General features: G+C 36.8%; 1 protein-coding gene across 1 annotated transcript; it reads left to right on the top strand.

Annotated features, from left to right (window-relative positions):
- The first annotated feature begins 34692 nt into the window (after window positions 1–34692).
- On the top strand, window positions 34693–51907 carry NPFFR2 (neuropeptide FF receptor 2). Its single transcript, XM_047857356.1, has 3 exons — window positions 34693–35035; window positions 44494–44593; window positions 51058–51907. Exons 1-3 carry the CDS (start codon window positions 34708–34710, stop codon window positions 51905–51907), a joined length of 1278 nt encoding a protein of 425 aa, XP_047713312.1. The 5' UTR covers window positions 34693–34707.
- Window positions 51908–72089: the final 20182 nt, after the last annotated feature.

Genomic DNA, 72089 nt, shown 5'->3' with positions numbered 1-72089 from the left:
GATTTTGTTTGAGTCCTCTTTTTTTTTTTTTTTTTTGATAAGTCTGGCTGAAAGTTTATCAATTTGTTGATCTTTTCAAAGAACCAGCTCCTGGTTTCATCGATCTGTCCTACTCTTTTTAGTTTCTATTTTGTTTATTTCTGCTCTAATCTTGATTATTTCCTTCCTTCAACTGTTTTGGGGTTTTGTTCTTTTGTTTCTAACTCCTTTAGGTCTAAAGTTAGGTTCTTTATGTGATATTTTGCTTGCTTCTTGAGGTAGGCCTGTATTACTGTAAACTCCCTCTTAGAATACCTTTTGCTGCATCCCCTAAATTTTGGACCATTGTGTTTTCATGTTCATTTGTCACCATGTATTTTTTATTTCATCTTGATTTCTTAGTTGACCCATTTATTGTTTAGTAGCATGTTATTTACCTCCATGTATTTTTATTTCAGACTCTTTTTGGTTGATTTCTGCTTTCATAGCATGGTGTTCAAAAAATACTTCAGTCCTTTTGAAATTGTTGAGATATGTTTTGTGCCCTAAAATATAATGTATTCTAAAGAATATATATGCTGCTGCTCTATGATGGAATGTCCTGAATATACCTGTTAGATCCATCTGGGCCAGTGTGTCATTCAAAGCCACTGTTGTTGATTTTCTCTTTGGATGATCTATCCATTGATGGGATAGATCATCCAAATACTTTTGGGGTTCAAAAGTCTCCTACTATTATTGTATTACTACCAGTTTCTTACTTTATGTTTGTTAATAGATGCTTTATGTATTTAGATACTGCTATGTTGGGTGAATAAATACTTGCCATTTTTATATCTTCTTGTTGGATTGTTCCCTTGATAATTATGTAGTGTCCTTTGTTTCTTGTTAAGTGCCTTTATTTTAAAGTCTATTTTGTCCAATATAAGTATTGCTATCCCAGCTTTCTTTTCATTTCCATTTGCATGATAAATACTTTTCCATCCCTTCACTTTCAATCTACATGTATCTTTAGGCCTGAAAGGAATCTCTAATAGGTAGCACGTAGATGGGTTTTGCTTTTTTATCCATTCCATCACCCTGTATCTTTTTGATTGGAGCATTTAGTCCATTTACATTCAAAGTAATTACTGATAGGCATGTACTTATTGCCATTTTGTTACCTTTTTATGCTTATTTTTGTAGTTCTGTTTCTTTTCTTCTCTCAGTCTGCTGGCTTTCTGTGCTGAAATTTTTGAATGCCTTTCTCTTTTTTTTGCATATCTATTTCTGGTATTTGATTTGTGTTTACCATTATGTTTATATGTAACATCTTATACATATAGCAGTCTATATTAATTGGTGGTTGCTTAAGTTTGAACCCATCCCAAAAGAGCTAAAATTTTACTCCTTTTCTCCCTAACATTTTAGGTATGTGGTGTCATACTTTATATACTTTTGTGAATCCCTTGACAGAGTGTTATAGGTATACTTAATTTTACCTCTTTTGTGCCTTCTACTTTTCTTATTCCTGCTTATGGTCTTTCCTTTCCACTCAAAGAACCCCTTTTAATATTTATTTTAAGGCTGGTTTAGTGGCTATGAATTCCTTTAACTTATGCTAAATGTCAGCGAAACTCCATCTTTTCTTCTATGCTGAATGATAGGCTTGCAGGATAGACTATTCTTGGTGGCAGGTTTTTTTCTTTCAGCACTTGGAATATATCATGCCACTGTATTCTGGCCTGCAAAGTTCCTGCTGAAAAATCAGCTGATAGGCTTATCTTGCTGCTGTTAGAATTCTCTGTCACTACTTTTTGATATTATAATTACTTGGGTGTCTTGGTGTGCACCTCTTTTGGTTGATTTTGTTGGGGACTCTCTTTGCCTCTTGGGTCTGAATTTCTGTTTCTTTCCCCAGATTTGGAAAGTTTTCAGCTATTTATTTTTTCAAATAAATTTTCTGCCCCCTTTCTCTCTCTTCTCCTTGTGGGATGTCTATAATGTGAATGTTATTCTGCCCGATGGTGTCATTGAGTTTTCTTAATCTATTCTTATTTTTTATTATTCTTTTTTCTCTCTCCTGTTCAGCCTGGTCCCTTTCCATTACTCTGTCTTCCAGAATGCTGAAGACACTCTGGTTCCACTTCTGCTTCCTCTAATCCACTGTTCTGTCTGCTGTATTTTTTTAAGTTTATTTATGTATTTTGAGAGAGAGAGAGAAAGAGAGGGAGGGAGGAAGGGAGGGAGTGCACACATGAGGCAGGGCAAAGAGAAAAGAGAGAGAAAAAGAAAATCCCAACCAGGCTCTGCACTGTCAGCATGGAGCCTAATGTGGGGCTCGAACCCATATACTGTAAGATCACAACCTGAGTCAAAATCAAGAGTTGGACGCTTAACCAACTGAGCCACCCAGGCGTCCCTATTCCCTTTCATGTACTTTTAATTTCAGTTATTGAGTTATTCATCTCTGATTTGTTCATTTTTATGTTTATCTCTTTGTTATGTGTCTCACTGCAGTCCTCCACTCTTTTCTCCAGCCCATTGAGTATCTTTATGATCATTAGTTTAAATTCTCTATCAGGCCTATTATTTATCTCTGTTTCATTTAGCTCTCTTGCTGATATTTTTGTCCCATTCTTTCATTTGAGACCTATTCCTCTGTCTCCTCACTTGGTCTAACTTTCATTCTGTTTTTATGTGTTAGGAAAGTCAGCTCTGTCTCCTACTCTTGAAAGTAGTGGCTTTATGAAGAAGAGGTTCTGTAGTGTTCTACAGTATAGTGCAATGTTCCCTGATCACTGGGATCTGGCACTTTAGGGATATCTCCTAAGTGTTTTGTGTGTCCCTACTATTGTGGCTGAGCTGCATTTATGTTCAGTTTAGTCATCTGCAGTGGCTCTTTCTGTCTCTTTTGGGCAGGGTTTAGTCCCTGTGTTGTTAATGGGCCACCTGGGCTGCCTGGGCTTGATTTGGGTTAGAAGAAGCATTTGCCACTGCTGCAATAGCACCGAAGTTCAGAGCACTGTCTTTGTGTTTTCATTGGTGGATGGGGCCTGCAGGCAGACCAGATCTGCCCTCAGCCCACTGCTCGAGCCACAGTAGAACTCCTATGTGTGGTTTTCTTTTCCTCTTCCTGGGGTAGGAGTCACTTTGGGGTGGTTCTGACCACTGAGGGCTGCTTGCACACTGCCAAACTTGTGGCACCACTTTGGGTGGACGGTAGCCAAGGTCAGGTTGGATGGAGCAGGTCTGCAGGAGAATGCAGGAGTGGAGGTATGCTGTTAGCAAACTAGGTGAAGAGTGTTAGGCTATGCTTGTTCCCATAGGTGTTCATGTATCTAGGCTGGAGGGTATGGGAGGGAATTGATGCCTTCTAGCTCTTTGTTCTTCTAGAAGTCTCCCAAAGGCTCCTGCCCTTCTAGCACATGCTCTGAAATAAGTAAACAAATATCCATCCCATTTACTCCAGGTGTTTTTCAAACTGCTTCTCCTGTGTTGTACTCAGCAGACCTGTTATTCTGTCTCTTTAAGAGTGGAGACTCAATTTCTTCTTGCCCTCCTGCTTTCCCAGGGCCAAGCGCACTTATTTTTAAAATTCCAGATGTTAAGCTACACTGATTGTAAGAACTCACAAAGCAATACCCCTTCTGTTTTCAATTAAATTTTATGGGGATTTGCCTTCCCAGTGCAGGTTCCCCATGCTTGGGTACCTAGGGGGTCTGACTTGGGATCTGCTTCTTTCCCCTCTCCACAAATGGGGCCTCCCTCCCTCCCACAGACATTCTTACGGGTCAGCTGGCTCCCAACTGCATCTCCACCCTTTTTATTCTCCTTGATGTAGCCTCTTCTCTACATTTAGCTGTGGAGAGACTGTTCTTTCAGTCTTCAAGTCATTTTCTGGGTTATTTAGACAATGTGGGTATTTAGGTATATCTGGGGGAATGAGGTGAGCCTAGTATCTTCCTACTCTGCCATCTTCCCCAGAAGTCCTTTTTTCTCATTTTTTATTACTACTTTTCTCTCTCCTATCCAGGTTGATTGTTTTTCCATTACTCTGTGCTCCAAGTTGTTAATCCATTCTTCTACTTTCTCTAGTCCACTATTTTTTCTCTCTAGTGTATTTTTAATTTCAGTTATTGAGTTCTTCATCTCTAATTGGTTCTTCTTTATGTTTCCTATCTCTTCGTTCAGGATCTCACTCTAGTAGTCCATGTTCCTTGAGAGAAAGTGACAGCTAATTCTATCCTAGCTTTAAGCACGGGGTAGATAATTGAGGCCTTATCAGTGCTATGAAATAGAACTTTCTGCTATGATGGAAATGTTCAATCCAATACAGTAGCTAGAAGCCAGTAAGCTATTGAGTACTTGAAATGTGCTAGTGTCTATCATAGTAGACTGTGCAGCCTCAGCTAATCAGTGTAATAGCATTTCCTGAGCACAATGGTCACTTTAAGGATGGTCATGTTACCTGATTCAAATCATTGAGACTCATGGAGTTTTCTTTGGATCTTCAGGGATAGCATTTTTGTGCCTTTTTTGAGCTGTGCTTTAGGCAATCTCCCTAGATGTGGATGAGGCATCATGTAGTCTCAGGAGTAATTGCGATCCACTCTGGAAATGTGAAAGGTAGCCATTTTAAAAATAGGTAGACATGATTGAAGACAAAGTAGACAGAAACAAGCTAACCAACTGAATTCAATCAAGTTTGTAGTTGATTCTACTTCTGTATTTTCTAGTAACATATGCTATAAATCATTCTTCTTGTTCAACACATCTGAGATGGGTCTCCTCTTGCATCTGAGTATATCCTGATTCAATATTTGTCACGTGGAATAGTATATATCAATTAACATATGATTTACAATTGTTTTAGTTCAACTAAAATGAGTTCTAGGACATTTTTTTAAAGTTTTTATTTATTTATTTTGAGAGCTAGCAAGCACAAGCAGAGGAGGGGAAGAGAGAGGGGAATAGAGAGAGAATACCAAGTAGGTTCCACACTGTCAGCACCGAGCCCAATGTGGGGCTCAATCTCACGAACCATGAGATCATGGCTTGAGCTGAAACCAAGAGTCACTTGCTTAACTATGACATCCAGACACCCCAAGTTCTAGGAAATATTTTTAAAAGAAAAAAAAGCAAGATACAAGAGACAGTATATGATGTCACATTTAAATGAATGATTTTAAAAACTTTCTGTAAGTGAGAGTTTACAGACAAGGAAGGGGGACTCAGGCTCTGGTGGTCTGTATGGTGATGGATTAGAGTTGGAAACATCAATATCAACTCATGTTCAACTTAATATAGATAAACATTGTTACATGTAGAAATATTTATAGATATCCATTTATGCAGGAGTTAGTGTACATATTTCCTGTTCTAAGATTTCAGAAAAAAAACGAATTAAAATTAAAGAAATACAAATAAAATATAGACTTTAGTTAATAATGCGTCAATATTCAATAATTTTTAAAACTGTACCAAACTAACATAAAATGTTAATAAGAGGGAAAACTGAGTTTTGGAGTATATGAGAACTCTCAGTTCTATGTTTATTTAAAAAAAATCCCTATATATGTGTTACTGTGGAATTGAAGATGAAGAATGGTGTAAAAACAATGCACAGTATCCTTGTGTAATAATTATTGAGGGAGTGAGAAAAGGAGAGAAAGGAAAAAACATTGTAGATAAATGGAAAATATCAAAGGCATAAATTAATCAAGGCATGTAATATAAAATATATGAACAATGTTGTTAAACATAATTAGATATATTTGTGAACAAAAATTATTTCAGGAATAAATGACGATGTTGATGAAATCTTAGGATGAGTCATTGAGATTTTCTTCCTGTATTTCTGTCACTTTTTTGTACTATCTGTAGTAAAATGTCAGAAGCAAATAACATTGAAACTCAGTGAGAGAAAAACAGTTTTGAACACCATCAACAGAAGTTATGATTCAATAGATCTGGGGTTACTGCTCAATGAACCTGCGTTTTTAGCAACTCCCTAATGTTTCTCATATACAAACATGTATAAGAAACAAACATGAGTACAATGAATGCCAAAACTGTTTGGTAAATTTCACCCTGCAGAAGCTATGGATTCATGGAGAAGAGTGTAATTAATTGTCAAGATCAGGGGAACATGCAGAAATTGACATTTAGTTGATTTTTGAAGATCGAGTAGGATTTTGTAGTTGTAAGGAAGAGTGTGGCCTAAAAGAACAATAGCACAACCAAGACAGGAACGAATGAAGCCTTTGTATTTTTGGAAATAGCAAAAGGGCCACTGAGGCTACAGGGTATAAGTGGTCAGTAATAATTCTAGAAAGATAGGTAAATGCCAAATGTAAAAAATCATCAAATGCTCTTCTGTGGAGCCTTTTTCTTATAGTTTATTACTAATCCATTCCTGTAGTAAAGAACGAAGTGACCTAATTTGATGTATGCATTAGAAAAAAAAAAGATTTCTCTGAAAAGATGGATTGCAAGAAGAAAGAGAGTTGGGTAATAGCATATATTTTGTATTTTTGATGTTTGGGAAGAACATTGCTTTTTCTGTTTTTAACTAAATTGTTATATTCTAATAAAATTATGTATATACATACGTGTATATATATACATATATATCATTTTAAGAATAAAATCATATATATCATTCTAAGAAAACTTTATGCAAACTACTCCTCTAATGAGCATGTACCCCAAAAATGAAATTGTCAAATGTATTAGAGTATATAAGAGGTCAAGATTCAGACTGCAAAAGCAGCCATTGCCTTCAAGCTTTAGGAAGTGGCCTTAGCAAGTACAGGTTCGATGGAAAGTAGAGGCGGGGCCCAAATTTCTGTGCACTGAAGAATGAATGTTCTAAAAATAGACAGCATTATTCTTCTGCAGGGGAAATGATAAGCGAGTGCTACGTGAGGAGGCAGGCTTGAGAGTGACCAAATCATTTTAGCAAAAAACCAAGCTGATATATCCAAGCTGTGAGAGAAAGAGTTCATGAAAAAGTCACTGAGAGAGAATGATTGCTCATCACCCACTTTTTCCTGCACTCTTAGACAATAGATCTAATGTAATCGTATGAGATCATTGAAGAAGTACTATGCATTGTCAGCAAAACATTGTTTAAAATGCTTATTCAATGTTGCTGCCTATAGCAAACGGCATTTCTCAGAAAAAGTAAAATATTGCCATTTGAACTACAAAGTAATAAATTATCTGGATGTAATCCTACTTTTTCTTCAAAATGAGAAAATATGTCCTCCTACCAACTTACATAGTAAATGACTTGCCTGGGTACGTGGGATAAAACTCTTCTTAAAAATAGCTTTTGTTTATGTCTTGAGGTTTCCACGGTCTTCCCCTACCTCATATTCAGCCTGTTCAGAAATACTACTTTCCTGAGTTCCATTCTGTTTCACGAATGTAACCTTGTGTACATGATACTGAATGTGTTCTGTCTTTCTGTTGGCTGGCATAAACCAATTAGTAGAAAATTGGTCCCTGTGCCACATGCTATGGGGATAAAACCACCTCTTCCAGGGGCTGTAGTGGGCCAGGGAAAGTGGAAAATTTACTGCTAAGTCTAATGAAAGATAGAATTAAATAAAAAGAAATATTCAACTGCTCCTCAGTCACCACACACACATAACTGAGGTCTCTTGCTTCTCTTTTCAGTTGACCTTCAACGAGGGCAATACAAAACTTACAGTCCATTCATGATTTTAGTCCTGGTATAAACGAAGTCCTCTTAAAAGGAGGTTGATTATTAATTAGCATCCCTGAAAGGTTGTTCATTTTGCCAGTCTTTACCAGTGGTACTGACAATGTTACAGATCATAACAAGCACATACTTAGAATCCTCACTTAAAGGGGCTCTCTGCTCAGGTAAGAGAACCATCAACTCCCTTAGCACATGAGTGTCCTGAAAATTTAGGGCAAACTTTCCACAGGGCTTTAATTTTCACTTGATTCCATTTGCCTATTTTGCTGTGGTAATTCTCTCACACATTGTAGCTCTTAGGAAACCAGTATTAACTGACATATTCTTGTAAAAAAAAAAATAGACTTGCTTCAGAAGATATTTTACTCAGGATGTAAATTTGGTTTAGTTTTCAATCTCCATATAGAGGTTTTATCTTTTTTAATGTTTATTTTATGAGAGATATCATGAGCGGGGGAAGGGCAGAGAGAGAGGGAGGGAGAGAGAGAATCCCAAGCAGACTCCTCACTGTCAGCATGGACCCCAGTGTAGGGCTCAATCTCATGAACCATGAGATCGTGACATGAGCCAAAATCAAGAGTCAGAAGCTTAACCGACTGAGCCACCCAGGTCCCCTCCATATAGAGATTTTAAAGGTCATTTATGTTTGTGTGTGTTAGGGGGGTATGTTGAGAGTCATTATTTCTTTTCTTTTCTAGAACCATTCTTATATTTAACAAGTTAATATAAATTAGGAAATAATGGTATCTGACCCTTTATAATGTATACTTGTGTTACAATGTTTGTTCCATAAGACATGTCATGGGTTATCAGGCATAAATTATTGTGCCTTAACTTTTTGGAGTTCTTCAGTATAAGGCTGTCTTACCCATCACTAAAATATAATTTAAAAAATCATATTCATATTTCTTAATTGCATAATTATATATATAATATATATAATATATATTTATTATATATATTAATATAATATTATTATATATTAATATAAATTATATATTAAATTTATAATTATATAAATTATAAATTATAAATTAAATTATATAAATTATAAATTAAAATTATATATTAATATTATATATATATATAATAATATATATATTTTGTCACTACGGGCTACAAAAACAAAGATGAGTAAGACCAAATCATTTCTCCTCCATCCTCTTTTTTTAGTATTTTATTTTGAGGTAAGTGTAGATTCACATGCAGTTGTAAGAAACTATACAGAGAGATTCCAGGTACCTTTCACCAAGTTTCCCCAAATGGTAACATCTTGCATAAGTAAAATACAATATCACAAGCAGGAATTTGACATGGATACAATCAATTGATTTGACCTAGATTTTACCAGTTTTATATTCTTGTGTATGTCTTCAGTTTTATGCAGTTTTAAAACACGTAGCTTTGTTTGACCATCACAACAGTCAAGATACAGACCAGTTCCATCACAAGGATCTGTCATGCTGCCGTTCCGTAGCAGTAGCCACCTCCAACCCCCCTAAACTGCTAATGTGGTGTCTACGTCTAGAATGTTGCCATCTCAAGAATGTTAAATAAGTGAAGTCATACACTATGGAAAATTTTGAGATTCATCTTTTTCACTCAGCATAATTGTACTGAATTCACAGGCTTGTAGGTCTACTTTAGGGTTCTCTATTCTGTTCCACTGACCTAGGTGTCTATCCATTCACCAATACCACATTTCCTTTATGAATGTAGTTATGTTGATGGCTTTAGCAGCAGGTAGAGTGATTCCTTCCCCCTTTATCCTTCTTTTTAAAATTGTCTTAGCTATTTTAGATCCTATTCTTTTCCATATAAACTTTAGAATAAATTTGTCTAGGTACCCCCCAACCCCTACCAAAAAAAAAACCCAAAAAACCTTGTATGGATTTTGCTAGAAACTGTAATGAGTTTATTGATCAATTTTGGGGAATCTTCTGTCCTCTTTTAACTTTTTTTTTTAACTTTTATTCATTTTTGAGACACAGAGTGTGAGCAGGGGAGGGGCAGAGAGAGAGAGAGAGGGAGACACAGAATCGGAAGCAGGCTCCAGGCTCTGAGCTGTCAGCACAGACCCTGACACGGGGGCCAGCTCACAGACCTTGAGATGATGACCTGAGCTGAAGTCAGACACTTAACTGACTGAGCCACCCAGGCGCCCTCTTCTGTCCTGTTTTAAAAGCCCCAGATTTTTTGAAGCTCATGTCATAACACAAAGCTCCCTACTAACCTTCCTTGTTGCTATCATGTGATCTCACTTATTCAGTGATATCTCTAGCTCTGGTTCACTGGTCCACTCTTTCTCTCCATTCTTTTTCTAGGCGTTGTCAGAGGGCTTATTGTAGCTTTTGGGTTTCTTACCTGCCTTCCCTGAAATGACATTTTCCTACATGCTGTCCTATCACCTTTATGTTTTACTCCCTCATCTTCATCTATGTATCAGGAAACACTCTTTAACATCCAGTTCATTTACTTGAGCACATCACTCCAGTGATTCTTCAACTGTATTCAAAGCTTCTTTTCAATAGTACTGGAACACTATAAGATATCCATATGCAAAAAAAAAAAAAAAAAAGGAGTAAAACGATTCTTAACCTGTACCTCATACTGATAACAAAATTTAATTCCAAGTGGATTAGAGACCGAAATGTAAAACTTCAAACAACAATTCATCTAGGGGAAAATATGAAGAAATATTTGTGGTTTTGGTTAGGAAAAGATAAAATTCAAAAACTGAACATCATACGAATTAAGAACTTACACTCTAAAAAGCCAGTGTTGAGAGAATGAAAAGGCAAATTGCAAAAAGAAAATATTTGCAAACCACACATCTGATAAATGTTATGTATCCAGAATATATGAAGATCTTCCAAAACTAAATATTAACAAAACAACCCAGTGAAAGCTTGGCAAAAGATTTAAGTGAACACTTTACTGAAGAAGATATATACATGACAAATAAGCACATGGAAAGATGCTCACCACCAATATCATTAGGGAAAGACAAAACCACACTGATGTATCTCTACATACCTATTAAGATGGCTAATATTTTTAAAAATGATAATACTAAGCGTTAATAAAGATCCAAAACAACCAAAATCCTATATTGTGGTTGAGAATACATAACAGTACAACTATTCTGGAAAACTGTTTGGCTATTTCTCTTTTTTTTTTTTTTTTTTTTTAAATTTTTTTTTTCAACGTTTATTTATTTTGGGGACAGAGAGAGACAGAGCATGAACGGGCGAGGGGCAGAGAGAGAGGGAGACACAGAATTGGAAACAGGCTCCAGGCTCTGAGCCATCAGCCCAGAGCCCGACGCGGGGCTCGAACTCACGGACCGCGAGATCGTGACCTGGCTGAAGTCGGACGCTTAACTGACTGCGCCACCCAGGCGCCCCTGTTTGGCTATTTCTTATAGATATGTTTACCGTATGACCTAATAGTTCTACATGTAGGCATTTATCCAAGTGAAATGAAAACCTTTATTCAGACAAAAACCATAGAGAAATGTTTATAGTGGCCTTAGTAGTGGTTGCCTCAAACTAGAAAAGAAACTTCAAAACTAGAGAATAGATAAATGTGGGATGGGCAAAATAGGGAAAGGGGTGGGAGATACAGATTTTCAGTTTGGAATGAATAAGCCACAAGGAATAAAAGGTACGGCATAGGGAATAGATAGCCAATGACATTATAATAGCTTTGCATGGTGACAGATGGTAGCTATACTTGTGAGCACAACACAACATATAGAGAAGTTGAACCACTATGTTGTACACCTGAGACAAATGTAACATTGTGTGTCAACTCAAGAAAAATTTTTTTAATGTGGTGCATTTGGGGTGCCCGAGTGGCTCAGTTGGTTAGGCTTCTGACTCTCAATTTCGGCTCAGGTCATGATCTCGCAGTTTGTAGGTTTGAGCCCCGCATTGGGCTCTGACGGTGCAGAGCCTGCTTGGGCTTCTCCCTGTTCCTCTCTCTGCCCCTCTTGTTCTTTCTCTCTCTCTCACTCTCTCAAGATAAATGAATAACTTAAAAAAAGATTTAAAAAATGTGATACATTCACACAGTAGAATAGTACTCAACAAAAAAATAGTTCAGTAGTTGCAACAATATGGAAAATTTTCAAATGTATTATGCTAAATTGAATGAAACGACTCGAAAGGCTACATCGTATAATACCATTTTTATGACATTCTGGTAACTGGAAAACTGTAGGGATAGAAAACAGTGGTTGCAAGTGACGGGAGCTGAGGAGGAGAGATTGACTACAAGTGGTGCATGGAGGAATTTTATGAGCTATTGGAGTTGTTCCGTATCTTGATTATAATGGTGGTTCACGACTGTGTACATTTGTCAAAAGTCACAGAACTATATACTAAAAAGGTAAATTTTACTGTATATAAATTATTTCCAGCAAATGAAAAATAAAACCCACATCTAATCCAATGACCTTACCATCCTGTTATTATTCATACACCCATTAGGTTCTGTTGTCTACACTTGATTCCATGTCATTCGTAAGTTCCTTATAAATACTTAACTAATTTATTCTCTCTACTATTTTTTTAATTTAACTTTTAATTTCAGAATCATTGTGGATTCACATGCAGTTTTAAGATCTCTCCACAGAGGGGTTTCATGCATCCTCACACAAGTTCTACCAGTAGTCACATCTTACAAAACTACAAAGTACAGTATTACAACCAGGACTTCGACATTCATAGAGTCAAGACACAGATGCTTCTATCCGTAAATACACAGACATTTCCATCCATGTTGCACTTTGACTACATCTACGTCCCTCTTACCTGTACTGCTTCAACCCCTGGCAACCACCAATCTGTTCTCTCATTCTATAATCATGTTATTTCAAGAATGTCATAAATGTGATACCACACAGTTTGTAATTTGGGGATTTCCTTTTCACTCAGCATAATACTCTGGGGATTTATCCAGGTTGTTGTTATCTACCAATGATTCATTTCTTTTTATTGCTAAGTAATATTCTGTGATTTAGATGTATCGTAGTTTAACAATTAGCTCTGTTTACTTCTAGGTAGATATAGAAGTCCAGGTTTCCCACTCAGGGTGAGTCCAGGGGTAGATGGGTGGTGGTTATTGCTCAGTAGGGGTGGCAGTCCTAACTGTCCAATAGACCTCTGTTGGTACCTTCCAGACCATGAGAGCTGTGTTTGTCTCATAACTGCTTCCCAGTAGCCATCACTGACACTGGATGGGGAGGACTTGTTACCGCTTGGTAGTGATGAAAGTCCTAGCTCTCTTAGTTTCCTCTGATGCTACCATGGTAGAGGGTGGAGATGCCTTGCTAGAAGTTTGGTCCACCCTCTTCTCCTTTGCTGGTATGAGTATTGATGGAGCCTCACTTTTTTTGTGTGTTTTTGTCTGGAATAGGGTGATGAGTGTTTAAGAGTTTGTTGTCATACTATTCTGTCCCATTTTTGGTCCTTTGGCTAAAAAGAGCAGACTTTTGAGCACCCATTGGCATTTCCAGTTTGCCTTGTTCTTCAGCTTCAAGTCTGAAATCTATGAAACACAAAGAAAACCCAGAGAACTCTCCAACATATCATTATTTGCATCTGAATATATCCGCCTGCCCTGCCTTCTTCTCTCCACTATTCAGAATCTTCTTGTATTTGCTTTGTGTAATGTCCAGGGTTTTTAGTTGCTTTTAGTGGGAAAAATAGGGGAAAGATGTATACTCTGTCTTCCCAGATGTAGAAGCGCTTTCCTAGTTTATCCTCTTGGGAAGAATTCTGAATACAGTTAGAACCAAATGTCTTTCTACTTTTGCCTATACAGAATAGCCTGATTTTGCTGGAGGAAAAAAAAATCATACTACATAACTAATCATTTAATTTCATTAATGTAGACTTGGCCTTTGCCTTCATTCTACATTTCTCTGTAAGCTCCATTTTTCTCTTTTTTAGATATCAATTTCATAACTTCTCTTCCCTCTTTGAATCTCTAGTAAACTTTTCTCCCTGTACTTTGCTCTCAACTGGTAACTTTATTCACTCACACTGTACTTTATCCATTCTAATAATATGTATAAATATCTAAGAATATCCATAAATGAGAACATGTCTTAGAATTAGTGATGCCTAACAGCAAGATGACAGCCATAATATAGTTGTCATTGGGGACATTGGCAGTATTAGCTATTCATACTATTGTCGTTTTTCTGTCTAAAAGTATGCTATTAATAAACTCAATATTATAAGGGGTAAAAAGTATTGAATGTTTAATTTTCAACATTTTTTCTTTCTTGGCAGTATATAAAATAAAGTTGCATCTTGTAATTTACAGTGTCTTGCATTTGATGAAACATAATGTATTTAAAAAAAATTAATGTTTATTTATTTTTGAGACAGAGAGAGACAGAGCATGAATGGGGGAAGGTCAGAGATAGAGGGAGACACAGAATCCGAAGCAGGCTCCAGGCTCCGAGCTGTCAGCACAGAGCCGGACACGGGGCTCAAACTCACAGACCGTGAGATCATGACCTGAGCCGAAGGCCGACGCTCAATCGACTGAGCCACCCAGGCACCCCAGATGAAACATAATGTGTTATAAAATTATAAGCAGTCTGAGGTGTTGCCCCATTTGCATAAATACATATTTCTATATAGATAGATAAATTGACAGACATATGCATACTTAAAACACATGAGGTGGCTAAGTCAGGGAAAAGAGTTTTATTTATACCCATGGAAAGACAACAGGCAGATTAACACTGCAACATAGGTCCCCTATGCCCAGCAAGTCTGTGGATTGGCACAGTGTGAGCCAGATGGAGATATGACCTACACAACTGGCAGATTTAACTTAGTAGGTGAAGGAAACAGAAAAAAATGAATATTTTTCATTTATAAAGAAAAAAAATCCCTGCAACCCCCCCTCCCCCCGCCATCTCTTTGTGAGAGAGTCTTCTGAGTCTTCTGTAGTGGAAGTCTTCTGTAATGGAAAGAATCTGTGCTCTAGCTCTTTTATATATAAATAAATCTTTTTAGGGGTGAAATAAGTCCAATGTGTTCAGCATTCACAACCTAGAGATGTCACCAAGGGCCTGGGATTCATCTATTTTGAAGTGTAAACACCTGGGAGGGTTACACTAAAGTCTTCCTGGAAATCTCTGGGATAGTCCGTCACTTTTGGAGTTAACATAAATGCCTATCCCATGGTATAACCATTTGGCTCTTGGGGAGATACTAGAAGATTTATTAGTCTTTTGTATGAGAGCAATTAACTTCATCAGAAAAACAAATGACTACAGACCTAATGATTCTAGATGAAGTAAAAGCAAACATTCTCGGTATTTATACTATATACATTTCTGTTTCAGAAACCTAAGGCATTTTAACAGAAACGTTGAAAAACCCAAGGAAGATTTATTTTCCCACAGTTACATAATGCTAAAATGAGAATCTATCTCAATTTCATCTATAGTTCAAAGATAGAACATACCAATTTGTTCCAATGCCAGCTTTATTAAATTGGGAATTGTGTTTCCTAGAATCTCGCTCACCTGTATATTTCTACTTTAGATTTGGATAAGAGAGAAAAATCTCATGAAATTAGGGAAGTTAAAGGAAAATAGTAACCATTACTCTTGGAAGGACCTACGAGTGAGAGGCAGTGGCAAATAGTTGGAGACATGCTTAGCTTTTGCTCACTCTCCTCGGTTCCAAATCAAACCCTTTTCCCAACTGCTGACCCTGAGGACCAACAGAGGCAGTAGACACACTGAGACACCAGCTTCCCATATAATTCCCTTTATACAATCTTTGTAAAGTTGTTGAACTTGCTTGGCTTCCCACGTGTCCTCTGCACCAGTGCTTAAGGATGACAGTTTAGTGACATTTAATAAAGCCCATATCACGTGGTTCCTCCTTCTGTACTGAACCCTTATTGATATACCCCCTAACCAGGACAAATAAAGGGGGTGGCTAATAATTGGCCTAGTAATTCTTTGTTGACCTCCCACTACCCACCTCTGAAAATTTTAGAGTCTCAGAATTCAAGGAACAATTCGAGATGGAATTTTGCTGGAGAAAAATGGCATAGAGATGTGGCGTTTTCCCTTGTTTACTGTTCTCCCATCCCACTACTAAATACACATACACTTCATAAGCAAGAGATGGGTATATTCCTACTAATATCAACCCTACTCGGGGAGTGAGATGGAGGCAAGATTGAATTTAAGGAGACTACCATGGGTTTGAGACTAAAGACTTGTAACTGACTCAGACTTAATGGGCAGGAGGCTGGTTGATGCTGACTATGGTAGCAAATAGATGACTGTGTTTGGAAAGTAACTGTACTCCCAATACAACTTCAGTAAGGATACATGTTTCCCAGGGAACAGAGAGAAAAACTGTGGAGACCCCAGCATGGGACTAGTTTAGAAATAACTTCTTTCAAGACAACTTCCTTCAAGGAATAGAGCGAGCTCAATAAAAATATTGGAAGGGTTCCATCTAATGAAGTAGCTAGAGGAGAGTATCTTCTCTCAAAATTACTTTTTGTCATTGCAGTCAGGCTTTCGTCCTACATACTCTGCCAAAGATAATCTCGTATAGTTTATGCAGAATATCTATTTTGCCAAATCCAGTGACTACTCTTTTGTTCTCATCTTACTCAATATCTTAGCAGCTTTTGAGTATTTGAGATAATTGGATGTTCTCTCCTTCTTGAAATACTTTCCTCTCTTAGTTTTAGAAACATCATACTGCTGGCTTTTTGTTACCTCACTAAGTGCCCCCTTTCCAATCTCCTTCACTGATTTGACCTCCTCTGCCTCTGGACCTCTCTTCTTCCTGTCTACCTTCTTTCCATATGTGACATCGTCAGATTCCATAACTTAAAATACCATCAATGTGCTAATAGTTTCCAGATTGGTCTCCTCAGCCCTTGTCTCTTCCCTGAGCCCCAATTCATATAGCCAATGCTTTCCATCTTCACTTGGGCATCTAAAAGGCATCTTCTCTATAATATGTCCAAAATAGTACATGCTTACTAATTTAAATAAATATTGCTGCATCCCATTCATTTCTCAGGCCAACCCAGAGTCTGTCTGCTTGTTCTAGTCTTTTCTACCCAAGTCATATCCAATTCATTGGCAAACAGAATTAGTACTACCACCAACAAAGATCACTAATCCATCCTTCTCTCTCTATTTGCGCTGCTGTTACCTAATCTAAGGGATCAGCATCTTCTATGTGAATTGGAATCACTTAACTGACTTTTCTGCTTCTCTTCCTGTCCCCTCCTCTGTGCAATCCATTCAACATATAACAGCTGAGAAAATATTACTAAATTGTAAATCAGATTATTTCCTCCCTAGCTTAAAACCCTATTAGAATAAAATTTATTATTTTTACTATGACTTATAAGAATTTACACGATTTTGTCTTTGCCCTCTTGTCTCAATTCCACAAAGGGACAGAAAACAGCATGTTGCAGCTGGGTAACTGCAAATAGTTTATATGGTTGAGGATAAAGTAGGTGGAAATTTGGAAATTGATGACACTGGAAATATATGAGGGGTCAATGTGAGAAAGACATAGGAACTTAGAAGTTCAGATACTCTGAAGAATTTGAGCAATACAATGACTAGATCAAAACTTAAATGAACATTTCTGAGACCAACTGATTGGAACTAAACCAACTTTTCTTATATAGTCATGATATAAACAATGGTTCAGATTCACCTTTGTAGTAGATGTTCTAAGTGACCCACTCATTCTGTCAGCCCTCTTGTGATTTCAGCAGCCGCTGCAGTGGACAGTTCCTATCACAATGTCAGCATTCTAGCTCAATAGTCTGCCCACTCTGGATTCTCTGCTTCAGTGCTTCCCAGGAAGCAGCAGGACTTTCAGCCTGGGAAGCAGGACGTTAATGCCCTGATAGGCAATGCTCAACAAGGGTCTGTAGTCAGTAGATAAATGATTTGGCCACCTATTATGCTTTCAACACATTTACTCAGAGAGTCCTCCTTTGTCCACAGTGGAAGCCAGCTTGAGGACTCATCTTTATTGGTTTTTCTTCTTTTACTTTCTTGTTCACCCTGCTCTTTCATTCTTAATTCCTGAAATTTCCTCTTAAATAAACTACCTGCACTTAAGTCCCTGTCTTAGTCTCTGCTTTACATGGAACCCAAGAATGATAATCATTCATTTCTTTATTCAAGAACTATTAATTGAGAACATCGTGTAGTATGTTAAGAAAACAAAATCATTAAAAAGACATGTCATCTAATAGGGGCAAGTCTTCTAAGAATATAATTTGAATCTATGGGACAAAAAAGAAACAATATTAACACTCTTCTACATTCTGTAGCCATATCCATTTTTTCCCTAGTTATTATAAGTGACATGAGGTGGTTTTCAGCTAAACATAGAGTTATGGTTTGTTCCAAGATTTATTTCTTATGTCATTGCTATCCCAGACTTCTTTGAAGCTTAATAATCTTCAGCTATGCAAGAGGAGAAAAGAATGTGTATTAGGACTAAGGGTTTATTATTGGATTTTGCATTTCAAGATTCAAGATTGGCGGTGGAATTTTCCCAGCATTTTTATGTTTTGCTCTCCTTCCTCTCTCCTATATGACTTAATCTTTTTTTTTTCTGTTAAAAGTAGATATATGCTATGTTGAGATTATCAGAGCATAAAACATATCCTTTAATTTTAGAGTTGTTTTTGCATAATTGCCTTGGCAAATGGTGTTCTATTACTTTTCTTTTCACTTTTTATTGAGGTAATTACTGATTACGGAGAGCAACTGAATTATGTCAGATTTAATGAACTAAATCCATAAGACAATTTAGACATAAAGAAGCGTTAATCATTATCTAATTAAAAACAAAAGCTTCTGAACCCTCCTATACTACCTTTCACACCATTCTGTAGCATATGATTTCTTAGAGAAAATTAAAACTTTGAGATGAAATTAATGGGTAAAAATCAAATGACCTTTGGTAATTCCTAAAACTACCAGTTTAGATGTACATGCATATTGCCACAGCAGGCCAAAATCTGAGAGAAAAGGATGGAGTAGAAAGGTGGCTTTCCTCATCTTACAAGCTTCAAGAGAGCAGGGGCTGTGTCTGGCTTCCATGATACATAGTAAGATGCTTGATAATGACTGCTGGTTCTCAGTGTGCCCTCATAAGGTCACTGTGAGCATTCTTTACATGAAATAATGCATATAGGATTATTGAGTAGCAAGTACATAGTAAGTAGCAAAATCAATGTCTTTTCCTTGGCATCCCCAATTTCTTGTTTGGTCATCAAAGTGTCAATTATTGCTCTCAATTGAAGTTTAAAAGTAATTTTAAGAAAACAGTCCGTGAACTGGCTTAGATAGGATACAAAGATTTAGGCCTCTTTTGCTGTGCAATAGGGAAAAGGTCTTAGCTTTTGAAGCCCTCAAATCTTCTAAGTCAGTAGTACTTTAATGGTCCAGATCATGGGCGTCATTAACAACTGTTTCTGTATGCCTGACTATAGGCAGGCTACGTAATTTGAAGCTATTCTGGGCATCTGTATGTTCTATTTAGGCCTTTCAGCATGTAAGTTGATAAATTGACAATTAAACATTAGTTCTTAATTTTAAGCAAGGGCATTCTGGATACTGAGATAGTGTGAAGTAATCTACGTGTTTTCTGATTTTCTAACTAATTACAAGGGAATAATCTTATGTCTATTTACTTGAACATTTTAAACTGGTTAGCAGAGAAAAGTTCGAAATTGATTCATTGCATTAGCTCTGTTTAGTATTCAGGATACTTTAAAATCACTTTATTCCAATTGTATGCTATTCATCAAAAAATGGATTCTCTTACAGATATTTTGGAAGAGTGTTAACAGCTTACTGCTAAAGCAGGGTAAATAGCAAATTGTCGGTAGAGACTGAGTTGAATATAAACAGTGTAAGATGACATGCTTAAGAAAGAGTTATAAAGCCATTGGGAACAGAAAAATATATCTTTTAGATGACTAAATTGTTGATAAATTTTGGTATGGTATTTAATTACAAACAATATTTTACAGATCTGTAATTTGCTCATAAACATTGTTAGAAAAATTGGGAGAAAAAATAAAACTTAAAAAACAATTATTTAGCGTCAGAAGAGTGTTAGGCTCCATCAGAAATGACAACTGGAGTTTGAGAGGTTATTTCATGCTAACACTATTTTGTTGATGTGCATGAATATTTTGATATGTGGATTGTGCCCCGAAGGTACGTGGCAGCTTGTAGGAGTTTGAGTTTTAACACTCATCTCTGATCACTGAAAAATCTGAGTTATGCGACACACAGTAGCTTGCTAGAAATATGTCTAAGACCCCCTAGAGATTCTGTGAATTGTTTTACTAAAAGCTTTGCTTGCTGCTGTTGCTAATGTGCTGGGAAGAAAATCAAAACAACATACAAAAAAAAAAAAAATCCAGGACCCTTGGTGTTTCCCCTGGAAAGACAGATAATATGATTTTTTATTGCCTTCTACTTCCAGAGATTGTTGCAAGGTCAGACAAACCAGTCTAAATATGTAATCTAGAAAAAGTTTTATTAAAACTTTAAATTTTGCTGGTTATTTGAGTTGCTGTTAGTAAATGATCAAGCTTTAGTGAATGATTCTCTTGTTTATGTAACCTTTTTTCAGTTGTGACTGGTGGGGACCCCTCTAAAGAATCTAGAAGAAGATTCAGAGAAATAAGCTAACTTTCTGAATAAAAAGCTAACAAGGATTTGAGAACTTCCCCTAGGCTGAGGATAAAAGGGATGTGTTTGTTTTCTTGGAGCAGGTGGCTAGGATTGTGGGAAGGGAAAACTGAAGGGACTGAATGGTGAGAGTAAGAGCAGTTCCTACCAGTTGTGGTTACAGAAAAGGAATTACCCCTGAAGGAAAAACATTTTCATGGTGGACATGGCTGAGAGATATAATATTTTTAAATAAAATGAATGGGGGGGGGAGGGAGCCAAACCATAAGAGACTCTTAAAAACTGAGAATAAACTGAGGATTGATGGGTGGTGGGAGGGAGGGGAAAGTGGGTGATGGGCATTGAGGAGGGCACCTGTGGGGATGAGCACTGGGTGTTGTATGGAAACCAATTTGACAAAATTTCATATTAAAAAAAAAAAGATTCCACATATAAGAAAAAAATCACTATGTTGTAACCTGAAACTAATGTAACATATGCCAACTATACCCATATAATATTTTAATTAATAAAAATTCAAATATTAAAAATGAATAAAAGGACATGAAAAATGAAAGAAATAACAAAATTAAGACTTTATTTCAAAATACATAATATGTAAATACTTTTTTTTTAAAGACTAACAATCTGAGCTCATACCTAATTTCTGAATTTGTATCTTCGGAAATATTGAAATATTTTGATCCCTAAAAATAAGTTTAGGTCATTTATGGTTGAAGTCCAATTTCATACTTTATATGTAGATTTGATATTTAACTTAATAATTCTGCTCAGCTAATGTATTTTCAGCATTCCACATTCTGTGCTCCAAAAAATTAGTAAATTTTCATTCCAAATGTAACTGCAAGAAGTATAAGGAAAACATTAAGAAATAACGTGGGATTTGGTCTCCATAATATACAAATGAAGAAACTGCTTACTACTGGCTGAGTCAGTCACATAAGAATTGAATCGGTAACTTAAGAATTGTAAAGAAAACTGTATAATCTCTGGATTCAGACACGGTTGAATTCAAATTTTGGTTCTTTTGCTTAATTCCTGTGTGATGGTGTTTTAAGTTACTTACTCTTCTCAACTCTGTCTTTTCATTTATAAAATAGGGATAATGCATGAATTTCAGAATTGCTATGATTAAATGAAATAATAACTGTATAGCAGCTAATACGTGGCTCAATAGAATTTGTCATTACTATTAACTTCCTATCTCTGACAGGAATAATAATAATAATAATAATAATAATAATAATAATAATATATTTTTCCAAATTGCATACTTAGCAAATCATCTTCAAACTAAGATAGCATAGGAAGGTTTGCTTGACTTTGTTTTCCTTTGCACACCATTAATAGCAGATTGAATTTTGGTAAGGAAGTTTCCTATTAATGTAGTTTCTTAATTTGTTTAACATGTATAAAATATGTCATCCAAACACAGAGGTAATTATGTTACAATTGAACATGATGAATAGCAGAGAAATGAAAGTAATACAAACTTCAGAAATGTTTTGTGTTGTTAGAACACTAACCAGCAGGAAGATGCTCTATTTTAGGTCTGCTATCATTTCAAATCATCCAGGCAGAACTCAGAGGTCTGAGAAACGTCTTTCCATGCATTTTCCACTCTTACAGCTTTATATTGAGAGAAATAGTTCTATTTTCTTGTCAATGATAGTATCCAGTTGCTAAAATATAATTACTTGCAAACAGTCTTTAAGAGTTATTTTTCACCTTATAGGAAAAAGAAATATCTGTGCTATGCCCATTTACTTACACATAAAATAATAAATTTCCATTAGGAAAAATAAAAAAAAAATGCTTGGTCACAAGAGTCAGTCTTTGTTCTGCACATTACTTCATTTTATGTTAACAAATTTATTGAGCTAATTCACATACCATGCAATTCACGGATTTCTGCTTTTTACTTCCTGAACAAGATCTACCTAAGATTCCAAAGATAAAAGCTAAATAAACAAATATATATTGAATACTAAATCCACTTAAAAAAAAAGGTCTGGAGTAGAATACAGTAGGTGCTCAGGAGGAGACAAATATTTACAACATTTTTTTCCCTTCAAGGCATTAATGTTTAAGGGAAATAGACATATGTACACAAATATGTAAAATATCAAAACATATATATATATGTGTGTATGTGTGTGTGTGTATATATATATATATATATGTGTGTATATATATATATATGTGTGTATATATATATATATATATATATAGAGAGAGAGAGAGAGAGAGAGAGAGAGATTATTTTTAGTGACTAATAATCAAATACCTGGCACAAAAACTGAGTTAGGAATTTGAGGGAAAAATACATATTTCACAATAGGTTAGTCAATGAGAATTTCCTAGATAAGATTTATGTTGGGAGTTTAAAGGAAGGAAAGGACGAGGGTATCTTACCCATCTTCCTGAGTGAAGATGAAAGAAGGCATAAAATCATGAACAGAAGCAAAGGAGTGGAAAATAAGAGGACATCCTCAAGGAACAGTATGAGGAAAAAACCCAGTTCCTCTTGAGGAAAACTATAATATATTCTCCGACTAGGATAGTCATGAGTAAGATTGTTAGCCAGCACTTCCACAAAAACCACAGGATGTATAGCAGTTTCCTGAAATATTGCATTTTCACAGGAGTGAGCTAATTGAAAATGATTGTCATTTTTTAAAAACTCGGATATGCAGATACACTAAATATTATCTTCTAAGTCATTTTAAGTGTTTCAAAAATGCACAAATTCCATGCATATGGGCTCATTCTCTTAACCATTTGAGTTCTTGAGTAAAGAAACTGGAGTATTGAGAATTGAAGGAGATGAGGCTGAGGAGACCCATTGGATTCACCTTGGGGAGGAACTTGAGTGCCAGGTAAGTAGGTGGACTTCACTCAGTAGTTTTGAGAAGCCTTTGAAAAAAGCTAAACAACTAGGGAAACGTGAAAAATAAAAGTACTTTAGGAAATTACAATGGCAACTTAATATACAGGATGGATGAACTAAGAGAGATTATAGGCTGAGACCAGCTTAGAAGATGCAAACACCAATGATTTATTGAGAGTCACACTGTTGTGAGAGCCAGTTCTGTGATCTGATTCATAAAAACTAGGGTTCTTTCTTCTCGACTGTTAAAGATTAGAGAACTCATTTCATTGGGCCCTACAATTACTAATTTAAAATCTAACAACTGTTGGTAGTCAAAGGGAAATATTACAAAGGCAGTAGCCTTGCCTTTAAGGAAACACAGTGACACTAAATGAGTGATAGTGCTGTGCGCCTGGGTGGCGCAGTCAGTTAAGCATCCTACTTCAGCCAGGTCACGATCTCGCGGTCCGTGAGTTCGAGCCCCGCGTCAGGCTCTGGGCTGATGGCTCAGAGCCTGGAGCCTGTTTCCGATTCTGTGTCTCCCTCTCTCTCTGCCCCTCCACCATTCATGCTCTGTCTCTCTCTGTCCCAAAAATAAATAAACGTTGAAAAAAAAAATTAAATGAGTGATAGTGCCATGTTATTTTTAAACTGTTATTTCTAAACGAATGGAAAATATTACCCACTAATAATCTGTGTTGAATATTAGAAAAAAGTGCCTCCCAAATTTTATCAGAAATCATTCAAGAAATACATCTCATTTTATATGAGACATTAAAGTAGAGCCAATCATAAGCTACCCTAAGTCACAAATGTTCATATGGTCATCTATTTTAAGAAAAATATCAGACAATGTTTTGAAATCATTCTCAAAAAGTTAACTATTCCCTCAAAAGGTGGTAATGTTTTTAAGCATTCCTGGCAGAATATTTAATGAGCAGTTTAGCTGTGGTTCCTTAGCAGAATGAAGAGGTCTTGGAATGGTGAAAACTATGAGGAAGTAAGTGGTAAAGTCACATTTCTGCTCAGGAGGATCTCTGTTATAACCACATAAGTCTTCTGCCATATTTAATTCTCTCCATTTCTGTAGATAGTAAAACATTCTTTCACAGGAAGTAAAGAAGCTACCATGAAAGTAAAAGGCCTTAGGGTACCACATCAGGCCTAAGTTTCCCTTGATGATAAGTCTGTTATTTGGGGCTTTTATTCATTCATCTTCTTTGGGGCATGGAACGTTGTTTCATAAGATATCAATTTCTTGAAGCTGCCAGGACAGCTAGGACAACATATATTCTGGCTATTTCTTTTTTACAAAGGCTTACATCATGATGTATGGTGAAATCCCTGGTTGAAAATGTGGAATGTTTATATACATTTCTGAAGAGTGGTAAACTATCTAGTTTCCATACTCCTGTATTAATTTTCCACTCAAATCATCCAAGACTCAAATCTCATAATCCCCAAAGCCTATGCAGCTGAGAGTGGAATAAAGTGGGCCAGGGATGCCTGGGACTAGTTTCTGCTCTTGGTTCTTCCCTTGTGCTTCCCTTCAGATGGTCTTTCCAGAAGATATAAGTATCATTAACTCCTGGAAATCAGTTCTTCCTTCAAAATGGTTACAAGCATAAAACCAGAAGTGTGCTAATAATATCAAAGGGATATTCAAGTTAAAGAGGGTTTTATAGGCGATGTATATATTCATAGGACATTGTTAGGTGACACAGGAAATTGGGAAATCTGTTATCTTTCTGTAGTCCAAATATTTAAGGATAGATTATAGAAACATGTAGGAAAGAGTTGTAAACTACTATAGTACAATGCCAGCTTTTTGTCAGATTTTAAAAGTGTATGAAGTACTGACAATTGTTATGATTCATATTTAATATTTTCAAAGGCTATATAATTGATGTATCTGAAAATTTGTCACTTAATTTTCAACATAATATGTATACTTTGACAAGTAAATTTAGGTGTTCAGAAAGTAAACAAAAAGCAACCAAATTTCTTCAGGATTCACAAGAGCACATGTATTTGAGTATTACTAATCATAATATGAAGGAAACTTAGTTAAAACTCAGATTTCAGATAATACCATTTCCATTTTAAAAGGCTTCTTTGAATGAATAATAGAGAAGGAAAAGACATACAATTAAAATAATAAAATACAAAATATATTTTAAATTCTATAAAATGTATGTGGATACTTACATGCTTCCAGAAAAAAAATATTTTACAGGAAATACAAATAAATAATAGATTTTACTACATAAACATCTGAATTTTTTAACCTAAAAACACTGTAAAAATTAAGTGCTGGCTGAAAATGGCAAATGAAATATATATAACAAATGGCAAAATGTCTAATAAAAAACTTTTACGAACCATTAACAACCAAAAAAATGAATATTCAATATGAAAAAAGACAAAAGAAATAAGTTCACCTAAAAACAAATTCCAAAAATATGGAACTAAAGTTCAACTTTATTAATATATTTTTTAATTTAAATAAGGAGTTAACCATTTTTAAATATAGTAAATTGGCAAAATTTAAAAAGTAGTGGGGGGTAGAATTTTAGTGCCTAGTATTGGCAAGACAGAAGGAACATTTTTAGGCACCACTGAAATGTGAATTAAGGTCAGTGTCTGAATAGACAATAAATAATATTTGTCAGGAGCAAAAAATGACCATGATTTTTTATCTATTCCCATTCTAAGAATATTCTAGAAAATTCTAGTAAGTTATAAAATATCAATATATTACTTTAATACCAGAAAAGCTGGAAATTTTTAAATTGTCCAATACCAGATGATAGGTTGAATAAATTAGAATACATCTTGTAACAGATCAATAGTCACCAATGAAAAATTATTCTTGGACAGAGTCAAAAAATTATTTTTGACTATGAACAAAAACGTATGGTATATCCTTAAGAGACAAAAATAATATAAACATGTTCTTAGTATAATTCCGATTTCAAATATGAGTGTAGCTTGCTAAGATATTCACAGATCCTCACGCCTTTGGGGTTTATCCTTCTGTTAATTATGGAATGGAATGTGAAAATGAAAGTATTTCGGGGGTTCCTGGCTGGCTCAGTCACCAGAGCATGCAACTCTTGATCTCAGGGTTGTGAGTTTGAGCCCCACATTAGGTGTAGAGATTGCTTAAAAACAAAATATTAAAAAAAAAAAAAAAAAGAAAGAAAAGAAAAAAGACATAAAGGAACGATTCTGGTTTTAGTTCCAGGTAAAACCCCCGGACAACTATGTAGGATCACCATGCAGATTTGTAAAGGTGGGTACCAAGGGATACTGATCCTCGGGTTGAAGAGATTAAAAGGCCCAGGATTACAGATTAGAAGATGATTGAGAGAGGTTTGCTGAGGTGTGGTGAATCACCCACGTACAATATGGAGAAGTGGGGGTGCTTGCCCCCAAATCATGCTTAGAAGAGGGACTGATGGAGACATGCAGAGTTTAACATATGAACTTACTATTTCAGAGGACATCGTGAACTTTTATCTGCCTCGCATGTAAGACTGATGGGGTTCTTGAGCAAATGGTAAGAAAGAATTCTTAACACCTCTTTGGTGCAAATAGGTGATTTTGTTAAAGCACGGGGAACAGGACCCATGGGCAGAAAGAGCTGCACTGGGATCGTATGGACTGACTGATTATATACTTTTAAATTAGTGGGGGTTAGGGATAGCGTAAGTCTCTAAAGAATTTGCAAGCAAGGCTTTCAGGACTCTGAGGGACTACTGTGAAAATAAGAGTTACTTTTAGTCTTTAATAAAACCATAAAGGAAGTAACGCTGCCATGAGTTGCTTGAGGAAGGTCACACTCTGCCTGTTTCAGGTGTCTATCAGTGGGCTCCAAGCTGTGAGGAGATTTAATTTAAGCTACTTTTCTCTTGCTTTTGTTTCCCTTATTAAGACCTCCAAAGTGCCAGAACCTGGCTAGCTGGCTTGTTTCTCTGATAGCAGATCGAACTACAGTTGATGGCATCGGTCAGCTTGCACTCCTAGAGTCTTTTTGGACAAAAGATGGATGAGTGTTCACAGTGGGACAAGGTGATTGGCATGGCTGCATGATGGTTAACACGGCTGCTCTATGGCAGGGTGAACAGTTGGGTTTCTCAAGGCTGAATAGAGAAGCCAGAGATGAATTTCCTCCCATGAAGGGAACTGTATTTGAGAGATCCACAGCAATAGTTTAGCGTCTCTAAAGAGCCCACCAAAAGTGCCCACAAAAGTGAGCGTCAGCTTTAAAATTCTTTCTAGTCCAAGAACACTTCATAACAAGACTGGAAAGAAAAGTAGGACTTTTCCTGCCCCTTTCCACCACCCTTTGTCCACCCACAACTCTGGCAAGGATGGGAACTGAGACTGACAAGATGAGGGTGGAGATATTACAGAGCAAGTCAGCAAAGAAGACCGGGAGGCATCCTTCATGGAAATTTAAATTTTTGTTATACTAGACAAGACATATTAATTACTATATTGCTTTTATGATCAGAAAATGATTGTAAAAGTAATAAAACCTCTTTGAAATTTCACCTCGGGCCAAGAAGAAATTAGCCTCAAATAATAAAATTTAAGTGTCAGCAAGATACAAATGTAGTTGCTTTTACATTGCATCAGACAACTCATGCTTATTCAGTGTAGCTGTTATTTACAAATGGTCTTCATCCCATGTGCTTTGGAAAATCTAGCATTCACCTGTCTCTCCACCAACACCCCCCTCCCCAGTATCTCTAGGAATTCTCTAGATATCTATGATGCATTCTTGTTCCTGTCTAATTCTTTGTAATTGCTTTTTTCTCTCTGCCCTACACTAACCCAAATATTATAACACTTCCCTTGATATTTGAAAAATACCCCCCACAAAGTCAGTTAATGTTTAATAGACTCTTGCTGATAATTTGGGGTTATAGGCAGGGAGGAGTTTTCTGTGTAGAACAAAAGTTAGTTTGAAATTAAATATTAGACATGACAGAGTCTAGAAGTTCCTTGGCCACATCCAAGTCATGGAACTTCATTCTGGTCAGTTTCTAACTCTCAAGTTGCCCACGCTTAGCTTTGTTGCTAATTTTTATACTCTTAGGATACCCTTTTTAATGTTTCCTGACTCTTCTTGACATTAATTGTGGAGCTCAAATCAGATTACTTAACATCTCTTGTCTTACTTTCCTTATATACTAAACAGGGGTACTTTTAGTAGCTAGTTTTACTAGACTAAATGGGTTGACACATATAAAGAAATTCACAGAGTGCTCAGCACAAAATATATATCAAAATGCTCAAAGGTAATAAAGTAACTAAAATAATAATTTAAATAAAGTACTTTGGATATTCTACTCATTGTTATTATGCCCTAGAGAGTGAGGTTGTATGAGTTAATTCCCTTTCTCACATGAAGACAATTCCTCAAAGTATTTTTCTAAATGAAAGTTCTTATCCTAATAGAATACATTATGTCCTTGAAAATAATATTTTTCTTTCCAGCATATTTGTATAAAAAGATTGGTAGAAGATATACTAAAATATTAGATTATGTATTTCCAGGCATAATTATATGAAAGGCTGTTTAATTCTCCATGCATATTGGATTTTATAGCTAAAATCTGAATTACTTTTTTAAAGTCAGAGATCTTATTCATGTTCATGCCTTGGTAATAATTTCAAGGATATAGGCAATCAGGAAGCTTAATCAAAGAAGGTATGGGACTTTGAGGGTGGCTTTTTAGGACCCCTCCTCCTGCTGAGTGTGGCTTTTTAGGACCCCTCATCCTGCATGAGATGTTCACTCTTTGGCTCAGAGGAATAGGTAATGCAGCTGAACCTTACCTGAAGACCTCATCTAACACGGCAGAGTGAGTGTTCCATTCATGAAATATCTCCATCTTATATCCCAGTTTATATGCCATTTCTTAGGGAGTCATACCTCATAAATCCATAGATTCTGTGTTTATTTACTCTAATATTTATCCAGGAATATCCTATTAAAAACTTTATATAGGTGAAGACTTAACATCCTAGCAAATATCATTCCCATACCTGGAGGTAGAGTTATAATGTCCACAGGAACATTAGTCTGAATCCTCAGTCTTCCTTTCTTTCCCTGGGGGCATTCTCCTTGTGTCTGGGGGAGAAATGGATTACTGGCTGGCTGCTTTAACATCTTCCACCAATTCTCTCTGACCTCAGTTACTATTACTTTGCCACACATTTCTCGTTGTTATTCTTTGTCTTACTCCATTTTCTTTAGTATTTCAAAGAAAGAATAGTGTTTATAATGCCTTGATGACCACCAAGATTTGATTTGAAGGTCCAATGAGGAGTAGGAATAAAGCATGTTCATAGTGACTGTATTTTTTTAAAGGTCTTTTGAAATCCTTTTGCCTTCTCTATGACTGTTTATCTTCAATTGTGCACAGTTGTTTGAACCTTGTTGTATGATCTGATGGAGACATTTAATTGAATGTGCAATGTTTCTAAAGTCCAGTTCACTTCCTCTTCTGGATAATGAATTGTAACGTGTTCTATATCAATCAGAGGTTCAGCTCAGCTTTCCAATGCATTACTTTCTTCTGGGGATCATCATTTGCATAAGTCTGGTTTTCACTTAATTCTACCAATGAAGTTACAAACCCTCTAGCATACCATGTTGCTGCGGCAGAGGCTTATACAACATTTGACACATTCTGCATTAATAAAACTAGGAGTAGTAACCTTCAGGGCCGTGTGTTCCTTCTTTTTTTTTTTTTTTCCAGATTACAGATTAATGACCCAGTCTTTTTCCAGAGGAAAGAATTCCAAGGATTTTTCTCTCAATGTTGACTATGTATTAATCAGGACCAGATCTGAGAGAGTGGAACTGACCAAGTTCGTCTTCCCCACTCCAGTGCTTCCAGACTGGTTTCTCTGTCCTCAGGAAACCAGGATCTAACAAAGGCTCACTCATCTGTGGGTGTCTTCCCAATTCAGCCCTCTCCGCGTTTATCCCACTGTGGCTGGAAGGGGCTGAGGCCAGCTCATGGGCCCCTGCTGGTCCCACAGCCATATGAGGTCGGTCTGACTCTTCTCTGGTGCACAGGTGGGTGAGACTCCTCCTCCAAATGTTTTGGCCTTTGGTGCTGGTTACCACAGCTCCCACAGAAGCACTTCTGTTGGCAGACGGATGCTGAATTTTAGTTGTTAGAAGGGCATCTTATGCTTTCATGATGCTGATATCCTAAGGTCATATATTTGAAAGTGCTTTGAAAATGCAAATATTAGGCATTATTACTGTCTCATAATTATTGCCAGTGATTCACACCCGGCTCGACCATGTGTGTTTCCAACATTTCTGGCCTTGCCATTTTCCCTCTCTCTCCTTTTCAATTATTTTAGCAATCTAAGTTGTCATAAATTAGTGACTTTAGTAACTACGATTACCCTTTAGTGATAATCATCAGAGTTTAGTTTAGGTCATCCAACATAAATGGAAGCAAATACTGCTACCTTCCTCTCCTTAAATCCTTGTATAAGTACACAGGGAAAAGAAAAGGAAAAAAATGAAGACTAGAGTATAATTAATAATAAATACCACGGTAATAAAGGCAATACTGCAAATCCCAAGAGATGGATGAGCAAAATAGGGAGTAGCGACCACAGTTCACTTTTTTGCGTCTGGCAGTCTATGTAGCCTGTGATTGGTGACGATTTATTACAAAGTTGGTCACTTTAATGAGTATTTGATACACGAATAAAGGTCTAGACTCTTCCTTCAGATGACTCATTCTTTAGATGATCTGTATGAAACAGCACATTTCATATCAAAACTTAATAGGTTAGGGTCTTTATGGATTCTTTGTTAATTGAAATTGGGGGGACATATCTATTTTAGGTAAGATAACACCATTGCTAGCCATTGGATGACTTACTCTGATTGTGAATTTATAAGAGTTTGAATTACCTTATCTGCTTCTGTTCTGTACAGTTGCATTCAGGTAATAACACATTTTTTCCGGATCATAAAAAAACCAAAAATCTGGAAATGTGAAATAAGTTGAAAAATATAGAAAAACACCAACATATACTAATATCAAACCAGTCCATCTCCCACTGAGTAATGCACTGTTAGTGGTTTTTAGCAAATACAATTACAGGAAGGAAAGAATTTTAAATGACTTGCTCTCTTGATTTCTCTTCCTGAAGACCCAGACCCTGTTTCTACAGATAAGCATAAGGGTCTGGATAAGCTCTGGCAACTTGGGCTCTAAATGGAGCTGATGCAGTTTAACCTACATCTGTGTTCTCCCCAGGGTCAAAGATGAAGGAATGATAAAGCTCACAACCAAGTTATTTTACTAATCACACGGATTTCCATGTAGAAATAAACAATACAAGATAAATTAGTGTTAAGATGGCTTATAATTAATTACTCAACTTGTAAAATACTAACTTAAAAAATTTAGACTTTGTTATTAAAAAGACATTACACATTTTCAGTGAAATATTCTGAAACTATTGAACCATCTATATGGGTAGACTATAAATCTGCCTTCTAGAAACTGGTATACACAAATTTCTTAGTCCTTATATTATTTCATCTACAGAATTAATATGCACAGAGTATACTTTAATTCTAGACTTAAAGATATTCAATCAGAGATTGATTTAAAGCATTTTAATCAACTGTATAGAACTTTTAAGTGTCCAGTGAAAAAGATGCCAGAAGCAGGAATACCAAAGGGCAATTTTCCTTGGTGTATTAAACTGAGATAAGTGGATCCCCCTAGAATCAATCAGGACCTGGCTTTTCTCTGTCTCACTCACTACAGTAATACTAGGGGTGATGATGTTATCCCCAAAGTTATACTATTATAGGTTAACCTAATAGCCAAAGCTGTGGCCTCACATACAAAATTTTACAATTATGTGTCAGGAGGAAGTAACACTTAAATATGACAGGTTCCTCCTTTACCCTCTATGTGGCGTGTTGGCATGTTACCTTGCCAAATATAGTCATCAAGCCAGTAATAGGAATAGTGAAATCCATGTTGGCTCCTAAACCAAAATCTTATTTTGGTTTATCAATAATACATTAGAAGAAGAGGAAAAGAAACACTCACCTGTCCAACAACTGACATGGAGTTTAAGTTAATACACGGGAAGGTTTTGAAAACCTTGTTCCATCTCAACCTTCCAAACACTGTTATCTCAGCAGATATGGTTGCTCTAAGCTGGAACATAAGAAAAACAGAATGTGAAAATATAAAGCATTATGTCTTATGAGATATTTCCCCCAACATATTTTTCAGCTCTAATTGAATCTGTGGGCAGAGGTTTCTTATCAGTGATATTTAGTGACCTACAGTGTTGTCATGCAGTTTTCATTTATATTTACAGCATTTCCTTGCCTTGGATACAAATATCTTTAAATATTTGTGTGAATGCTTTTCTTTTGGATACTTTGAAGCAATTTTTATCAAGCTAGTAGGTATTCTCAGTGTCAGGCTCTGGACCCAGACATTTTCAGCTTGACTCTGTATGGTAGAGTATATCTAGTCTTACTCAGATTCCATTCTTTTTTCTTTTCTCCTAACCCTCACCCCATCCCACACTCACTTTCTTTTCATTTTGCATTTTTGTTTGGGCTTAGGGACATTAAACATAGAAAGGCAGAGATGAGCTTTAAAAATTAGAGGAAAGGGAAGAAATAAAATGGCAAAATATTGGAGGAAAATGATCCCCTTTTATTGGTTTATGTTTATATACTTGTTTTGTAGTAATTTACCTTGTTTACTTACTGTTTGTTCCCTGTACCTGAAATAGAGAAAACTATCCAAAGTTGAGTATTTGAAATGAATACTACATATCTTGATCTCCATGCAGTATTTATAAGAATAAACATGCTCCCCTAAAATGATACAGATATGTAGTTGGTGAAAGACAGAAAAATGCAGAGTAATAATGAGGTCGTTAATGTAAACTGGGGTCTGATTATCTTGCCAATTCAAAGTCCATGAAATTACTTACCCCCCCCCCCAAAAAAAAAGAATATGGGAGCTCAATTGTGTTCTATCAAATTTATTTCCCTTTAAGGGCACATATAACGTTCTGTGCAACCAGTTGCAGAAAACAACGTATGCAGAAAAGAGTTAATGAGCAGGTCAGAGCCTGACATCTTTAGAAAGGACTGTTGTAAGGTCTGCCCTTGGTTAGAGTCTGGGAACTTAAATCAGAAACAGTTCCCTATACTGACATAAAGTGTCCATAAGTGACTGAAGTGGCTCATTATACCTAATCTGTTTGTACAGACATTGTTCATGCTGCACATGTACTTTCCATCTGGGAGTCTAAAATTTTGATACTGCTTGGAGGAAGGTACCATGTGACCATTCTCCAATTAAAAACCTAGGATGCTGAGTTTCTAATGAGCTTCCCTGGTAGACAACACTTCACACATGTCGTCAAACTCATTGCTAGAGGAATTAATCTCACTGTGTGACTCCACCGAGGGAGACTCTTAGAAGCTAGTTCCTGGTTTCCTGCAGATATTACCTTATGTGCTGTATTATTTGCTGATTTTATGTTGTATCCTTTTGCTGTAATAAATATTGGCTGTGAATATACTATATGCTAAGTCCTCTGAATTCTTCTAGTAAATCACCAAACATGGGCATGTTCTTGAGGACCTCTGATACACAAGGTTGACTGAAATATCTACATGAAGATATATTGATTCTAAATAAAAATTTGTATTGAATATATGTGAATGAAATTATGTTAAGTAAAACCAAGGCAAGTAGCATAGACTTCTTTTAAGAGATTCACATATAGTGTCTATCTCTGCATACAGAAGTATATAAAAAGAATATTCAATTAACAGAGTCAAAGCAGAATAAGGAATATACAAAAAACTTATTTCTATGGGAGTTTTGAAGATATAGACACCTCATCTTGTTTCAATTGCCAGGAAAGCTGAAAACCTGTTAAGTTAGCCTTAAAGGAACAAGTAGGTTTTGACAGGTTATGATATCTAGAGACAGGAGAAAAGGGGAATTTTGGAAGGTTTCCCTTACAGAGTTTCTCTTGAAACCTTGCAAATGAGTATGAGGTGTTATGAAAAAGTGAAATATAGAACCTATTGAGGAAATAAAAAATAATAATCGTTACTTAGGACACAAAGTGTACATTTCAAATCTCTTGGTACAAATCCTAATAATTTGAATGATCTATATAACTCATTTCCATGCAACATTCATGGATTATTATAGAAGGACCATCAAAATTCCATAGTGTTTTAAAAGTATTCCTCTTAAACTCAGGCACAGAACTGACTTATGTTCTATTGGTTTCTAATTATGCTTTTTCTTTTCTAGCTCTCCTTTGTTCAGGTCCATCATGAGTGAGAAATGGGACTCAAACTCTTCAGAAAACTGGCATTATATTTGGAGTGTCAATGGCACAAAATATCACCTATACTCAGATATCAATATTACCTATGTGAACTACTATCTTCACCAGCCTCAAGTAGCAGCAGTCTTCATCACTTCCTACTTTCTCATCTTCTTCCTGTGCATGGTGGGAAATACCGTGGTTTGCTTTACTGTAATGAGGAACAAGCATATGCACACAGTCACTAATCTCTTTATCTTGAACCTGGCAATAAGTGATTTACTGGTTGGCATATTTTGTATGCCTATCACGCTCCTGGACAACATCATAGCAGGTATGTTGACATGTGTGCTGTACAAGGATGATATGTTTGTCCCACATTCCTGTACCCATGGCAGGGTCATCCATTCATTTGCAAATATTTATGGAGTTCCAAGAACTTCTCCAGGTACCTGCCCTCATACATTCTAAAGGAGGAGAAAGACAAACAGATGGAGGATAAGTAGTCAAAGAACAGTAGGAATTATGGATAAAAATAAAGCAAGTGACAGAGATGAAGAGTGGAAACTGTCGTTTTTATAGAGTTCACTGAAGGTAATCAGAGAATGAGATCTAACGTTTTTTTACTGATGATTTTAAATTTGCTTAATACAGTTCAGGGCACATAGAATGTAGTAAAAATATTGGGAATATTCTACACTGTAGAGTTCAAGGAACTGGTACAGTCTGGTTTCAAATGATATAACGTCTTCAGTCTAACAGATGCTGGGTCCCTCTTGTGGTTAGCTAGGGAGATTTCCAATAGTTTTTGAGGGAAGCAGCAGTCCCGTGTACCACAAAAAGTGGTAGTTTAATCAGTGGCAATGTACATATGCAATATGAGTAACTTAACACTGCATCAGTTAGGGTGCTGCCCTGGAGTCCTTGTGGCCTGTCTTGCTACTTCTCTAGGGCTACATCATACACTCTGGAAGTGCAGGGGCAGTGGATCTCCTGCTCCCAGAACAATTTTGGCACATGATACCTGCTTAATTGTTGTAGACTCCAACTCGAAAGCTCTCTTTGGCCAGCAAAAGAGCAGACTCAAGATTAAAACGAGAGATGGCTAATGTCCGGGAAAAGACAAGAGCCCCAATAAGGGTCCTTGTCCCATATTTATTCAAATCAGAAGGCTTGCAAACGTGATGGTCGTGTACAAAGAGACAAAGAAACTAGGAACATTAACTTGGGGACATGATGGGGAAAGGGGGATTTTGAAGATATACAGTGTTTGGGGTTTGGGTCAATATAAAACAAAATCCAGGTGCCAGGCAGATGGGTAGATAGTTGTTAATGGCAGACAGGAGGCGTCATGCCTGTTTATCTTTGCCAGCCTAGGGGATGAGACAGATGGGGCATAACCTCAGGTTAACAAGGCCCCTTTTCTTTTGTTAATCATCTCCGCTCTGGGCTGCTTTGCCTGCAGTGCAGCAGTCCACAGTCCAATTCACCAATTTACCTACCCTGGCCCTCTTCTCCTATGAAAGCAGCTTTCTGCTATAGTACGAAATTTGGGGTGCTTTCACCATGAATATCTAATCTTGTTATTCCTATGTATTGGGCAACTTTGTGCCATTTCTATTTCAGGCCTTTGTCTCTATTTTGGGGGGCTCAGCACCCCCTCCCTATTTTGGGATGCCTTTGGACCTCCCTATTCCTGGCACCTTTGTGCCTCCCTATTTTTGGAGTGTCTTTGCACCTCCCTATTCTTGGAGTGCCAATCTGGTGTACCCAAACTTGGGTGTGAGCATTTTATGGCTTTGTATTTCTTTATGCCTTGTTAACCCATTGGTGTAACCCTGGGGGATTCCTAAGCTTATCCCCCACACTTAATAAATATTTGTTGTATTAATGAGTGAGTGGTATTCATGAGAGATACTCATATTCCAAATATGTATAAGAAAAAATGATACAATAGGAACATATCAAAAATATTTAGAGTAGTGTGAGCCCTGTCATAGGTCCTACCCCTTCATTCAAGATCAGTGCACTGAAGAATAAGAGGTTTATCTTTAGAGATGACATCTGTTGCCTTCCTTTCTCTGCAGTGGGAGCAGGGAGAGTTTAAGAATGCCTCTTCTAGCATCTGTACTGCATAGATTCTGTGTTTTTTATGTACTTATTTTTAAAAATAATTTATATTTTTAACAAAAAGGAATGTGCATTTAAAAAAAATTTTTTTAATGTTTATTTATTTTTGAGGGAGAGAGAGAGAGAGTGCAAGCAGGGGAGGAGAGAGAGAGGGAGACACAGAATCTGAAGCAGGCTTCAGGCTCCGAGTTGTCAGCACAGAGCCCGATGTGGGGCTCGAACTCACGAACCGTGAGATCATGACCTGAGCTGAAGTCAGATGCTTAACTGACTGAGCCACCCCAGGTGCCCCAAGGAATATACATTTTTAAGACACTGGGCTAGGCAAAAAGAGAGCAAAACAGTTGATTTAAATTATTGTTATCGCTCTCAAGAAACTTACTTTTCCAGTAAGAAATGTTCTCACTATCTCGCCCTATAAATATTTATAAAGAAATTATTATCTAAACTCTTCCTTAATGTTACCCTTCCTTATCCCTGATTCTCATTCGCAGGAGGCAGCCACATTCAACACCTTGCCTTTATTTTTGGTATTTATTCTCATGTTTCTAAATAACATATTTCCATTATAAAAGGTATTATCTTCACACTGTGGGAGATGTGATGTAGTTCTTCTAATCTTCTACCACAAGAGGTATTTCCCCCAGCAGCCTCCACTGAAATGACATAGAGCAAAAGAACATAAATTCACAGAAACTGCCACATACTGCTGAATGTGAAGGTGGGAAAACAGGATTGGCTGGAATTGTGTACACATGCAATCTGATGCATTTATATAGACACACAAAATCACATTCACACTCTTTACCTCCTCTCATTTTCCCAACATTATTATAATTTTTAGTTGTCAGTATGCAGAATATATGTTCCTATTATTTGTATCTTAGCTCTGCTGAGGCATGAATGTTAATACAAGAAAATTCCCCAGGATTAAGCACATGCTATTTTTGATTGAAAGGACTATGATATCAATATGAAAGAGTGCTGTGATATCAATTTCTTTTTTCTTAGATTTAATAAGGGCATCGTATTTTTTTTATTAAAAAAAATTATTTTTGTAACGTTTATTATTGAGAGACAAACATAGAGCATGAGCAGGGGAGGGGTAGAGAGAGGGGGAGACACAGAATCTGAAGCAGGCTCCAGGCTCTGAGCTGTCAGCACAGAGCCAGATGTGGGGCTTGAACTCAGGATATGTGAGATCAGTGACCTGAGCTGAAGTCAGTTGCCTAAACAACTGAGCCACCCAGGCACCCCAGGGGCATTGTATTTTGATTTGCTTAGTTGGGGGTATGTACCTGTAAGTAATATAACCTCAACCTCCCCTGGTTAATTTCTTGTCAATACCTTCAGCCATGTCAGGTAACTTGTGAATTGCATCTTTTTTTTCTGGAGATACCCTGCTGGTGCTCTCTACCCTTTTGTTTCTATTCAGACATACTGCTTTTTAGGCATGGAGCTTAGCTGCTAGTGCTCTGGGAAGTCCCTTCACTGAGACCCTAAGGACTCTCTTTACTACTCTTTGTGTTCAATCCCCTATTTTCCAGAACCATGTCTTCTTTCTTGGTTTATTTCTCTGTTAGTTTCCTGAGAAAGTGTGCATTAAGATTAAAAAAAGAAAAACCAGGGGCACCTGGGTGGCTCAGTCGGTTAAGCATCTGACTTCGGCTCAGGTCATGATCTCAAGGTCTGCTGTGCTGACAGCTCAGAGCCTGGAGCCTGCTTCGGATTCTTTGTCTCCCACTCCCTCTGACCCTCCCCCATTCATGCTCTGTCTCAAAAATAAATAAACGTTAATTTTTTTTTAAAGAAAAAACATTTGAGATCTTGTTTGTCTGCAGTTATCTTTATTCTGCTCTCTCTCATACCTGATTATGGTTAGCTGTATGAAGTATTTAAGACTGGACATTTTTCCCCCTCAGAATTTTAACAGAGTTGTCTATTATTACTGCTGGGAAACCTGATATTACTGTTGAAAAACCTAATGATGTTCTTCTTTTATCATCATTTGCATTTTGAAAACTTGGGGCTTGTCTTCATCCTCAGTGTTCTGAATTTCAGGCAATTATGCTTTCCATAGGTCTTTTTATTTTTCATGTGTTGGACACAAACCAGGTTCTTTCAATCAGAAACAGAATGCTCCTTAATCCTGGGGAATTTCTTGCATAATTCTCATCCATTTTACTTTTTTCAATTCATATTAGTCAGATATTAGAGGTTCTGGGTTGCCTTTTGTTTCTTCATCTTTCTTGTTTCTGTTCCTTATTGTTCTTTTTTCAAAGATTTTCTTAGTTTTCTCTTCCAGACACTATATTGAATTCCACATTTCTGCTCTCATGTTTTAAATTCTTTGACCTATTTTATTTGCTGCATGTTTCCTATACTATCATGTACATTTCATCAATAAAATGTGTTATATCTCTGAGGTTTATTTTTATGCTTTTATTTTAATTCCAGTTAACAGGGTTATATTAGTTTCAGCTGTACTGGTGATTCAAATGGTGATTCAAAAATTCCATACATCACCCAGTGCTCATGATAGTACATGCACTCCTTAATCCCCATCACCTATTTCACCCATCCTCCCACCCACCTCCTCTTTGGTAACCATCAGTTTGTTCTGTATAGTTAAGAGTCTGTTTCTTGGTTTATCTTTTTTCCTATGCTAGTTTGTTTTGTTTCTTAAATTCTACATATGAGTGAAATCATATTGTATTTCTTTCTCTAATGGGCTTACTTCACTTAGCATTTTAATCCCTAGCTCCACCCATGTAATTGCAAATAGCAAGATTTCAGTCTTTTTTGCAGCTGAATAATATTCCATTGCACATGCATGTACGTGTGTGTGTGTGTGTGTGTGTGTGTGTGTGTGTGTGACACATCTTCTTTTCCATTCATCAATCAGTGGCTATTTGGGCTGCTACATATCTTGGGTATTGTAGATAGTGCTGCTATGAACATAGGGGTGCAAGTATCCCTTTGAATTAATATTTTTTTATTCTTTGGGTAAATAGTAGTGAGATTGCTGGATCTTAAAGTAGTTCTATTTTTAGCTTTTTGAGGAACCTCTTTACAGTTTTCCAGCACTCTGGAAAACAGTTTGCATTCCCACCAACAGTGCAAGAAGATTCTTCTTTCTCCACATCCTCGCCAATACTTGTTTCTTGTGTTGTTGATTTTAGCCATTCTGACAGATGTGAGGTGATATTTCACTGTACTTTTGATTTGCATTTCCCTGATGATGAATGATGTTAATCAGCATCTTTTCATGTGTCTGTTGGCCATCTGTATGTCTTCCTTGGACAAATGTCTGTTCATGTCATCTGCCCATTTTTTAATGGGGTTGTGTTCTGGGTATTGAGTTGTAGAAGTTATTTATATATTTAAAATACTAACACTTAATTGGATATGTCATTTGCAAATATCTTTTCCTATTCAGTAAGTTGTCTTTTAGTTTTGTTGATTGTTTCCTTTGCTGTGCAGTAGCTTTTTATTTTGATGAAATCCCTATAGTTTATTTTTGTTTCTGTTTCCCTTGTCTCAGGAGACCTATCTAGAAAGAAGTTGCTATGGCTGATCTCAGAGAAGTTACTGCTTATGTTCTCATCTAGGATTTTTGTGGTTTCAGGTCTCAAATTTAGATCTTTAATCCATTTTGAGTTTATTTTTGTGTATGGTATAAGAAACTGGTCTAGTTTTTCCAGGTTTCTTGAAGAGACTGTCTTTTTTTCCATTGGATATTATTTCCTACTTTGTTGAAGATTAGTTGACCATGTAATTGTGGGTTTATTTCTGAGTTTTCTATTTTGTTTCAGTGATCTATGTTTCTATTTTTGTGCCAGTTTAATACTGTTTTGATTACTACAGGTTTGTAATATAACTTGAAGTCTGGATTTGTGATATCTCCAGCTTTGCTTTTCTTTTTCAAGTTTGCTTTGGCTATTTGCAGTCTTTTTGTGGTTCCATACATATATTAGGATTGTTTGTTCTAGTTCTGTGAAAAATGCTATTGGCATTTTCATAGGGATCACATTAAATGTGTAGGTTGCTTTGGTAGTACAGACATTTTTACAATATTTGTTCTTCCAGTCCATGAGCATGGAATGTTTTTCCCTTTCTTTGTGTTATCTTCTATTTCTTTCATCAGTGTTTTATACTTTTCAGAGTATAGGTATGTCACCTCTTTGGTTAGTTTTCTTCCTAGGTATCTTATTATTTTTGGTGCAGTTGTGAATGGGATTGCTTTCTTAATTTCTCTTTCTGCTGCTTCATTATCAGTGTATAGAAATGCAACAGATATCTATACATCGATTTTGTATTCTGCAAATCTTTTATCAGTCCTAGCAGCCTTTTGGCAGTCTTTCAGATATTCAGTGTAGAGTATCATGTCATCTACATAGTGAAAGTTTGACTTCTTCCTTACTGATTTGGATGCGTTTTATTTTTCTTGTCTGCCTGCCATGGGTAGGACTTATAGTACTATGTTGAATAAAAGTGAGAGGGAACATCCTTTTCTTGTTCCTGGTCTTTGGGGAAAAGCTCTCAGTTTTTCATCATTAAGGATGAAGTTAGCTGTGGGTTTTTCATATATGTCCTTTTTATGTTGAGGTATGTTCCCTCTAAACCTACTTGTTGAGAGTTTTTATCATGAATGGATATTGAATGCGGTCAAATGCTCTTTCTGTGTCTACTGAAATGATCATATGATACTTATTCTTTATTTTATATTATGTTGATTGATTAGCAAATACCGAACCACCCTTGCAACCCAGGAATAAATCCCACTTGATCACTGTGAATGATTTTTTTTAATGATTGTTGGATTCAGTTTGGTGTATTTCATTGAGGACTTTTGCATCTATGTTCATTAGAGATATTGGCCTGTGGTGCTCTTTTTTTGGTATCTTTATCTGGTTTTAGTATCAGAGTAATGCTGTCCTCATAGAATGAATTTGGAAGTTTTTCTTTTTCTATTTTTTGGAATAGTTTGAGAAGAATAGGTATTAACACTCCTTTAGATGTTTGGTAGAATTCACCTTGAAGCCATCTGTTCCTGGGCTTTTGTTGAGAATTTTGTGATTACTGATTCAGTTTCCTTGCTGGTAATTGACCTGCTCAAGTTTTCTATTTCTTCCTGTTTCAGTTTTCGTAGGTTATATGCTTCTGAGAATTTATCCATTTCTTCTAGGTTGTCAAAATTGTTGGCAAATAGTTTTTCATAATAATTATAATTGTATTTCTGTGGTGTTGGTTTCTCCTTTCTCATTTGTAATTTTGTGGCCTTTTTCCTTTTTTCTTATAAGTCTGGCTAAAGGTTTGAAGTAATTTTTTTTATATTTTTCATCTACTTGATTTTTTTTTTCTTAAGTTTCTTTTTTCCTATTTTAGCCACTTTTATATTCGAGGCTTCCCGTCTGTCAATTGCTGCTTAGCTGCTTGCGTTTCAGACTGAGACATGGTGCGGCTTCCTTGGACCTCTGCATGCCTTAGGTTTGAGGTTAGGCCCACTCTTAGCCTCATTAATCTGGCCCATTCGCTGGGAAATCCACAACTGTCAAAAATTGTACATCAGGGGGCGCCTGGGTGGCTCAGTCGGTTGAGCGTCCGACTTCAGCTCAGGTCACGATGTCGCAGTCCGTGAGTTCGAGCCCCGCGTCAGGCTCTGGGCTGATTCCAATTCTGTGTCTCCCTCTCTCTCTGCCCCTCCCCCGTTCATGCTCTGTCTCTCTCTGTCTCAAAAATAAATAAATGTTAAAAAAAAAAATTAAAAATTGCACATCAGTGTTCTTGGAAGGATCACATTCCCCAGAAGGCAATTCTCTGACCTATTGCCATGGGAGTCGTAAGACTGGCTGCTCTGTTCCAGAGCCTAGTGGGTCTCTGGGCAGCAGGACCGCATGCAGAGCATGTATTTTCACTTCATCATTGTGCGTCATTGTGGTACCTGTGGTACCCACCACACTTGCACCTGCTGACTCGGAGTCTAGAGCCCCTCTGCTTTTACTTCCTCAGAGAGTAACCTCCATTCTTCTGCTAGCAGGGGAAGAACAAGTGGCATCTGGTTGTATTTATTCATAATTCAGCCAGTTGTGTCATTTTCCCAGCTTTATTTTCTTTCTGTGTATTCGAGTTCTTTGTTCTCTGGTGCTTTCATTTCAGTGGAATTTAGTGAGGGAGATGAGATAAATCATATGTTCTATTTTTGACCAAAGGCTATTGACACTCCTTTTTGCCTTTTTAATACTGTAAACAGCCAAATATATTTTAGGACTAGGAAAATGTGTTCACTTTTGGTTTCTATTCAGGGGAGTCATTCAAGCATCTATTTTAACATGAGCTGGATAGATGCCAAAATGTTTTTTCTGGTAGACTTGGATCATTTAGATTATTGGGAATATTTTAAATTAGGTACAAATATTTTTAAAAAATAAAGTACAGATCTGTTTAAAAGAAAATGAATGTTATTTTTTTCTCAGGTTTTTAAAATTTATCTTTTGGGAAACGAGAATATTTGCTAGTGGAATAATATGATTACTTTCTTATAATAGCAGGGGTGTTTATATTAACCTGTTATAATAATTTTACTAATTTCTTTTATAAACATTCCAGTAAATGAAGTTTACTTAGAAAGTAATTCAAATGGACTATTTTTGTTTATGCAAAGTGCTCTTTATTCTTGAAATACGTTTTAGTCAGCTCAGGCTACCATAACAAAATACTATAGACTAGGTGGCTTAAGCAAAAGACATTTATTTTCTTTCTATTCCAGAGGCTAGACGTCTGAGATCAGGGTGCTGGCATGGTCAGCTTGTTGGTGAGGGTCCTTTTTTTGGTTTGTAGACAGCTACCTTCTTGCTTTGTGCTCACATGGCCTTTCTTCTGTGCATGCTCCTAGAGAAGAAAGCTTTTTTTTTCTCCCTCTTCTTCTAATGGCACTAATCCCATCATGTGGGCACCACTTTGTGGCATCATCTAAATATAATTACTTTCCAGAGGCCCCACTTCCAAACACATTGAAACTTAAGGCTAGAATATATGAATTTGATGGGAGGGCAGGTAGAGCACAAACATTCACTCTATAACAAAGTACCTCTGAGGTAAATTGTCTCATTACATTATATATGAATAAATATTAATTTTATTTATTCTACATGTGACTCCTATTTCCCATGATTTATGAGGTACATTTTCAAAATTATAAAACCAATATTCTTCCTGTCTTACTCATTTAAAGGGCATTATTGCATAAAGTTAATGGTTTAGGCTCTGGAACCATACAAGTGGGATTGAAATCCTAAGTATGTTGCTAACTAGCTGTGGCAAGGTATGTGATATGTGTGTGTTTATTAGCTAGTCTATATCATGAGGAAGAGAATAAAGCCTTTGAAAGTCTATTTGGGGGATTAGATAAATTAATAGGTACAAAACACTTACCACAGTGCCTAGAATGTTGTAACTACCATAGGAGTTCTGACATTAATAGCACTATACTAAAAACAGCTCTGGAGATATTAATGAAAATAATGGGAAACATTGATTGTTTTCTGGATATCATTTAGGAAATAGTTGCATCAGTCTCGATTTCATGCTTTTCTGTTCTTTTTTTTTGTGAAATTTAAAAAAGTATGATCTTTTCAAAGACTGTTTCAATTTCCCTTTCAGGATGGCCCTTTGGAAGCACAATGTGCAAGATCAGCGGATTCATTCAGGGAATATCAGTTGCAGCATCAGTCTTTACTTTAGTTGCGATAGCTGTGGATAGGTAAGTCAGCACCAACATATGAGTCCAGAGAAAAATTTATTATCTACCAAATTTGGTTATATTTGCCCCAAACTATATCCATAATATCTATCCTTTAAGAGCAAGGTGTATCTATCTACTAAAGGTTCAGTAATAAAACTACTGAAATTTTCATATTTTAGAATTAAATAATTAGGGATGATACGTGTCTTAGTTTGGGCTGCTCTAACAAGATTCCATAGACTTTGTGGCTGAAGCAACAAAAACTTGTTCCTCAGTTCTGGAGGCTGGACGGTTCAAGGTAAGGATGCCAGTATCTTCTGTGTTTAGTGAGAGACCTTTTCTTGGTTTGCAGAAGGCTATCTTCTCCTTAGAGAGCACAAACCCTAGTCTCTTCCTATTCTTATAAAAGGTCATTAATCCTATCATGAGGAACCTACCCTCTTGATCTCTTCTACCTAGTTACTTCCTAAAGGTCATGGCTCCTGATATCATACAACCAAGGCTTAGGGTTTCAACCCTATTCAACGTATGAATTTCTGGGGGACACAAACCTGAAGTTCAAAACAGCATAGTTTATATATTTTTCACACTAGAATATTGAATTTTCTAATGGTGAAAATGTGAAATAAATCTGATATTTCATCCAAATGTTAAGGTAAAATTTAATAATCCATTTACACATATTGTTGAGTGTGCCTGTAATGGGCTGGGTTGTATACCATCTCAAACAAATTAGACAAAGTACCTCCTAAAGAAGTCCACACTCTGGTAGAGGTAGACAAGACACATTAATGAATACTACTCTCTTACATAACAATGGTACAAAGGAGAGAGTGATCAAGTTACTTCTCAGGACAGGGAGTGTTGCATTCACAGAAAAGGTCATATCTGTCTAAATCTTGAGGGGTCAGAAATTTACCTTGGAAAGAAACCGAGGAAAGAGCATCTCTTAAAACAGATATATATATATATATATACGGCAATTGAAATAGGAGGATACTTGTCAAGAGAAGTACAGAGAGATAGTCCAGCTAGAACATGGAAGGGTGGAATAGCACATTAGGTCACAGAAAGTCTATGATAGACCTGGGGCACCTGGGTGCTCAGTCAGTTGAGCCTCTGACTCATTTCAGGTCAGCTTACGATCCCAGGGTCTTGGGATGGAGCCCTGCATCAGGCTCTGCCCTGAGTGTGGAGCCTGCTTGAGCTTCTTTCTTTGTAAAACAAAACAAAACACATGTCTGTGGATCTGTCTTCCATTTGTCCTGAAGACAGCAGGGAGCTGCTACTAACATCTTTTATGTAGGGGAATAATGACTAGATTTTCATTTTAGAAAAACAAGTAGAAAGGATTTAGAGTTGTGTTAAGACTAAAGAAAAGAAAAAGAGTTAAATTTTTGTAACAACTTAGATGGGAGAGGATGTGTGCATGTGTTAAGGCAGTGGCAATTAAGGGATACTTGAGAAGGAAACTGAACAATGTCCTGAAAGATGTCTCCCCAGCCAAGGAAAAGGACCAAAAAGGAACCAACCAGTCAGCAACACATACATGTAGATGAGAGAGTGTTTAAAAAATACAATAGAATTGTTGACATTAAAAAAAGCAAAACAACTAGTAGATCCTATTTTCAACATTAATCTGTTTTTAAGAACCCATCTTATACATCCAGTTTTTTTGGTTTACATGTAAGAAGAATAAAATTTGTATATATATATATATATATATATATATATATATATATATATATATATATATGCTAGCCACCAAATGCCAAAGATATCTTTTTACATTAAAATTTGGAAGCTAATCATTTCCAAATTTACCATATCCTGTTACTACTATTATTTTCTACTACTAACTAGTGCTACTACTAAATTATTTAGTTGTGAATATTTGTAGTACTATATCTTAATTTTACAATTATTTATGTCATCTTTACAGTGAATTAAAAAACTGTAATATCCTTTGTATTTTCTGCTTGAATCTTGAGTTTATCAGGTTTATTTCATTACATTTAGTATTAAGTATCCCTTAATTTCTTTTTCACGGTTTCTAGTATGCCTCCTAATTAGAGATTTAGAAATAAACATTGCTGTTCATTTTTTAAAAATGTTTATTTTTGAGAGAGAAGACTGCGTCTATGTGCACGCACACAAGTGGGAGAGGGGAGAGAGAGAGGATTTGAAGCAGGTTCTGCACTGATAGCAGAGAGCAGAATGGAGGGCTTGAACGTACAAACCTTGAGAACATGACCTGAGCTCAAGTTGGATGCTTAACCAACTGAGCCATCCAGGTGCCCCAACAGGAGAGATACATGGCAATGTCAAGATTCCTGAGTAAAATGGAAAAGGATTGAGTAGACCTACCAAGAGAATTTCAGCAGTGTCTGTCATGTTTTATGTCTTTTAAAAAGTGATGAAAATATGGTCACCTGTGACATACCCTTTGCTATCTGCCTTCCAATCCATATATCATTTCTTTGTGGTTTCAGTTATTTTTTGTAATACAACAAGTCACCTCCCAAAACAAGCCACTTATTTAGTGGCTCATGATGCTCATGAATCTGTGATGTGGGCAGATTCCCTGATTAGGGAAATATACCTTGTCTCTGCTCCACTTGGCATCAGGGAGGGGAGCTCCATAAAATCCCACTCTGATGGTGGTGCCCAGATTGGGAGGACTTAAACAGCTAGGAGACAGAACTGAGTCTTCTCAGGCACTTTATTCCTACTGGTTTTTCTCCACATGGGCTCTATAGCATGACAGCTTCAAGGTACCTGACCTTCTTACATGTAGTCTAAGGCATGTGTGTCCTAAGTGCCAGTGAAAGTCATGTAGTGTCACTGCTACGTCCTATTCATTAGAAGTAAGTCACTAGGGGTGCCTGGGCGGCTCAGTCGGTTGAGCATCTGACTTTGGCTCAGGTCATGATCTCACAGTTCGTGGGTTCGAGCCCCACATCAGGCTCTGTGCTGACGGCTTGCTCAGAGCCTAGAGCCTGCTTCAGATTCTGTGTCTCCTTCTCTCTCTGCCCCTCCCCTGCTCACGCTTTGTCTCACTCTTTCTCAAAAATAAATAAGTGTAAAAAGAAGTGAGTCACTAAAACCAGCTCATATTCATGGAGAAGGGAATTGAATTTGGAGGACATGTTTTCAAACCATCACACCTTCATGTCCATCTGAACTACCTGCATCTGAATGCCTTTCTCAGGGTCAGCTCTTAGAGGAAGCCAAACTAAAAAATCTCCCAAACCTATTTCTCCAGACTAAGTCTTTCTCCTAAATTTCATACTTATATTCAAAATCCCTCCTGGATAACTTCACCTGCATATCCAACAACAAGCACTTCAAAATAGACCCAGAATTGAACTTGTCTTCTCTACCAGTCCCCCACAAAATAAGTAAACAAAAAGTTAGCTCCTTTTCTCATTTTCCCAAATCAGTGAATGGTAGTATCACACATCCAATCTGTTCTTGAACTTTCCTTCTCTCTCCAACTTCTATCTAGTCACTCTTTAAATCCCATAAGTTCTTCACCAAACTCCACACCCAAGAAGCAAATAATCCAGTGAAGAAATGGGCAGAAGACATGAATAGACACTTCTCTAAAGAAGACATCCAAATGGCCAACAGGCACATGAAAAGATACTCAACGTTGCTCCTCATCAGGGAAATACAAATCAAAACCACACTGAGATATCACCTCACGCCAGAGTGGCTAAAATGAACAAATCAGGAGACTACAGATGTTGGCGAGGATGTGGAGAAAAGGGAACCCTCTTGCACCCTCTTGTTAGTGGAAATACAAACTGGTGCAGCCACTCTGGAAAACAGTGTGGAGTTTCCTCAAAATATTAAAAATAGATCTACCCTATGACCCAGCAATAGCCTTGCTAGGAATTTACCCAAGGGATACAGGAGTGCTGATGCATAGGGGCACTTGTACCCCAATGTTTATAGCAGCACTTTCAACAATAGCCAAATTATGGAAAGAGCCTAAATGTCCATCAACTGATGAATGGATAAAGAAATTGTGGTTTATATACACAAAGGAATACTATTTGGCAATGAGAAAGAATGAAATCTGGCCATTTGTGGCAATGTGGATGGAACTGGAGGGTATTATGCTAAGTGAAATAAGTCATAGAAAGATACATACCATATGTTTTCACTCTTATGTGGATCCTGAGAAACTTAACAGAAGAACATGAGGAGGGGAAGGAATAAAAAAAGGTTGGAGAGGGAGCCAAAACATAAGAGACTTTTAAAAGCTGAGAACAAACTGAGGGTTGGTGATGAGTATTGAGGGCACCTGTTGGGATGAGCACTGGGTGTTGTATAGAAACCAATTTGACAATAAATTTCATATTAAAAAAAATCCCATCAGTTCTGGGTGCTAACGGTCTTGAACAAGTCTACTATCTTCCATTGCTTGGGATAGAATACTGAGATTTTTTTTCCTAACTGGTCGTAGTGATAAATTTTATGTGTGACCTTGACTGTTCCATGTGGTACCCAGATATTTGGTCAGACATTATTCTGGGTGTGTCTATGAGGGTACTTTTGATGAGATTAACATTTGAATCAATAGGTTGAGTAAAAGATTGCCCTCCCTACTATTGTTGGCCCTTATTCAATCAGTTGAAGGCCTGTATAGAACAAAGAAGCAAAAAGGCTGACCTTCCTGCAATTAAATGCCTGACTTTTATTGCTGAGACATCAGTCTTTTTCTGTCTTCAGACTTGAACTGCAACATTAGCTCTTCTGGTGTTGTGAGCCTGATAGCTTTTTGGAACTTATATCGGTGGCTATCCTGTTCTCAAGCCCTTAGATGTGAACTGGACTATACCATGGGCTCTCCTGGTCCCCATTTTGCCAGCTGCAGATCTTGGGACTTCTTCCCAAATTGCATGAGCCAATCCTTTATCTTTCTATATATGCATATTGTTGACTCTGTTTCTCTAGAGAAGCCTGAGTAACTTACTGGCCAAATCTAAACTCCAGCATGATTTTAGCATAATTGCACAATATTTTCTTTGGCCATTTTCTGACAGCATTTTCTTTTTTGTTGCTATACATATATATGTGTGTGTGTGTGTGTGTGTATATACACACACACACACACATATATATATATGAATATATTGTATGTATATTTGTTGAATGAATGAAAAAATATTTGAAGACCCAATAGTTGGTTTGCAAAAAAAGAACAAAATACCTAGAATTGTGCCTATAAAGTTACCTATAATTTAAAGGTAGGTAGATGGGAGGAAAGGGGGTGCTGGGTGGTTCAGTTGGTTAAGTGTCTGACTTCAGTTCTGATCATGATCTCGCATGATCTCACAAGCCCCACATCAGGCTCTGTACTGACAGCCTGGAGCCTGCTTCTAATTCTGTCTCCCTCTCTCTGTGCCCCTCCCCCACTTGTGCTCTTTCTCTCTCTCAAATAAATATAAATAAACAATAAAAAAAAACACTAGAAGACAACTTGTTTAAGATAGCAGACATTACCCATGCAATGAAGGACAATAGAGCAATTAAAGTTCAAATTAATTAGTATATGAAGATATGTTAGATAAAGCTTTTAAGTGGCTCAGCAACAACTCCATGTTAATTTAAGTTTTCTTATCTGCTGATCTGGAAAGTAATAGTTTTCATAACATTTCCTTTTTATAGAATCATCACAAAAATCAGAGATTAAGTAGGTGATAATACTTTGAAAAATATAAAATATTACACAGTTGTATATGGTATGATTATAATGAGCATGAATAATAACATCAAGACTCACAAAAGCAAAATTGCAGTAAAATGAAATCAGCATTATTCTACATACTGACATTGAACTTTCGTGCTCACCAGAGGGCATAGAACGTCTGGAAAGCAAGTAATCAGAACTCATAATGGAAATTCTCAGACTCTTATAGTTGTGAACCAAGCCACCAAAACACTTTAGTGACTTGAAACAAGAATGCTTAAACATTTCTCACGATGCTGTGGTTTGGTTGGGTGCCTCTGTGTCGTTTCTGTCATCTTGCTAATGTTCAGTTGGCCAAGCACACAGATAATGTGGGAGGGGAGCACAGAGGTCACGAAAGGAAAGTATAACAATATGGTCTCTGAAGCCAAACTATCTGTTTTAAATCACGTGTAGTTGTGGGCAAGAGTTTTTACGTTTTCTAAGCCTATTGTGCCAGTAAATGGGGAAGCTTAAAGACCATCAATGCAAACCAATGAAAAAGAGCCTAAAACAAAATACTAACTATTCATGTTCAATATATGCTAGTTACCGCTATCACTCTCATAGTCTGAGTTGAAATTTATATCAGTTACAAAAGACATCAATGCATGCCTCTCTACTGCTAATGGTAACTTTCTATGCTTTTTGAGGGGAATGTGAGTGGGAGAATTAAATTCAATTCACAACTTGGTCAAAAGTTACAAGGCAGTGTCCCACTGCTATTTGCCTTTAATTGCAGGTTCCGCTGTGTTGTCTATCCTTTTAAGCCAAAGCTCACTATCAAGACAGCATCTGTCATTATTGTGATCATCTGGGTCCTGGCCATTGCCATTATGTCCCCATCTGCAATAATGTTACATGTACAAGAAGAAAAATATTACCAAGTGAGACTCAACTCCCAGAATAAAACCAGTCCAGTCTACTGGTGCCGGGAAGACTGGCCAAATCAGGAAATGAGGAAGATCTACACCACTGTGCTGTTCGCCAACATCTACCTGGCTCCCCTGTCCCTCATTGTCATCATGTATGGAAGGATTGGAATTTCACTCTTCAAAATGACAGTGCCCCACACAGGCAAACAGAACCAGGAGCAGTGGCATGTGGTGTCCAAGAAGAAACAGAAGGTCATTAAGATGCTCCTGATTGTGGCTCTGCTTTTTATTCTCTCCTGGCTGCCTCTGTGGACACTGATGATGCTCTCAGACTATGCTGACCTGTCTCCAAATGAACTGCGGGTTATCAACATCTACATCTACCCGTTTGCACATTGGCTGGCCTTTTGCAATAGCAGCATCAACCCCATCATTTATGGTTTCTTCAATGAGAATTTTCACCGTGCATTCCAAGATGCTTTTCACTTCCAGCTCTGCCAAAAAAGAGCAAAGCCCAAGGAAACCTATACCGTAAGAGCTAAAAACAATGTGATCATAAGTACATCTCATCAGTTACCCCCAGGACCTGCAATTCAAAATTCACATGAGGAAAATTTGCTTTGTAGGAAAAGTGCTGAAAAACCCAACCAAGAATTAATGATGGAAGAATTAGGGGGAGTCACCCAGAGCAATGAGATTTTAAAAGAGCTGGTATGATTATTTTAACTATACAGTGTGTTATATATAGAAATACTATTGCTTTCTATAGCTTTGTACTTGAATTCTAAGAATGTTCTAAAGAAAATATGTACTGAAAGCCCTCTTTGAACAGAAGTGGAATAGTCTTATGTTCATATCCAATCTTATGGTATATAAAATATGTAGAGACTCACATACAAATTTGCCTGGATAAATCCATTTTCTAGGAACAATTTTCAAAGCCTGACCTTTTCCAATTTAGCCAGTTGGGTAGGAGTCAAACATATGTATTATGTGTATACAAATATATACAACACACACACTTATTTTCTCCAAATGGCGATAAATGGGCAGTTATTTGCATGAGAGTACATTTTGTCAATTCTCTTTTTGCTTTTAGAGTTGAAATTTTAGACTACAAAATTATTTGTGCTTTTAAAATATACTTAGCTTTCTTAGAAGAACTGCAATAGCAAATAGACACTATTTCTTTGTGTTAAAGAGTACAGTTAAAGTTGGTGAAATCATAACATTGTTGGCTTTTTAATATTTTCATAAATAAAATTCATGCCGTAGCTGAACCCATATTTCTTAGAGGTGACTTAGGATGCCAGTTTGACCCCCTCTCTAATAGAATCTCTGACAAAGAAGAAAATCCTTTTTTTTTTAATGTTTATTTTTTGAGAGAGAGAGAATATGAGCAGTGGAGGGGTAGAGAAAGAGGGAAACACAGAATCTGAAGCAGGCTCTGACCTGTCAGTACAGAGCCTGATGCGGGGCTCGAAGACACAGACCGTGAGATCATGACCTGAGCTGAAGTCAGACGCTCAACTGAGTGAGCCATCCAGGTACCCCAAGAAGCAAATCCTTTGGTAATGCAACATTTGGCCAACATTGGAGAATGACCACTCTCCTTTGAAGGGCTGAGTCAAAGATGTGTGGCAATCATTAGTAAAGTCTGTGCAGAAAAAGACCAATTATTCCAGGTTTCCTGCTGGGTACAGCAATTAAATACAGCACTCTTACTGAATTAGTAAACTAATACCGCTGCTAAAAAGAGAATTGCAAACCCTTGGGTTCTGCTATGTTTCAATTATGTAATGGCAATAGCTGTAAATGTTAGCTTTTATTCTAGGGTGAGATTAGTCCCTAGAAAATTTGAAAATAATAAATAATTTGGCAAATAAAAATTGCTTGGTTCAGGCCAAGAGTGATGAAAAGTGTTATTTCCTACAATCAGGAAGGACAACTTTTGAAGTCTAGCTTTAGAATTTGATCATCTATTCCTTTGCCCCAGTTACCAAAGTACTATTTACAGTAAATGTTGAAGGTTACTTTGTTGGACTCCTACTTTCTAATGGGCATCCTCACATTCTGTCAGCACCTGAAATTCATCATCACTAAACCCCACACCCTTACTTGTCATCTAACTACCTTCTATCAACTTCAACCCCCTTTCATATGTGTATTTCCACCAATAGTCTGTTTGTGACAATGTAGGTATTATCTAAAGTGATATATTTTCTCTACCGTGCTCATTTTCTTGAGTCCTCCTAAGCAGAGTTGTTAATATCCATATTTTTACTAACAGTCTGTTCAAGACAATCTAGGCCACAAGCCACAGAGCATTAAACTTAATGGAATTTGCCTGACTAGATTTCAAACTTTCTTGGGATTAGTGACTTCTTTTTTCCTTCCATTTTTCTCCCTTATTGAACAGAAATATCTACAACTGTTATTCCATGCTTGTACCACCATTGTGTTTTGGAAGCAGATAACCTGCCTCTTTAGTTTCAGTGGTCCACAGATGGACAGAAATGGTGTCACTAAATTTGTGATAACATGTTATGGCAAAAATACAAAATACACTTCCTTTTCTTTTTTGTAGTTAATTCTTTGATATGTTTGAAGTGTATTTTTTGTAAGAGAAAAATACAAATTATTTATAGTATTTAAGCAGTTTTTCCATTCAATCATACCTCTGCCTGGCTTGAGCACTAGCTTCTTGAAAGGGATTCCAGTTTGAGAACGCCCTCCCTTCTAGGTGTATTGCCCGTGCTGCTCCCTGGCTTAGGGACCGTGCTATGGTGCATTACCTTAATGGGAGATAATGGCCTATGAATTACACCATGTACAGATGAAGCACATGTTCAATACAGCAAAACGAATAAGAAAAATTCAGCTTCGGTGAACTTATATAGAAAGTTGTACTCCAAAGAGTATAAAAAGCTGTATGAATTTCAGTATAGATCTAAGTTTTGTGTTTTAGTTTTTGATTCCAATGTGGAACAAGGATCACCACAGTCAGTGAGTAAGACCAGCATGACACAAAGGCAGTATGTGTGGTAGTTAGGATGACAGATACTGGAGCAAGGCAGACAGGTTCAAATCAAGGATTCTCTGCTTGTTACCCAGTGCATGATTATGTCGGAGTTACTTAATCCCTCTCTACATTGGTGTCCTCATCTGTAAAATGGGGTAATAATGGTACCTGTTCATAATTTTGTCTTTAAATGAGTTATATTGCATAAGACATTTGAAACAGTGCTTAGCCTTCAAATACTCATGTGTGCAATTTGTTACATGTACTAAATAGGTGGAAAAAGCCACAGTTCTTAATCCTGGATAAAAAACATAATCCCTGAGCACTTACTTGTGTGTCAGCTTTTACCTAAGTGTCACACAGTGATTGACTTACAGAGGCTGACATAGATGTAGCATATGAATTCTAACTAAAGGGAAACTGGAAAAAAATAAATGTAAGTGAAAATCTCAAGTCTGGAGGAATGACAGTGGGCTAAAAATGGACAAGAACTATGCATCACTTCTCTGTACGTTGCATATGTGCTTTCTTATGTATTTGCCTTCCTCTTTTAACTTTGGGCTTTTGAGGGCAAAGATGCAGCTTTTCAATCTTCATATCTCTAGAGCTCAGCATGTTGTCCTAACTGTGTAGGTGAATAATAACTGATTTGAGTAAACTGAATATCAGAACAAGTATTCTTATGAATTTGTTACTCTGCATTCTTCATTACGTCTAGGATAAAACATGATGATCTGTGAGTGTGAATTGTAATAAAATAAATAAAAAATTTTCCCCAATAAGAACTATTGTTTTTCAATGAAATATTTCTCATAAACAAACATATTACTGAAGGATTCACAAGGGTACTTTTGATTTTACTGTGAAATCCAAAGTATTATGATGGCTAAAATTTTAGATAAATAATTTTGCCAGGAATTATATCACTAGCTTTTCAATTAGTTATTTAATTACATTTTAAAAAATATATTTTCAGAAATTATGAGTCTGACTTCTGGGTGAAATGGTGAAGTAGGAGCATCCAAAGTTCACCACATGAGTACACCTAGATAACACCCACATCAGTGTGAATAACCCAGCAAACAACCCGAAGACTGGCAGAACAGACTCTCTACGGCTAAACGTTGAGAAGAGGCCACATTGAAAAAGGTAGGAAGGGCGGATACATGGTCGGAAACTAAACTGACTTGCAACACTGTCCACAGGCATGAGAAATGGTGAGGAGCAGACCTCGCATTAGCCACCCCAGGCACAGAGGACCTACACTGGGAAGATGAATCCCCATAATACTTGGCTTTGAAACCAAAGGGGCTTAACTTTGAGAGTTGTTACAGTCAATAGGACTGAACAACTAGAACTTTAAAAATCAGCAGGCTCCTCTCTGGGAAAGCTGGAGGGTGATAGGACGCTGAATCCCTGTCCTTAAAGAGACAGCATAAGAGCCCCACTGAGAGCGTTGGAGCAGCAGTTTGAAAAACACTTGGGGTATATGGGTAGGAGATTTGTTTACTGATCTCAGAGTATGTGTCAGAGGGGCAAGGATCTTTAGGAGACTTCTCTAAGAACAAAAAAGCTGGTAGCTGCCATTTCCCTCTCTCACCCTCCCCAGCCGAGATACACAGACACCTGCAGGGACCAGCAGGACCTGAGAACTCTATACAATAGCTTGCAAAGAGCACACCTAGCTCCTGTGCTCTTTCACAGATCCCCCCCAACCCCAAATGGGCCTCAGCGAGAGTTCTTCAGAACAACAGTTCCCTCCCACAGCAGGCCAGCACAACACCTTGCTAACAGCACACAGCATTCTCCTGTAGACTCAACTCCTCCAACCCACCCTCAGCAAGAGTCAATCCAAAGTGATGCCACAAGCAAGACATTGTGCAAGCAGCACTGCAGAGACCAGCAGCACTCCAAAGTGACTCCTACCGGGGGGGGGGGGGGTTAAAAACCACATATACCCCTTTGGGACCCAGATATCTGTTCTGACTGCAGGCCCTGCCAACCAACAAAAGCTTAGGGCACAGCACAGGGAGAGCACCCTGCAGATCAGTGCTGTGAAAAACCCTGATCTGACCCAACTCAAGCCCAAGGCAGTTCAGGTGGCCCACTAACATCACAGGGACCAAACCCTGCCAAACAGAGAAAGAGAGCTTTTGTACACAATTGGACTGAAGACAAAGGTGGCTCAGTCTTAACACATATAGGAAACACCCATGAAGCACCAGGTTCTGGTGAACACGGGACGCTCCACTGCAGGGCACTATAGAACCTCTTCTTCATAAGGCCACTGCATTCAAGAGCAGGAGACGTAGCTGACTTTACTAACACAGAGAAACACACATAGACAAAATGAGAGAAATATGTCTCAAATGAAATTAAAAAATCACAGCAAGAGAACTAAATGAAATGGACATAATATGCCTCATAAGGAAATAAAGCAATGGTCATAAAGATACTGGACTTGAAAAAAAGATTGGAGGATCTAGGTGAGACCCTCAGCGAAGAGAAAACATAAAGAAGAACCAACCAGAGATGAAGAACCCAATAAGTGGCATTAAAAATACACAAGAGAGGAAAAAATAGTAGACTGCAGGAAGCAGAAGAACAGATCAACCTGGAGAACAAAGTAATGGAAAGCAATCAAGCTGAACAGGAGAAAGAAAAAAGAAAAATGAAAATAAACTAAGGTAACTCAGTAATACCATCAAGCATAGTAACATTACAGGATTACATTACAGGGATTGTAAGGAAAAGAGAGAAAGGGGGACAGAAAATTTATTTAAAGAAATAATAGCTGAAATGTCCCAAGTCTGCAAAAGGAAACAGAGATCCAGGTTGAGGAGGCAGAGAGAGTCCCCAGTAAAATCAACCCAAAAGGTCTACACCAAGACACACAGTAATTAAAATAGCCAAAAGTAGTAATAAACAGAATTTTAAAAGCAGCAAAAGAAATAGTTACATTGAAGGGAAACCCCATAAGGCTATCAGCTGATTTTTCAGAGAAACTTTGCAAGCCAGAAGGGAGTGGCATAATATATTCAAGTGCTGAAAGAAAAAAAACCTGCAACCAAGAATACTTTATCCAACAAGGCTATCATTTAGCATGGAAGAAGAGATGAGGAGTTCCCACACAAACATAAGTGAAAGGAATTCATCACCACTAAACCAGCCTTATAAAAACATGTTAAATGGGATTCTTTGAATGGAAAGGAAAGACCATAAATGGGAGTAAGAAGGAAGCACAAATGGGTAAAATTAAGTATACCTGTAAAAATCAAGGGATTCACAAAATAAAGTGATGTAAAGTATGACATAAATCTAAAATGTGGGGATGAGGCAGAGGAGTAAAATCTATTGCTTTTAGAATGGGTTCAAACTTAAGTGACAATCAGTATAGATTGCTATATGCATAAGATGTTAGATAGAAACCTAATGGTAAGCACAAATCAAAAACCAGTAAGATATATGAAAAAAATAAATAATGAGAAAGGAATCCAAATGTATCAGTAAAAGGGGGCACCTGGGTGGCTCAGTCATTTGAGCCACTGACTGGCTCAGGTCATGATCTCACAGTTCATGAGTTTGAGCTTTGCATCAGGCTCTGTGCTGACAGCTCAGAGCCTGAAGTCTGATTTGGATTCTGTGTCTCCCTCTCTCTCTGCCCCTCCCCTGCTCACGCTCTCTCTCTGTCTCTTGAAAATAAATAAACGCCAAATGTATCAGTAAACAAAGCCAGGAAAACTGTGAGGAGCAATCAAAGAAAGAAACAGAAAAGAACTACAACAATCATAGAACAAGTAACAAAATGGCAATAACTGCATACCTATCAGTAGTTATTTTGAAGGTAAGTATACTAAATACCCCGATCAAAAGACATAGGTTGACAGAATGGATAAAAACAGCAAGACCTATCCATATGCTGCCTACCAGAGACTCATTTCAGACCCCAAAACACACATAGATTGAAAGAATAGGAAAGCATTTATCATGCAAATGGAAGTGAAAAGAAAGCTGGGGTAGCAATACATAGAAAAACAAAAATGGACTTTAAAACAAAGACTGTAACAAGAGACAAGGACACGACATAATCATAAACAGAACAATCCAAGAAGATATAATAATTGTAAATATGTATGCATTCAACATGGGCACACCTAAATACATAAAGAAACTACTAACAAACATAAAGGAAGAAACTGATAGTAATACAATAGTAGGGGACTTTCACATCCCACTCACATCAATGGATAGATTATTCAAATAGAAAAACAATTAAACAGTGGCTTTGAATGACAGATTGGACCAGATGGATCTAAGAGGTATATTCAGAACATTCCATCATAAAACAGCAGAATACACATTCTCTTCAAGTACACATGGATCATTGTCCAGAACACATTACATGTGGTCACAAAACAAATCTCAACAAATTAAAGAAGATTGAGGTTTTTTCTGACCACAATGCCATGAAACTAGAAATCAACCAAAAGAAAAAGTCTGGAAAGAACACAAATACATGGAGGTAAATAACATGCTACCAAACAATGAATGGGTCAACCAAGAAATCAAAGAGAAAATAAAACAAAATACATGGAGATAAATGTAAATGATTCCAAATTTGGGGGGAGGTAGCAAAAGGTGTTCTAAGAGGGAAGTTTGCAGCAAAAAAGGCTTACCTCAAGAAGCAAGAAAAATGTCAACCCAATTTTAGATCTAAAAGAGCTAGAACAAAGAAACCCCAAAACCAGTAGAAAGAAGAAAATAAGATTACAGTAGAAATAAAATAGAAACTAACAAAACAAAACAAAACAAAAAAACCCACAATAGAACAGATCAATGAAACCAGGAGCTGGTTCTTTGAAAAGAACAAAATTGATAAACTATAGCCAGACTCATGAGAGAGAGAGAGAGAGAGAATGAACTCAATTAACAAAATCAAAAATGAAAGAGGAGAAACAACTACTGACACCACAGAAATACAAAGGATTGTAAGAGAATATTAGGAAAAATTGTATGCCGACAAAGTGGACAACCAAGAAGAAATGGTTAAATACGGAAATAACCTTCCAAAACTGAATCCAGAAAAAATAAAAAATTTGAACAGACCAATTAACAGTAAAGAAATTGAATCTGTAATAAAAAATTTCCCAAAAACCAAAGTTAAAGACCAGATGGCTTCCCAGGTGAATTCTACCTAACAGTTAAAGAAGAATTAATACCTATTCCCTCAAACTATTCAAAAAAATAGAAGAGGAAGGAAAGCTTCCAAATTCATTCTCTGAGGCCAGTATTACCATGATACTAAAACCAGATAGAGATACTACAAAAAAAGAGAACTACAGACCAATATCTCTGATGAACATAGATGGAAAAATCCTCAACAAAATACTAGCAAACCAAATCCAACAATACATTTAAAAAATTATTCACCATGATCAAGTGGGATTTATTCCTCAAATGTGAGGATGATTCAATATTTGCAAATCAATCCACATGATACATCACATCAACAAGGAAAGGATAAAAACCATATGATTATTTCATAGAGGCAGAAAAAGCATTTGAAAAAATACACATCCACTCATAAAAACCCTCAACAAAGTAAGTTTAGAGGAAACATACCTCAATATAATAAGAGTCATATATGAAAAACCCACAACCAACATCATATTCAGTGGTGAAAAACAGAGTTTTTTCCCTAAGATCAGGTACAGGACAAGGATGTCCACTCTCAACACTTATAGTCAACATAGTACTGGAAGTCCTAGCCACAGCAATCAGACAGCAAAAAGAAAAAAAAGGCATCCCAGTTGGTAAGGAAGAGGGAAAACTGTCACTATTTGCAGATGACATGATACTATATATAGGAAACCCTAAAGATCCACCAAAAAACTACTAGAACTGATAAATGAATTCAGTAAGGTCACAGGATACAAAATCAATATACAGAAATCCGTTGCATTTCTATACACTAATAATGAACTAGCAGAAAGAGATATTAAAGAAACACTACCATTTACAATAGCACAAAAAATAATAAAATACCTTGGAATACACTTAACCAAGGAAATGAGAGACCTGTACTTTGAAAACTATAAAACATTGAGAAAAGAAATTGACGATGACACAGATAGAAAGGTATTCCATGCTCATGAATTGGAAGGACAAATAGTGTTAAAATGTCCACACTACCCAAAGCAATGTACACATTTAATGTAATTCCTATCAAAATGCCATCAGCATTTTTCACAAAACTAGAAAAAACAATCCTAAAATTAGTATATGGAAGAAAGACCCTGAATAGTCAAAACAATCTTTAAAAAGAAAACAAAACTGGAGGTATCACAGTCTCAGATTCCAAGTTTTATTACAAAGCTATATATTCAGAACAGAATGGTACTGGCACAAAAGCAGACTCATTGGTGAAAGGAACAGAATAGAGGGCCCAGAAATAACCCTATGATTGTATGGTCAATTAATCTTTGATAAAGGAGGTAAGAATATACAATGGGAAAAAAGACCATCTCTATAAAAAATGGTGTTGGGAAAACTGGACAGTTACATGCAAAAGAATAAAAATGAACCACTTTCTTTGACATCATACTCAAAAACAAACTCAAAATGGGTGAAAAACTTAAATGTGAGGGGCTCCTGGGTGCATCAGTCAGTTGAGCATCCAACTTTGGCTCAGGTCATGATCTCATGGCTCCTGAGTTCAAGCACCATGTCAGGTTCTGTGTTGACAGCTCAGAGTCTGGAGCCCGCTTTGGATTCTGTGTCTCCCCCCCTCTCTCTGCCCTTTCCCACTTGTGCTCTGTCTCTGTCTGAAAAAATAATAAACATTAAAAAAAAAAACACCTAAAGGTGAGACCTAAAGCCATAAAAATCCTAGAAGAAAGCACAAGCAATATTATCTCTTACATCAACCATAGCAACATTTTCCTAGATACGTCCCCCAAGGCAAGGGAAACAAAAACAAAAATAAACTATTGGGACTACATCAAAATAAAAAGCTTCTACACAGCAAAGGAAATGATCAACAGAACTAAAAGACAACTTATTGAATGGGAGAAGATATTTATAGATGACATATCTAATAAGGGGTTAATATCCAAAATATATAAAGAACTTACACAACACCAAAAAAAACAAATAATCTAATTAAAAATGGGCTAAAGAAATGAACAGACATTTCTCCAAAGAAAACATACAGAGGCCAACAGACACATGAATAGATGCTCAATATGACTTATAATCAGGGAAATGCAAATCAAAACTATAATGAGATATCACCTCATACCTATCAGAATGGCTAAAATCAAAAACACAAGAAATAACATGGTTTGTCAAGGTTATGGAAAAAAAGGAACCCTCATGCACTGTTGGTGGGAATGCAAACCGGTTCAGCCACGATGAAAGACTGTAGGGAGGTTCCTCAAAAAGTTAGAAATAGAATTACCATATGATCCAGTAATTCCACTACTGGATATTTACCCAAAGAATATAAAAATACTAATTCTAAAAGGTAGATGCATCTCTATGTTTATTGCAGCTTTATTTATAAAAGCCAAATTATGGAAGCAACCCAAGGGTCCATCGACAGATGAATGGAAAAAGAAGTGGGGTGTGTGTATATATACACACACACACATGCACACGATGGAATATTAGCCAAAAAATAATGAAATCTTGCCATTTGCAATGACATGGATGGATCTAGAGGGTATAATGCTAAGTGAAATAAGTCAGCCAGAGAAAGATAAATACCATATGATTTCTTTCATATGTTGAATTTAAGAAACAAAACAAATGAAGAAAAAGAATCAAGCAAAAAACGAGACTCTTCACTACAGAGAACTGATGGTTACCAAGGGGAGGTCTGTTACGGGATGGGTGAAATAGGTGAAGGAGATTAAGAGTACATTTATCGTGATGAGCACTGAGTAATGCATAGAATAGTTGAATCACTATTTTGTACATGTGAAAGCAATAAAACACTATGTGTTAATTATACTGGAACTTAAAAACATTAGTATTTATGTTCAGGAAATTGTCTTTAAATGCCACAAGAGAATAGTTTCTCGTTTAAAATTAAAGTCATCAGTTATTATTCCATATAAAATTTTTTCAGACTAGGCCAAGTCGTTTTTAATTATCAAGTTTGCTGTATTAAGGAAATGAAGCCAAAAGTCCTTAGTGGTATCACTCTAAATAAGAGCTATGAACTATTTATGGTCTTTAAAGTTCCACAGCATCACCATGTAGTAGTAACTAGGATCCACGTCTTATGGATGAGGAACTAGCCTCACAGAGTTAAAGGATATTGACCGAGATCGCTTAACAATTGTACAATGGAACCAGATTCCTAGCCATGTCAGCATTTAATAAGTGTTTAGCATATCGCAGGCACTGTCCTAAGATCTTTACAGGCATCATCCCATTTAATCCTTATATACTGAGGTAAGTGTTACCTACCACCAGCCACCTTTCAGACAGACACAGAAGCTTAGAAAGATTAACATAAATAAGAATATAAATAAGGATGTTTATTCAGAATTCAGATTGTCTGGGTTTGCATCTGCCCTGTGTATATTAATTACAAAAACTCCCTACTTCAGTTTCCTCATCTGTAGAAATCGTTAACAAATTTCATGAAATACAGTATGTCAAAAGATTAGAATTATACCTAGTACTCTTCTATTTACCAAAAGGAAATACAATTTCTATCTGCCTAGTGTCTATTACCAATTGTTAAGAGGCTCAGTACTACTTAGATAAAACTGAAATTAAAGAGGACTTCTAAATTGGCCACTTGGATAATAACCATAATGAAAAACAAAAATTCAATCTCTTATTGAGCCTTATGTGCCAGAATTTTTATATAATTTTGTATTTGGCCTCAAACTATCAGATAAGTTATTGCTTATTGCCATGTTACAGGTATTAACACTGGAACTTAGAGAAATCAAATAATTTACCCAAAATGATACAACCAAACTCAGAGTAAGCTCTGAATGGGACGTAGAATATTCCAAAGCCCATACTCTTCCGTCAGCTTAGACTTCCGGATGGAACTTCCTTACATTTTCCAACAGCATATATGTTTCTTACATCTCAATATCTCTTAAAACTACTCACTAGCAGCAGAGTAACCAGAAAGATGTGTTTTCTCATCAAAATTGCAGGGGAGAGAACACAATGATAATGCATAATTAATATCAGGCTAATCTGATATTTTACTCAGAATGTATTTGTTGGACCATTTTTTCCAGATAGCCATTTTATCTCTGACAAAGACTACTAAGAGAATAAAGAAATGAAAACAAAAGAAAATTAAAACACTAATTTAAAAAGGTATATGCACTCCTATGTTTATTGAAATATTATTTACAATAGTCAAATTATGGAAGTAGCCCAGGTGGCCATCGAGAGAAGAAAGGATAAAGAAGGAGTACACACATATACACACAATGGATTATTATTCAGCCATAAAAATCTTGCCATTTACAACAACATGGATGGATCTAGAGGATATAATACTAAGTCTGTCAGAGAAAGACAAATACCATATGATTCCATTCATATATGGAGTTTAAGAAACAAAGAAAAAAAGAGATACATAAAAGAACTGACTTTACTACAGAGAACAAACTGGTTTGCCTGAGGGGAGGTGGAGGGGAAGGAGCGAAACAGGTGATGGGGATTAAGGAATACACTTCTTATGATGAGCACTAAGTGATGCATAGAATTCTTCAATCACTATATGGTACACATGAAATTAAAATAACACTGTACATTAATTATACTGGAATTAAAATTTTTAATTAAAAAATAAAAATGACTTATATAAGATATAAGCTGATGCAAAATTAAAATTTGTTTTTTCTGTTAAAAGGAAAACATTTTAGAATCATTGGCTTTTTATAGGAAATTATAAACAAACATTTTTCTTTACCTTTCATGTAATCTACCCAGAAAAACAAAGATTCTATGTTTTGTCTTTAACAGGTCTTTGATTACTTGGGGGAAAAAAAAAACTGAGTCTATTCAATATAAGAAGAACTAAGACTTTTTAACAACTAGTTAATTTTCTGCATTTGCCTGTGAAGTTTTTAAATGCCACTTTGGTTAAATGAGTAAGTATTGTTTCATAATGGCCCATGATCCTATATAATCAAATGTCCAGATCTTTTGGTATTTCTTGATATATTTCCCAAAATCAAATTCTAAAATAAAGACATAACCCTCAAAGAGGGTTCCTGGAACAAGCCAAAGGATTTGCTGTCCTCATAAAAGAGAGATGTTAAATACATGTATTTGGTGTGTTAAATTACATGAGAAGCACTGTCAAATAAGTGATGCTAAATCTTCTTTGATTATATTTGTAGAAATATATATCATTAAAATAAGCATTCTAGAAAGTCTAGAAAACTCCTAAAACTCTGATCTCTTCTGGTGTGTTTTCACTTGTAATTCTAGTTATTGAACTGTTGTGTATCACAGAAATAACCAAATTTCCTTGTCAATTGTATATTTAAACATTGCCAAAAAAATAAAAAATAAAAAATCCTTTTAAGATCTTGTTTGCTGGTTAATCTTATAAAGCAAAAATAATGTCATTGCTCATTCAATGCAGTTTGTTGAAAAGAGCACAGACTGGAGTTGTGGGTACTGGGATTTTAACTCTGCAACTTACTACTTGCATAATGATAGGAAATTTATTAAGCAAAGACTCATTTTCCTTATCAATGAAAGAGAAATAATGTATTTATCACATTATTTATAGAGAGTAACACAGCATTTCTTACATACAGAAAATTGTAGCTGTTACTCGTATAAGCAGCAATTTCCAGATATTGAATTTATATGTGCATAAGTAACAACTTATTATTTAAGCTCTAGGACCAGAGACATTAGTGCAGAGAGACCCTATCAATGTTTAAAAGCCTTGAGTAGGCTTACTGGAACATAAGTAAATGTTTTCCAGTCTTAAGTACTTAAAATCAGTCAGGTTCCTAGTATAGTACATCTCATCTTACAATGTTCAAAAAATTTTTTTTATCTTTTTATGAAATTTCAGTTTTTCTAAAGGAAATGATGCTATGTTCAGATGATTTTTTTTTGGACTCATTGTATTGCACTCTGTTATCATGGTGTGGTTCATGAGTTATAGGAAGTGTATATGCCATTAGATAAATATTCCACAGCACCCTTTATAGAGACAATTTTGAGGGAGATTGGACAATTACAAATCATCTCCATGAGGTTTTATTACTCTAGCAAACATATTACTATGTAAGCATCTTAATGTAAATTTTAAGTGATGGAAATACATCGAAGGATCAGGAATAAAGCCACATAAATTACTCTAATTTTGTGATTTAAAATTCTAAAAACAAACACCCAGTCTCTTGAAGGAAAAAAAATTGCATATCCTAATAAAATATTTTCTAATTTTAAAGATATACAATTGTTCCCTCAGTTATGGAATATAGGAATCTGAAGGAAGCTTAGATAGCAAGTATATCCTTATAACTCCAAAAATATTCACTCAGTCTCAAAAATACTCAAGCTTGTATAAAATAGTTTACTAACATGAATCTCTGAGTTAAAGCATCGGTAGTCTTTGGGGGTGTGTGTGTGGGAATTTTTATGTTGAAGAAGAATAAGGCAATAACCAAGAAAGATAAATTCTATAGATGAGGGAAGACAGAAACGAGAAGAAGGTAATGTAGAAGCATTCCCCTAAAGAGAAAGTTTAGAAGGCTAAGGATTTCCTTGACTAAAATCAAGGTTTTGCACATGGAGCACCTGCTCCTGCGATTGCAGAATAACTTGCAGAGCATATAGTCTTCGGTTACACGCTGGGAGGCCACTTCATCAGCACTGTATCTTTGTTATTTCTTCATATTTAGCCTGCTAGTACTCAGCTGTGAGTTGACTAGTCTATCAAGTCCCTTCCGAGGTCCTGCTCCACCTCTAGCTGGGCTCCATGGAAGAAGTCACTAGGGAGGGGAAGGACAGAGGAAGAAAAGTTCCGTGCCATTTTCTAATTCTGGACTTGAGGTCCCACCCCTTTCTTTATTCCTGTTGCGAGTCCTCGAAAACAATAAATAAGTGGAGGTTGGTACTTAGCAATAACATATATTAGCTGTGTGATTTCTTCCTTATCCTGCCATCAGTCAGCTGCCTAGTGATGACTGTGAATTAATTACATAAATAAAAACTCTGATCATCTAATATATGTGAGGAACTCTACCAGACTCTGGAGATTAAAAAATACAGAAGACACAGAGCTGTCTCCAGGCAACTCAGGGTTTAGTGGAGAAGACAGGCACGCTGACAGATAGCAGGAAAAGCATCTACAGTGAACTAGACACAGAATAACAACCCAAAGAAAGCAGAACCCGGAACGTCCAACTCAGCCCAAAGGAGACACAGATGGTTTCACTGGAGGAGTGACATTTAACCCAGAGGCAGAAGGCAGAAGTAACAGAGGCATAAATAGCATTGAGTTGGACGTGGGATTGCTGGAAAGGAACCTGGTATAGTCAGGCAAGAAGGCAATTGTGGCAAGAATGTGACAGGAAGATGGAGAAATTAGTGTGAGAAAGGAAGTTGGAACCAGGTTCAAACGATCTTCTGCAACCAAGTAGACGTACAGGTCTTCCTAGTACAGTCTGTTATTATTCCGCTCTTGTTTTCTTATTCTTTTCATGCATAGCATCTTTAGTTCTGCTCCAACCTTATTTCCTTTTCTTCCTCCTGAGATCTTTTCAGAGAAAAGCCTGGCTACGTTTAATCACAGTATTCTATTTGGGCCTTCTTGCAGAATGAATTTGATTAAGTAAAAATGCACTTGCTGCCTTTGTGCAGCCATTGGCAGGAAACCCTTTCTCAATGGGAGTGTGTGATTTATTTCCCCATGTAGCTGATCACCACCGTCTGAACCAATTGATAACAATTAAACAAAAATGAAACATATCTAATCAATAAGCTCAGCTCAAATAAATGATATTGGTTTTCCTGACCCTCTCCAGACTCAGTCTGCTGGTTCCTTCCCCAGGCTCCAAGAGTGTCTCTGGCAGGTCCCAAAGCCCCTGTGGTCACTCTCGGTTAGTAAAGAACCCATTTTTCTGGGTATTAAAATTTTAGTCCAATCAAGCTTAATTTTAACATCCTCTTACATTAAACTGTTTCCCTCCCAGCCCATGTGCACTCAAGGCAGAGAAATATACACTGAGTGAGGGAGGCCTCTTAATTCCTCCTCCTATCTCCTGCCAGCGACTGTTTGCAGCTCTTCTGGGATCATCCAGCATGGAGAAATGGCCACGTTAGTGATGGAAAAGTGGTAGGGAAGCAGAAAATCTCCTTCCCTACCACATTTTCAATGTGTGAAAATTTCTTTCTGTAATCTGGCCTCATGTGCCTTGTGACAGCCTTACAGTTAGTAAGTGGCTAATTCATTCTCACAGAGAATACACATGACCACTTTTACACTCAATTTTTACCTTCAGTCCTGCATACCTAGCCTCCTACATACTGGAGCCGCCTGGTAGGGAGTCCTATTCAGCCGATGCTACTCAAGAGATATTTATTGAATCAAACTGAAACAGAGCTTTCATATAAAGCTTGCTGCTACAAACCTACGTTTATGGACTAAAAGGACATTTTGAAAAGAAAAAGTATCCATGCTCCTGCCTTCGGGCATTTCCACTTGCTGTTCTCTTTGCCTTTAAGTCTCTTCCTTGGAACTTCATGGCTTACTCCCTTATTTTTTAAGAAAAATGTCCACTTACACCAGCTTTTCCCAGAAGTTACCAAAGCTGAATGTTTCATTATGACTATCCTAACCAGCTAAAATTACTAAAGAACTAGGAGCTTTGAGGGATCTTGGGATGCCAGACTCTTCCTGGACCTAACTGAAGACTCCTTCCCCACCAATGACCTGTGGACACATTAGCTCCTCTCAGAAGCCACAGTTTTCAATCTTCTATTAGCATTCCATCATGACGGTCCTGTGGTAGAGCCACAATAAGGAGCACTTGACATATATTTGTTGAATAAATAACTGAACAATGTAGACCAAGTTTTCCTCCTACACACAGATTTCAAGTGTTTTCATGACAGGTTTTAATTGAAAGAATAAATTGGGAAGGAAAATAATGATTTTGCTTTTAAATTAAATTGTGAAAAGTGTTTACAAATTTTTGGCAGGCTTTGTGGTGATGTATATATTTTCTCTTTGATACTGTTTCATATAATAAGCAAAATAAAGCTTTCAAAAGAATAGCATGAGAAAGCCAATTTACTACTTACTATTACATTTTGATGAAATGAAAAGGTACAAATTTGTACTAAAGCACCAAGAGAGATCTTTAACTTTTTTTTAATGTTTATTTATTTTTGAGAGAGAGAGTGTGAGCCAGGGAGGAGCAGAGAGGGAGAGGGAGAATCTGAAGCAGGCTCCAGGCTCTGAGCTGTCAGCACAGAGCCCAACACGGGGCTCGAACCAATAAACTGAGAGATAGTGACTTGAGCTGACGTCAGATGCTTAACCAATTGAGCCACCCAGGGAAACTGGGAGATCTTTGTTTTAAAATAGCATGCTTAGGGGCACCTGGATGGCTCAGTCAGTTAAGTGTCCGACTTTGGCTCAGGTCATGATCTCACAGCCTGTGAGTTTGAGCCCCACGTTGGGCTCTGTGCTGACAGCTTGGAGCCTGGAGCCTGCTTTGGATTCTGTGTGTGTGTGTGTGTCTCTCTCTCTGTGTGTCCCTCCCCCACTCACACTCTGTGTCTCTTTCTCTCACTCTCTCAAGAATAAATCAACATTAAAAATTAAAAAAAAAATAAAATAAAATAGGGTGCTTAGCAGAGAATCTGTAAAGAACAAGCTGAGCTAATTTACATTGGCAATTACACTGAATCTGGTTCATTCAAAATTATCCCCAGAGTGCTGTGTGTGTATTTACATACATGTGTGTTTCTGAAATATCTACTGGTGTTTTTGCTAGAGGAAAACATTTTCAACAGATTTATCAAAACTTCCAAAGTGAAAAGTACCTACTGGTTTTACACTGTGAAAGGCTTTCATGTGACCTTACCACATTTGCTTTCTGACTTCCTTCCAAACATCTACAAGCCCATTTGAAGACATGTATTTGTTCTTTGATTGGTCCATTCACCTACTTCATGATTAATGATAATTTCCCAGCATCTACATAATAAATCCCAAGGTCTGAACACATTCAGATGTACAAGGCAACTCTTAATCCGTCTGTAAACCTAATAGGCAAAACTCACCTCTCACTGTTTCTTGTTATATACCAGATTAGCCCAGCCCCAAGCCTACAAACTTTTTTTCTGGACAATCTCGAACCCTTTCACATGCCTGTTTTTGCTCATGATGTGGTTTTTGTTACTAGGTAAAGAAATAAGCAAAAAATGATTAAGAAAATTGAGGTTTTTAAAAAATATTGGAACACATGAAAGCTGGTAATCCTGTTAAAAATCTTTCTATTTTACAGGCAAAATCTTCCAGGTACAATTACCACAGAATTTACCAATTTTACTGCCATTTACTGCTCACATCCGACTATCTAAGGGCAAACTTCCCACTTGTGCACTGGCTGTCATCCCTGTCACACATTCAGGGACTGTCTCTTGTGATCATCTACCCCCCGATCCCCCAATCTCACACAGCATAAATTCCCCACCTCATTCCTTTCTGGATTGTCTTGAGAATCAAACACACTATATTATCTGCAATCCTAAAAACACACACACAAAAACTCTCCTTGACCTCTCATCTCTTTCCAGGTCCCTCTTCTCTTTATAGCAAAACCCTTAGGAGGTTTGCTAAAGTCAGTGTCTCCACTCTCTCTAGCCATTCGCTGTGGGGATGACCTCAGTCAATCTTTCACCTCTACCACTCCACTGAGTGGTGACCAGTCAAGGTCACCACTGACCATCATGTTGCTACCCAATGGTCCAGAATCAGGCCTTTATTATCATCAGCATTATTGCAGCATTCCTGCCTCATGAAAACACTTTCTCTACTTAGCTTTTAATTATAACTCCCAAAGAGTTTATCTCTTCTCTTAGTTGAAACATGTTCCCATTGTCCTTTCTGACACTTTTCTCTTGTTAGAGACCAGCAACTCAAACATTTTTTGTTGAGATTTTAACTTCATAAGCCAAGCTATAAGAAATTTACATGATAATTAACAGCATTATATGGTAGCCTGCGGAGGTGATGTGATTAGAAGATACAGATTATTTCGATTTATTTGGAAGTAACAGACAAAAGTCTAATCCAGGAAAAAAGGAAGAATTTTTTTACTAGGTTTGTGGTGGTTTTCACTGACATGGAAAGAGAAATATTTGAAAGCTTACAGAAAGAAAAATCCATAATATTGAGAGATTGAAAGGTAGTGGGAGGAAAAAACAATAATCTAAAATAATTTTTATTTGGGGGGCACCTGGTGGCTCAGTCAGGTAAGCATCCAACTTTGGCTCAGGTCATGTTCTCACATCATGCTCTCCCAGTTCGTGAGTTCAAGCCCTGCATCAGGCTCTCAGCTGTCAGCACAGAGCCCATTTAGGATCCTCTGGCCCCCAATCTCTCTGCCCCTCACCAACTTGTGCTCCCACTCTCTCTCAAAAATAAATACTTTCTAAAAAATTATTGTTATTTTGATAAACTATTTCACTATGAATACTTTCTTTGTATGGTTTGAAGTATTTTTAACTTTATAATTTTACATACATAAAACAAGAATTGGGGCAAATGATCTGTAGGGGAAAATCCCACACTCAAATAGAATCATAGAAACACATTAAAAGTCCATTGGCATAGTGGGGTTTGTGAAAGAAACAGGTTGAAATGTTTTTTGCAGATGACACTGCCGGAAAATCATGTTGAAAGGGCAAGAAACAGTAAAACCTTGGGTCGTGAGTAACTTGTTCTGCAAGATGAGGAAACGTGTCTAATAAATTTTAACTTGATAAACAAGCAATGTATTGCGATATGAGTAGTACATGATGCTGAATGTCACATGATCACAACTAAGCCAATGATTCTTGAAATTTGCTTTGATGAATGAGTGCTTTGGATTACAAGCATGTTTCTGGAATGAATTATGCTCACAAACCAAGGTTTTACTATACTTTCATAGAAGCCCACATTGCCTGTTTTCTTCAAAAAAGAAAATGCACATTTGGTATTGTTACTACTGCTGTCATTTTAAGCCTACAGTGAGACCTGCAGGTAGGACATTCACTTGCTATGTTATCTTGGCTATATTCCACACTTGACAGAGCTTCTGGATAAGACATTGTAGAGCCTTAGCCGCTCTTTTCTATGTTTTCTGTAGGGGAATTATTTAGAAGCTGTCCTGCATCAGTTCTCAATTTCTGGTGGATAGTGGAAGAAGTCAGTCTAGCATAAAGTACTGTGTTATTGGCAAAGGAGAAAATGAAGATGAGGGGCCTCATAGAAGCAGTAGGGTAGCCTTTCAGTGCAGTGTGGGAGTCAGGTACGAGTTCTGAAGTACAGCTTACTAAGAGTACTGGGCAGTTTTCTAAAATCACTATTCATTTGTCTTATTGCATTGCAAAGCATATTAAATCAGACGTCTATTGACATCTCTGTCTCCAAGTCAGAGAATTAAGAAATGGGGCTCCCTCTTAATTGTTCCCCATTATTTCCCGAGACAGTAGGTTTCCACTGACTATTCAGTGTAGTTGTTAGTGACTATCCATTTGTAGTTGTTAGATTTCTGGTTCAGCCCGGGGCTCAGCCTCCTTTTGCTTTCCTTCAAACTTTGATGCCAGTCCACATACAGCAGCATGGAAAATGATTTCTTTAGTTGA

This window comes from Prionailurus viverrinus, chromosome B1 (assembly GCF_022837055.1).
Source record: "Prionailurus viverrinus isolate Anna chromosome B1, UM_Priviv_1.0, whole genome shotgun sequence".
Lineage (NCBI taxonomy): Eukaryota > Metazoa > Chordata > Mammalia > Carnivora > Felidae > Prionailurus > Prionailurus viverrinus.
Note: the sequence above shows the minus strand (reverse complement) of the source record. Positions and strands in the feature narration are given on the sequence as shown.

What these genes read in the sequence shown, in the direction of transcription:
- NPFFR2 (XM_047857356.1), top strand. Translation starts at nt 34,708, where the DNA reads ATGAGTGAGAAATGGGACTCAAACTCTTCAGAAAACTGGCATTATATT. An exon ending in CCTGGACAACATCATAGCAG is followed by an intron (nt 35,036 to 44,493) that starts GTATGTTGACAT and finishes TTTCCCTTTCAG; the next exon opens with GATGGCCCTTTGGAAGCACA. An exon ending in GTTGCGATAGCTGTGGATAG is followed by an intron (nt 44,594 to 51,057) that starts GTAAGTCAGCAC and finishes CTTTAATTGCAG; the next exon opens with GTTCCGCTGTGTTGTCTATC.